This window comes from Triticum urartu, chromosome 7A (genome assembly GCF_056163025.1).
Source record: "Triticum urartu cultivar PI428250 chromosome 7A, HENAU_Tu73, whole genome shotgun sequence".
Classification (NCBI taxonomy): domain Eukaryota; kingdom Viridiplantae; phylum Streptophyta; class Magnoliopsida; order Poales; family Poaceae; genus Triticum; species Triticum urartu.
Window position 1 is genome coordinate 438683072 of NC_141879.1, and position 72089 is coordinate 438755160.

Sequence of the window (72089 nt, forward strand, 5' to 3'; positions counted from 1 at the left end):
CAGCGCCCGCTCCCTTTTCTTCGCTCGCTGTACCATGCCGCAGCTGCTCTGCCTCCTTCCTTTCTCTTGTTCTTCTTCTTCACTGTCGTTTCTTTCTCCCTCCCTCATGCTTCGCTCTCTCTCTCTCAAGAGATCTCTCATCCCTCTCGCCTCACCCTCTCTGTCTCTGTACAGGGAACCAGTGGGAGATGCCATGCCTGCTCGCGGAAGCTCTGTCGTCGCCGGGATCAAGTTCCTCTGGCCTCGACCGCCCGGATCCGTGTCTTCGCCGCCCTTGCCCATTCCGGCCGGATCCCGCCGGCTGGACCCCGTCCCCGTCACCGGTGCCCTCGCCGAAGACCACCGACGAACCGCCGTGCCAAGTCATCCTGCAGCCGCTCCCCTGTATCCCTGCGTTGAATGACAGGAGCAGCTGCGCCGTCTGCCTGCCTCGAGTGAAGTCCCAGCACCTCCGCAAACCGCTCCGCCGTGCCGCTCCGCCCTGCTCGCCAGAGCCGTGCCTTCCCCCATGCCCTCGATCCCGTGCCGACCATCGACCTCGCTGGCAACAACGAACCAGGGCGGCCATGGCCCCTGCTTCGAACGAACGAGCACAGCCACGCTCACTGTGCGTTGACCATGCCCCAGCCCAGATCCGCCGGCCCAAGAGGCCCATGGGTGAGCAGCACCCCCCTCCATCCCTTTGTGCCTATTGGGCCAGTTCAACTTTCGGCCCGTTATGTTTTTTTTCAGTTCAGGAGGATTTTTCCAAATATCCCAGAGAGAGCACTTTTGCAGAAAAGACCTTCAACTTCATGCATTTAATATCTCACAAACCGTGCATCGGATTAAAACAAACTTCATATGAAACTTGCTTAGTTTTTCATCTAGTTTAATAATTTGCCGTTTTCATCCATGTTTAAAATATTTAAAATGCTGTTTGTTTAAATTTGCTCCTATGCCATGTTAAAATGCTTTAATTCATAACTTAATAACCGTAACTCCGAATTTAATAAACTTTATATGTAAATGGGGTAGAATTTTGCCTAGTTTAACATGCTGGCATCATCTTGCATGTTTAATAACTATACAATATGGTTTAGGGCAGAACAGTACCAAACCTAATATATGCATATGGGGATTTACCGGAATTGTTGTTCGTTGCTTCCGGCCTCATTTAAACTTGACTAGATAGGTAGTTTTACTTTGCTTCACCCTCTTGCCATGTTTAACAACATTTAATATTGTTGGGTGCATAAACGAGATCGAACTAAATAATTGATGTGGTGTTCCGTCAATATGCAACCCGTTGCATATTGTGCTCCACTTAATTTGTAGGTTTGCTTGTGCACTTTGCCATGCCATGCCTCTTTAAACCGGACATGCATCATATTTGATTGCGCATCGTGCCATGATTATGTGATGGTTGTTTTACTATTTTGTTTGCTTTCTTTCCGGTGTTGCTTCTTCGGGTTGGTTCCGATAACGTTGCGTTTGTGAGGATCCGTTCGACTACGTCCGTTTGTCTTCTTCATGGACTCGTTCTTCTTCCTTGCGGGATTTCAGGCAAGATGATCATACCCTCGAAATCACTACTATCTTTGCTTGCTAGATGCTCGCTCTTTTGCTATGCCTATGCTGCGATACCTACCACTTGCTTATCATGCCTCCTATATTGTTGAACCAAGCCTCTAACCCACCTTGTCCTAGCAAACCGTTGTTTGGCTATGTTACCGCTTTGCTCAGCCCCTCTTATAGCGTTGTTAGTTGCAGGTAAAGATTGAAGTTCGTTCCTTGTTGGAACATGGAGATGTTGTTCCTTGTTGGAACATGGTTACTTGTTGGGATATCACGATATATCTTATTTAATTAATGCATCTATATACTTGGTAAAGGGTGGAAGGCTCGGCCTTATGCCTAGTGTTTTGTTCCACTCTTGCCGCCCTAGTTTCCGTCATATCGGTGTTATGTTCCCGGATTTTGCGTTCCTTACGCGGTTGGGTAATAATGGGAACCCCTTGACAGTTCGCCTTGAATAAAACTCCTCCAGCAATGCCCAACCTTGGTTTTACCATTTGCACTAACAACCTACCACCTTCCCTTGGGTTCTGCAGACTCAAGGGTCATCTTTATTCTAACCCCCCCGGGCCAGTGCTTCTCTGAGTGTTGGTCCGAACTGAGCTGCCTGCGGGGCCACCTCGGGGAAACTTGAGGGTTGGTTTTACTCGTAGCTAGTCTCATCTGAGTGTGCCCTGAGAAAGAGATATGTGCAGCTTCTATCGGGATTTGTCGGCACATTCGGGCGGTGTTTCTGGATTTGTTTTAACTTGTCGAAGTGTCTTGTAGAACCGGGATACCGAGTCTGATCGGAACATCTCGGGAGGAGGTCTATTCCTTCGTTGACCGTGAGAGCTTGTGATGGGCTAAGTTGGGACACCCCTGCAGGGATTTGAACTTCCGAAAGCCGTGCCCGCGGTTATGGGCAGATGGGAATTTGTTAACGTCCAGTTGTAGAAAACCTGAAGTTGACCTTAATTAAAATGCATCAACCGCGTGGGTAACCATGATGGTCTCTTTCCGGCGGAGTCCGGGAAGTGAACACGGTGTTGGAGTTATGCTTAACGTAGGTTGTTCTAGGATCACTTCTTGATCATACTTTTATCGACCGTGCTTTGCCTTCTCTTCTCGCTCTCATTTGCGTATGCTAGCCGCCTTATATGCTAGTCGCTTGCTGGAGCTCCATCTCATACCTTTATCTTACCCATAAGCTTAAATAGTCTTGATCGCGAGGGTGCAAGATTGCTGAGTCCCCGTGACTCACAGATACTTCCAAAACCAGCTTGCAGGTGCCGATGAGTCCGTGCAGATGACGCAACCAAGCTCAGGAGGAGCTCGATGAAGATCTTGTCTTTTGTGTTGTTTCGTTCTAGTTGATCAGTAGTGGAGCCCAGTTGGGGTCGATCGAGGACCTTGTCGCATTTGGGGTTCTTCTTTTATTTTGGTTCCGTAGTCGGACCTTGATTGTATTTGGATGTTGTAATGCTTTATTCTGGTATTTGTGTGAAGTGGCGATTGTAAGCCAACTATGTATCTCTTTTCCTTATGTATTACATGGGTTGTGTGAAGATTACCTCACTTGCGACATTGCTTTCAATGCGGTTATGCCTCTAAGTCGTGCTTCGACACGTGGGAGATATAGCCGCATCGAGGGCGTTACAGGCAGGGCTCCCCAAAGGAGGGAGAGAAAACAATCTCTAGGGCTAGACACAAAGAGCCGGCTTACCGGCGACTCTCTCGTGATCATAATGAGACCTAGCCTCAAACTGCATGTAGGGTTATTACCGGACGATGTTTCCCGGGGCCCGAAGCTGTCTAAATCCTCGTCTTGTGTGTTGCGTCTCTCAATTCCGCTCAACCCTTCAAGCTACCACATAGATACGTTGGCCTCGCGACTAAGTCCTTTCATGAAGACTTCTGCCGTGACAATTTCACGACAGTTGACGCCCACCGTGGGGCTCGTGCCCGGTGGTGTTGAATTCTTGGAGGGATTTTTTCTAGGTGTCGAGAAGCTCGCGATTGGTCCAATGAAGAAGAACTGGCACGGGGAAATCATGCACTATAACCCGTCATGAGTAACCTTGGATTTCATGGGAATTCATTCCAATCGTCATCAATAAAATAGCAGCGGCTCTATCGCCGCACCGGATGGCTAGCATGTTTACTGGAGATGGTTGATCGTATTTACTGAAGGTATGGGATTTTTTCAGGCCAGCGTTCAGAGATTTGAATTGCCCGGAGTCGAGATCGACAGAGTCATCGTTGCCAGCATCGGTTATCTCCATTGTTTTTTGGTTGTCCGTATCGTTGTCCAACTCGATCGGCTCCTGGGCAAACTCTGCATTGATGAGTACATGCAATAAAAAGCAAAGTCCGAGTCCAACCAGGGAAGCAAGTCCCAATAGAAAGGAAACAAAAAAGGAGGGAGGCAGAAAATCAGCTACCGGCCAAACAGCTGGTCACGTGGCCAAACCTCAAAAGAAAAAGGGAAAAAAAGGGATGGTTCAGATCCGGGTCCCAGGAGAGTCAACGATGGGAATTCGCGGACTGAACCTTCGCCCATCTCATCTTCCCGGCCTCGCCCCGTCGCCCGCCTGGGCACGCGCGGCCTCACTCGCCATCGCCGCCTCGTCCTCGCTCCGGGTTGTCGGGGGACCCATAGCGGTCGCCATCATTGCGGCCTTCCCCGCCGTGTCGAGACACTGTGGGCGGCGTCGAACCGTCTGGCTTCGCGGCCGCCTTAGCTATGGCCTCACGCGTCCGTCTCAAGCGCGGCCCTGCCACCTCGCTATTGTTGTAAGCTGCCGTCGCCTTCACGCTTGGCCTCTGCCGCGGATGGTGTCAAACCAGCCTGTCTGAGCTGCAGTCCTCGCTTGAGTCGCCGGGTCTCCATACTTCGTTCAGCCCGCGGCTGCGGTTCCACCTCACACCGTTTGGCCGCCGCCGTTGTCTCGCGCCTCAAGCCGGTTCCAAGCCGTTTTGCAAGTTGGCCACCTCAAGCACTTCTGAGACTCATAATCATGATTGTCAATAATCGGAAATCAAAGGCTGTTATGCGTATATATTGGTGTCATCATTTTTCAAGCTCTCTAAATGATCAAAAAATCAGTTTAAAGATGGACTGAAATTTTCAGCTAGTCATTTGGTTTGATTCCCCAAGACAGGGATAAGTAGTTACTACTACTGCTGCACATGCGATACATGCCGAAGTATCAGAAGAAGAAAAGGACAAAGCAATCACGACAAAACGACGTGGAGGGAGGTTTGGATTCGGACTCTGCCGCTTGTGGCCTCGTCAGATAGCCCCGTCGCCGCGTTTTTGTTGATCGGCTATCGCCTCAGCCAACGAACCGCCGACGCCCCTCTGCAACTGCGTGTTCGGTTGTGGTGCAGAGTTTTCATATACATGAGGGCGTACATTCAGAAGAATTTCTCATGGGCGCTCCTCTCACTACTACTGTTGTTCGGTGTACAAGGCAAAATAGTCCCAGATCAATAAAGCATCCGCTCAGAATCATCAGTACTAGTCGATGTACATCCAAAAATTATCAAGATGGGCCAAGCCCCCTGTGGTCCGGCTTATTCAACGTGCCGGGTCGACTAACGAACACTGCTGAGCATCATAAGGGTCAAATACATCAGGGACGGCTTGTACCCATTGCACCTTGCGCCGTTGACGATGCCAATTTCCATCGAGCCGGCCCTGAGCCACTGCTGTTCTCCGCCTTGCCGGGGACACCTTGACCCGCCCCGCTTCTGTCTAAATCGCCTCAAGCTGACTTACCACCCATTGCCGGCCGCCGCCGGGTCAAGTCGCCGCGCCTCCGGCTGTTTAAGATCGCTAAACCGCCGAGAGCCGCTATAGCTAACCCGTCGGCCCTGCCCTTGATTTCTACCGTGCGTGGCTCTGGCCTCACAGCAAGATTATTGTTGAGATGGATGAGATGATGGAGAAGTCATTAAGAGAAGATTGATCGACACTATGGTCGTTAGTAAAGCCAAGTTCGTGCTTCAGCTTAAATTGCCTCTGCGTTGAACCGCCGGAGCCACGTTGGGCTACCTCTGCCCCTGCTTCACGCCGTCATCGCTAAGTCGCCAGCACATCACTCCGCCGTCGGGCGTTGAGCCACCCTCGTGCTGACCCGCTGTCCGAGCTTGCATCGCTGTTTTTATGCTGCCTACATCATCTATGCCTCTGCGGTCTTTAGCCGCCGGGAGTCGCCGGTCCGCCTGAACCGCTTTTGTTGTGATCATCCGTCGTCCAAACAAATCAGGTGATATCCATCCAAGTTTGTTTTATTAGCACATATTGTTTTTGTCAAAGAACAAGTTTATCTTTACCTTGGTCTGCAATATTGTTTATGCAGGGCAATTATTTATGACAAAAAGTGATATTATACGGAGGAGATGGAGGCATGCCAACATCTTTTGGCACAGGTGGTCGTCGTTACTCAAGGGACTCCCGCACCGGCTTACAACGTCGTGGCCGTCTCTCGCGACCACGCCGGCTTACAACGCCGTGGCCGTCTCTCGCGACCACGCCGGCTTACAACGTCGTGGCCGTCTCTCGCGACCATGCCGGCTTACAACAAGGAGGACAACTTGCCTGTCTGCACCGGCTTACAATGCCACGGCCGGTGCATCTGTCTGTGCCGCCTCTAATGTTACGGTCGTCTTTACCGTCCGTCTCTCGCGGCCTGATTTACATCGGCACACCGGACTGCACTTATCTGGATGAGCTGTTTATTGAGTATGAGCAAGTCACTACTTGGGAAGCCCGGTTTTTTTCCAACAAACTGGAGGCAAATTATAATATATTATCAGCCGTCGTCTGTACTGGATGGTTCAATGGGCAGGCGCATGAGTCGCCGTCACTACAGTTTGGTTAACTTCGAACAACCAGTTGGAAGGAGCCATTGGCCGAGTTGCTGACACGGCTCATACGGGATCATTTATAACCCGCCGCAGTCACCTCAACCTTATACACCTTTTGCTATGGTTAAATATGGAGAATCTCAAGCCAACTCCTCGAGTCGTCTTGAGACTTGGGGGCTACAATGGTATGACTCGGCAAAATTAGCCGGTTTCAATAAATTCAAGAACTCCGGGTCATTGAAGGGAAAAATAACCCGGCCCCGGAGATTACTGCTAGATCGATGAAAATTTAAAGGCTATCAGAAGATTTCCGGCTCGAAATAAGGATTCTGGTTTAAAATCTGGTTCAAGAGACATCTTTCTCCCACAAAGCACTGAAGCTCTCAAATCCGGTTCAAAATCCGGCTCAAGGTAAATTTGCCCCTCACAAATTTTTGAAGCTTTTAAATCCGGTTTAAAGTTCCGGTTCAAAAAGATTTAATCTCTCGCAAGTTCGAGTTCTCAGAAAAATTAAAGGTCGCCAAAAGAACTTGCTGCCATGATGTGCGGTTCAAACTTGGATATCCTGCCTTACGGCTTATCTTATTATGATCACTTGGGGGCTTCTTGCTCATCGGGCATAGCTATCAGTACCCTCTTGATCGGCGCAATGCCAAAACTTATATGGTCACTTGGGGGCTTCCTGTTCAAATATAGGTCGTATTCGAACCAAAGAGAACATAGCTGTCGATACCCTTTTGATTGGCAAACTACCGAACCCACTTGGGGGCTTCTTGATCGTATCCGAATCATAGCTCAACCCCTTTGGGAATCGACGTGGATCGTATTTGAATCAGCGTCGCTAAACAACTCTTAAGGTCATTTGGGGGCTTCCTGTTCAAACATAGGTCGTATTCGAACCAAAGAGAACATAGCTGTCGATACCCTCTTGATCGGCATCGCCAAAGCCACTGGGGGCTATGCGATCGTATTCGAATCTTAGCTTAACCCCTTTGGAACGGTTTACTGATCGTATTCGAATCAGAAGCCTCAAAAAAAATTTATCTGTTTCTCATACAGTTTTTTGTAATCACAAATATTTGAGTTGTCACAAATATCATATGTGCCGGCTTTTACAGAATTGGGTTCTCACCCTCACTGTCCGGGTCATATAAACCGGCGGTATAATCCAAAGGATCATAGGAATCTTGTGATCTACTTGTGTGCAGGATAAGACTACATTTGGGTGGTTACCCGCCCTGGCTTTTGACGTTAAGTCGCCAGGGTATATGTTGTTTAAATTTTGTGCAGGATTTGCAGAACTATGACTTATATAAATGCTTAAGTCCAAACTCATCATTAAAATTGATGCTTCAAAATGATTATCCGTTCTGGATTTTCTCAAAGGCTATAAGCTGCCGGGTTATGAAAATTCCGGCTTACAATGGAGGCGTATTAAATCACCATCGGTCAAGAGCAGCCAGGTATTTAAAACTCTGATTTACTTGTCAACAGATAAGGTATTTGAATCTTTAAAATAGCCAAACTTGGCTGGATTTTCATGATAATATTGAATAATTGAGGGTTTTCATACCGGATTATATTATTCAAATCTTGAATAGCCAACATGGCTGGATTTCTATTATGATTATCAATAACCAGTATTATGATTGAGGTTTTCAAAGTCGCTTTAGCGCAACGGCTATTATCTTTATCAATGGGCATGATTTATTTTACAATGGAGGAAATAGTCCGGAGTCGCTGCAGGCTTACAACCCGGCACTTGGGGGCTACATTATTCAAGTTGAGGTTACATTACAAGTCTCATGTCGCTGCAAGTATGCACCATGACACTTGGGGGCTAATGCAAAGTCATTTTTATTGGCCTTATTGAAGACCCGACTCATCCCATTGTAATGAGCCGGCCATTGGGGGCTACCAATTGCTCCTGTTAAAATTCAAGATATACAAGCCTTATTCCATTATATTGAAGGATCCACTGCTCAGTTGGTAAAGCACAAAGGTCTTAACCTTGTGGACGTGGGTTCAAGCCCCAAGATGGGGGTTACATCTTATGATATTATTTTCAATGAAAAGTCCCAGCTTAGTATTATCTTACTAAGCCGGCCCTTGGGGGCTACACATCACTGCTCACATTTATATCATCATATTTACAAAGTCCCTGCTCATTATTACATAATGACCCGACACTTGGGGGCTAATGCAAATTGCTCTTTGCTGAAGGCAATTCTAGGATGACCCGGCTACACTACTATGACTATATATAGCCGACTCATGGGGGCTACACAACTGGATTTTTTTTAAAGCCATGGTGATAAGTCCCGGCTTATTCATGTTGATTAAACCGGCCCTTGGGGGCTACAGGTAATATGGATATAAGGGAGAAATATCTTCAAATTCTCAGTTTGAGTAAATCAGATTGACCCAGTGTCTGCAAAAATCATAAACCGGCATCGGCGACAATTACGACTCGGCATCATCTATTTATAACCCGGCAATTTTGGTAATCATAAACTGGCAAGTTTTATATCTTCAAGCTGGCTGAATATAAGTTGAATATTTGAAGACCAATATTTTTGTCAAGACAGAGCATTGAAAGCCGACTCAAGTGGATTATCTCTTACAATATTTCTCAACAAGAGACCAATGTCAGCAAATTGACTCTGAAGCTGGCATGTTGACCCGGATTTTTCAAAGAAAGTATCTGGATTTTTTGCATTGGCAAAATTTGAACATATCTGCTAAAGAGATTTGCTATGAGATTATGGATACATATCAAGAAGGAGATGACAAAGACTTAAGGATGATCAAGTGCCGGCTTATAAAGAATATTTAACCCGGAGCGCAACCTGTCAAAGTCGTTCTTGAGTTGTTTTGCAGGATCAGTTTAACATGGATAAATCCAAATTAAACTGGGGGCTAATGTCGGGGATATACCCCGCGGTATGACCCGGCCGGAAGTATGACCCGGCCGGACTTGGCGCTTCATCGATGACCCGCTGGAGGACTGGCGATTCACGGGTCTGGCGGCTCACTGATCAGACGACTCACGAGCCTAGCGACTCACGGATGGCCCAAGGCCTAGAAGTCCGGCTCATATTATGGTGGGCCGTCTTAAGAGGAAAGGGATGACGAATATTTCCTTTACGAGGAAGCAAGACCCGGACTTGTAATCAACTTGTAAGAGAAGATAGATTAGTCCTAGTCCTACTAGGACTCCACATGTAACCCGCCCCTCTAACTTATATAAGGAGGGGCAGGGCTCCCCAAAGGAGGGAGAGAAAACAATCTCTAGGGCTAGACACAAAGAGCCGGCTTACCGGCGACTCTCTCGTGATTATAATGAGACCTAGCCTCAGACAGCATGTAGGGTTATTACCGGACGATGTTTCCCGGGGCCCGAAGCTGTCTAAATCCTCGTCTTGTGTGTTGCGTCTCTCGATTCCGCTCAACCCCTTCAAGCTACCACATAGATGCGTTGGCCTCGCGACTAAGTCCTTTCATGAGGACATCTGCCGTGACAATTCCACGACAGAACTCGCAAGTTGATCACCAAAATATACATCAAGTGGATCACATGATATCACATTGTCACCACAGATAAGCACGTGCAAGGCATACATCAAGTATTCTCAAATCCTTAAAGACTCAATCCGATAACTTCAAAGGGAAAACTCAATTCATCACAAGAGAGTTGAGGGGGAGAAACATCATAACATCCAACTATAATAGCAAAGCTCGCGATACATCAAGATCGTATCACCTCAAGAACACGAGAGAGAGAGAGATCAAACACATAGCTACTGGTACATACCCTTAGCCCCAAGGGAGAACTACTCCCTCCTCGTCATGGAGAGCACCGGGATGATGAAGATGGCCACCGGAGAGGGATTCTCCCCTCCGGCAGGGTGCCGGAACGGGTCTAGATTAGTTTTCGGTGGCTACGGAGGCTTCTGGCGGCGAACTCCCGATCTATTCTGTTCTCTGATGTTTTTAGGGTATATTGATATATATAGGCAAAAGAAGTTGGTCAGGGGAGCCACGAGGAGCCCATGAGGGTGGGGGGCGCGCCCAGGGGGTAGGCGCGCCTCCCTGCCTTGTGACCACCTCGAAACTTCCTTGACTTCAACTCCAAGTCTCCTGGATCACATTCGTTTCAAAAATCACGCTCCCGAAGGTTTCATTCCGTTTGGACTCCATTTGATATTCCTTTTCTGCGAAACACTGAAACAAAAAAAACAGAATCTGGCACTGGGCTCTGGGTTAATAGGTTAGTCCCAAAAATAATATAAAAGTGCATAATAAAGCCCATAAGCATCCAAAACAGATAATATAATAGCATGGAACAATCAAAAATTATAGATACGTTGGAGACGTATCAGAGGTCATGTCGGTCCGCGCCGCCGTCCCGTCCGGTCACGTCGCTCGGCATCAATGTCGGCCGCTGCATGCTCTGGGTCGGCATGAATGCGGCGCGAGAAGCGGCATGTGCATCAGATGGAAAGCACGGGAGAGTCGGGTGGGATTTTTTGGTGGGCCAGGTTAGTGAGACACGGGCATGGCAACGGTTCACACGCCCCGTGAAGCCCCCCAAATTGTCTCTGATTTGTGGAAAAAAATACGTTCGAACCGGCCTATGAACCGATACAAACGCACATTGAATTGCGTTACAGGTGATTTATGGGTCGGCGTTGGAGATACCCTGATCCTAAAGCAGTTTGGAGACGCATCATGCATTCTCGGCTAGCCTGTGAACTACTTCCTCCGTTTCTAAATATAAGTCTTTTAAGATATTTAACTATAGATTATATACGGAGCAAAATGAATTAACCTTATTTTAAAAGATGTCTATATACGTCCGAATGTATTCTAATATCCAAAAAGACTTATATTTGGGAACGGAGTGAGTAGGAAGGAAAGTCTCCCGTGGAAAAAAGAAAGACTAGGAAAGGAAGTGATTACTCAAAGAGTTTGTGTGTAAATTATTTCAAAAGGCGCCCATGGCCTAATGGATAAGGCGTCTGACTTCTAATCAGGCGATTGTGGGTTCGAGTCCCACTGGGCGTGTTTCCAATTTTTGTATGTCTGCATTTGCTTCTATTTTTCTTTTGTATATCTGCATTTTTCTGAAAACATTTTCTTGTGCGTTATTTCTCCGGTGTTCTCTCTTCCTCTTAAAAATGATATCCGAAGTGAACTTTTTGCCTCGGTTGTTGTACCGTGCTGTTTTCCTCTGCTGAAATGACCGGCCCCACTCCCACCACCACCGCGCCATCTTTTCCCTTGAGAAAAAGCTGGTGTGGGCAAACCCAAGTGGCCACTTCCATCGATACAGTTTCGGCCACAAGGACGGCCTAGCTAGTTACCGTATTCGTGTTGTCCCACGCAAAAATGGCAACCGGTCCTCCCTCTCATCAGTCTCATCGATCAGCCCAGCCTCACGAGCTAGCGATGGTCTACCAACGACGTGTCGAGACTTGGGAGGCACCACCACGTCCCACCACCGTCACTAATGCCAAGGTTTCTACAGTTAACAAAACACCTTCTGCACTGTGTTACCATGCAAACTTTCTGTAACTCGACTATTAAAGCAAGTATTCCTCCACAAAAGCAAATTGCAGATTTATCATTGTATAGCTACCTTTTCGTTAGGGTTTATTTATAACCATTTGCACGTCGCCACCGCAAGGGTAGAGCATAAACAACTAGGCTATCCATAAACACAACAAAGAACCAGAATGATATTCTATCTTGAAACAGCTAGGAGGAAATGAGGAATACGACACGATGTCCAAGGCAAAATTTGCAACTAAGCGTTATTATGTTCCACGTTAAATAAAAAATACACAGCAAAATCAAAGCCTCCAGTTAAATAGCACATCATTGCCGCCAAGAGCTCACAGGTGTGGAAATGAGGAATACGACACGATGTCCAAGGCAAAATTTGCAACTAAGCGTTATTATGTTCCACGTTAAATAAAAAATACACAGCAAAATCAAAGCCTCCAGTTAAATAGCACATCATTGCCGCCAAGAGCTCACAGGTGTGGAAATGAGGAATACGACACGATGTCCAAGGCAAAATTTGCAACTAAGCGTTATTATGTTCCACGTTAAATAAAAAATACACAGCAAAATCAAAGCCTCCAGTTAAATAGCACATCATTGCCGCCAAGAGCTCACAGGTGTGGAAATGAGGAATACGACACGATGTCCAAGGCAAAATTTGCAACTAAGCGTTATTATGTTCCACGTTAAATAAAAAATACACAGCAAAATCAAAGCCTCCAGTTCAATAGCACATCATAGCCGCCAAGAGCTCACAGGTGTGGCAGCCCTCACGCTCTAGCAGTAATCAGGTTGAATCCTTATGGGTGGTGGTGTTCTCTGCTCAAAACCCATTGGGCTTGCTCCCGGCCTTTAAAGATTTCTGCTGCTGCTCATGGTTGAATGCAGCATCCAGCGCCTGGAAATTATATATAATCAGCTTGCTGAAAATTATGGAAAGAAAACTACTCCGTCCCCGCTGGATGTAATAAGATCTTATATTATGGGACGGAGGGAGTAGTAGTATTCATGTGTTTTATGGCATCAACAGCAAGGAAGTATCCAATGAGCACCAAAACCAGCAAATGAAAATAAAAGTATTCAATACAAATATTTGCTGTGACCCATATCCTTCTGCTTTACAAATATGGAAATGTGTCTAGCTAAAGCCCTGTTTGGAATCACTCCGCCCAGCTCCACTCCGCAGAGCTGTGGAGCTGGGCTTGAGCCGCTCTGTGAAAACGAGCTACAGCCCGCTCCACTCTAGGAGCGGAGTCGAGGGAGTGGAGTGGAACCAAACAGGCACCAAATCATGACAAAGGTATTCTCAAAGCTCAGATAATTCATGGGGATTCTCAAAAGTTCAGGTAATGAAAACAGTAGGAACCTGAGTCATGGGCTTTACGAGTTGAGATATTTCATGCCGTACATCAGGCTGTGCTGATTCCTTTATATCCTGCACGTACAAAGAAAAACAATTCCATAATGATGCATACAAATATAATCAAAGGCAATTTCAGTTATTAATTAGATTCCAAATATCAACTGTGCTGAGGAAGATTAACCTGTAATTTCTGATATATCTGTGTCATTGCATCCTTAAGCCGTTGAACCTGTGGAAAGAACCGGACAAGTACATAAACATCTAAGCAATAACGGTCTGGATGTTTTAATTGCTTAAGATAGCTTACCATACAGCAGTCCTACCAGGTATCTACTCCCTTCGTTCCCTAATATAAGACCTTTTAGCTTTTTCTTGATTCGTATATATCTAGACACATTTTAGTGTGTACTCCTATATAGTCAATATTTTGAAATAGCTAAAAAGTCTTATACTCCCTCTGTACCGAAATATATGTTGCTGGAGTAGCTGAAGTTCAGCTACTCCAGCGACATATATTTCGGTACAGAGGGAGTATTAGGGAACGGAGGGAGTAGATCATAAATTAGTGACAAAACCACAGTAAGAACATAACCATCAATGTGGGCATCCTTGACTTACTATTACGCTGTGTACACAAATACCTATACTAGACTGTATAACACAACATTAACATCTGCTATTTTACAGTGATTGGTTTTATTAACAGAACTAATGCAGTATGAGAAAAGCTAGAAACAAATTGGGTCGTTAAATGCAGCTTTTTGATAGCCAAAAGTATAATAATAAGAACCTGGTGGTGGTCAATTTCCAGTCATGAGTTCATGACAGTATGACACTGAATTCCATAATTACTGATAGCAAGGAAACAGACAACCATGTTCCAACACATAAAACTCCACCACTAAAATTATTAACTGATCATTTCTACTTGCACTGTTATTAGTTCTTATTCACATTTATAATATGCACTGGTATTGTTCTCATCTTGAAGCAGGAAATTATATTTCAGTGACCAGTTCCTTTCAAAAGTCACCCAGCCACTGAGCTACTTTTAGCAGCTTCCACCAAAATACTACTTGTGGGTTACAAAATAGTACAGATAAGATAGGAGTGACAATACACCTTATTAGAAAGGACTGTGGTTGTTATTGGGTATGATGACCAAAAATGGCACAGCAACTCCTGGATAGCCGTCCAATGCTAACAAAATAGACAGTCACAAGAAACTCTGTAAATACAAGGTGTACAATAAGATCTCGAGTGCAGTGATAGGAAGATTTTAGAATGGTCGGATAAATATACATAAATAAATAAAGGTACATTGATAATTCTGGAAAATAAACATTCTAGAACAAATTGGAAGTACAATACAGCTTCTGCGTAAAAGGTAAATAGGTGCAGTATCTCACATCCATAAGTTCATCTCGTGTTCGGTGAGGAAGACGACCAAGGAGACTGTCTTGGGGATTCTTAAGATTAAGCCTCCGTGAACGTGAAATTCCTTCATTCAATTCACTAAGAACCTAGGCCCATACCATGTAGGTAAGTTAGGTTTTCCTGCTCATGCAATTTAATAGCTTAAGAATAGAGAAGCCACAGCAATACAGCATGCAAAACTTGTGTTTGTAAGGAAAACTTGGAGTATTGGGATGTTGATGAATCATGAAATGACAATCCAACATTAAGAATTGGAACGAAACAAACAAAGGCAAACTAGGTTCATTTGCAAAATGGATACTGTTTCTTTTTTGGCAATGCGAAGTCATGGACCAGGTAAGGTGTAAGTTGGTCATATAAAAAACAGCTACACAAACATCAACTTTTCTCATAGTCATACCTAAGTACCTAACACATCCCTTAGTAGAAGTGTTTGTACCGTTTAGAATGTTGGGTCTATCGTTGTGTCCACAGAAATGGTTGGGAACTGATTGGATAGTTCTTTGCAAATATTCTTCACTAGTTTTGGAAGAGCAAATTCTCTTCAAGTAAAATATGTACAGACACAAAGAACCACCACCTCTATTACAGAGGAAACAAGATTGAATAAGGCGCACACACATTCCAAAATCCAACTTTTACCATAAATTAGACCAACAATATATATTTTTTGTGACTTGCAGCTAAAGAGAAACAATATATAATTTTTGTGACTTACAAATTATACCATTGAGAACTTCTTTCGGATACGGATTCAACGGTATAATTTTTTATATAACCCACATTTGATTGGTCTTATCCTATATACTTAAGAAGTTCACCTCCACTACTTGATTTATCTCAACATGCAGGATAGACACATCAGCATCCAATCATATCTTGCCAAGTCACATCTCATGTAGTCCCACTCAAGCCCACCTCTTCAATTCTGAAAAAATATTTTCTATGAAAGAAAACTGAAGCGTTTAGGATTCCCCACTGCCCATGCCCCGCTCAGGCCCACCTCTTCAATTCTGACCAAATATTTTCCCTGAAAGAAAAACTGAAGCGTTTAGGATTCCCCACTGCCCACGCCGTATATCTCCCTGATTCAGCCCAAACCCATCGCCTCCTTTCCCCTCTATACATCCTGCACGGCGGCTAGGATCCCGTCTAATGCCTCCCGCAGCGGCCATCCGGCTTGGCGGACATGCTCCCGTCTCACGCTCCTTTTGCAGGGCTGCTATCCCGACTCCCCTCTTCATTTAGCACGGCAACCAGGCTCCCGTCTGACACCCCTTCGGCAGGACTGACGGCCGGCCTCCGCTCTACGGCGGAGATCTCATCTTACGGCCGTCTAGCAGGACCGTCGGCCCGGATGTTCCACTTCTCTGATCTCTACGGCTCAGGTATGATTACCGGTCCGATACTCCTCCGATGAGTGTCCTGGTCCGCCGTGACTGCCGGTCCTCCTCCGACGGCTCCCGGAGATTTTCTCCGCCTGTTCACTCCTCCGGCTCTAGCCGCTGGTCTCCCATCTCCGACGAATTAACCGGTCCGAAAAAACCGCTAATGCTCCTCGGCCAATTTGCCTTTCGTCGTCCCCTACTGTCTTCGTTCTGGCAAGAGTAGATGGAGGGGATCAGGTAGAGTTATTTTTTCTCAATTGTTTCTCTCCACATGTCGTCGTCCATGTCGTCCTCAACCTCCAATCTGTCAAGCCTCTCGTGATGGCTCCCAGCTAGAGATGCATCTTGTGGTCAAAGGCACTAACAGTCTATCTTTTTTGCAGGAAACCATCTCTCTATCTAGGGCTGATGTCCAGTCAGATTTCACTGCCGATTGCCAAGGTACCCATCTATCGATTCATGCATCGACTCCCAAGGCTCTGCACCACATGCGGGCATCAACTGATTCACATATAACCAAACCCGTATTATTTGGATTTTATTTGTGTGGATTTTGTAGCACATGAAGCTGCCGATGACAAGCCAACAAGAAGTTTTAGTACGGGAAACACCAAGATATGAACCATTGGAGAGGATGGTATCTTATCGGAATTGCTGATTTTTTTATATAGCATGCACATATGCATGGGTATGGTACTGCCATCACACAGATTATGGGGAGCAATCCATGATACAGGTTGAGTTTCTCATGACCGATTTTTTGCCGGCTTATAGCAGTTTAAGCACCATTGATACACACCTATCCAGCCAGATGGGGAATGGTCGGGTCTATTTTCATATAAGCATTTTTCCTGCTATGATAAAATATTTCCTAAATGAATTTGAACTTCCGTGAAATTGGTGATATTATTGCAGTTGGCCTCCATTGAAGATCCGAGATATTTTTAGGTACAAAACAAATAGCCATAACACAGCTCACAAAATGATACTTGATTGTGGCATATGACTTGGCAATAGTATATGCTATGAACTGACTTAGTAATTGCGCGTGGGCGTGTCTATGTGTGTGGTTAGTTCTATATTTTCATCTTTAGATCGACATTACTTAAGAAAAAGCAAAAATGCTTATGAGTGTGAGTTATATTGTACAATATATTAATTTCCTAATATTTGGTTATTCATATTTGCAATAACCAAACCGTTGAAACAGATGTAGCTGAGTACTTAAGATCTATGATGAATTTTCTTAGAAGTTATGATCATTTAATCTTAGCTACCGTTAGCAATGTTTAGCTAATCGATGGATGTACAAACACAAGACACATGGTGATTTTATCCAAGTTATCCCATGAGGTCCTATGCACTGAGTAAGTTAAGGTTTTCACATAGTTTTATTTGGTGCAAAGTTTCAACTATTACAGCTAATGGTTTGGCATAAACAATCTTCTATATGGTCTCATAAAAATCCAATAGGAAAATTATGTGCCTGCCAGAGCCGAAGTGCACAAAGGATTTATCTATGAATTTTTTTAGATAGAATGAAGTGCACAAAGGATTTACTTCACATGTTTTCCTAAAAGTGTTTAACTCTCACCAATACTCAACTTTCCCTTTAGTTTATTTGTAGATGCGAAATTATTATTTCAACAATGCCTACCTTTCAAATTTATATCTTTATATTATCATGTAAAATATTCCTATATATCTTAGATTTTCAACCTGTTATATTTTCTGCTATCCATATATTGTTTTACCAGTTGCCTCCATATTTGCCTTGCCAATCTTCATATTTTTTTGATAGTCTATATCTTATAAAATGTTATCAAAGATATACAATATTTTATTAATCCAAACACTGATGTTCATACAATCAAATTGCATTGAATTATATTACAACCGGTTCCCGCAACAACGTGCGGGGTATCATCTAGTTCATTCGAATGGAGGGAGTACAATTTTTTATATAACCCACATTTGATTGGTCTTATTCATTCGAATGGAGGGAGTAAGTCAGATATATCTACAGACATGCATCTTTCAAGGAAACAGGACCTAATCCCTGAAAGTTGACTACCGAACATTGGTATCAGGTCTCAAGTAAAACTGCTTACCTTTAGAGCAACATCTGACTGAACAACCGGACAGTTCATTTTCACGGAAGATATTTGATCCATTAAATGATGGAATGTATCATCGGTGCTCAGGCTGCAGCTGCGGGCCTTTCTTCCATCGTTGCTACCTAAAGGTCTCAGAGCATTGGCTTGCTGAGAATCAAAATATTCTCGAGGATCCTACAAAGACGAGGCATGACAATCCATAATGCTGTGATATATTACTGTAGCTGATATATTATATCAAGTCATATGAACCAACTATTACCTTTATACAAAGTGGAGCGTATGGGAGACTTCGTGGAGCTTGCAGATCCTCTATCTCAGTCATGCGGGCCACCTTTACCAATCTCTCATGACTAGCATCATCAGCAACAGAGCTAGGAGGTGGTTCTGCAGTTCATAACTCATCAGCCTAGTAAGGAACTAATTAGGGTGAGAAAAGATGCACCACAGCGATATAATTACTTACCCTTCTTGGACCGTGCAAGTGCTTCAGCCACAGTCTTCGTATCAGTTGATTCAATATCTGCACAAAGATGAATAACAAATACAATCACCTTACAGACAGAAACTATATGGTGCATTAATACAAGTTATTAATGGCCAATAAGCAAATGCAAAGTAGAAATTATTGACATTCTCTGATGTGAAGGGGAAAGTACACCAGCACAGAGCAGGTACTACACTACAGCATTACAATGTGCAACCAACCAGCAGTATAGGACGGTTGATTTGTGCTATTGTTGGTGCATTCTTTTTCAGGAAAGTCTAGATAGAAAAACAGGAAGCCAGTAGAAGTGTAGTCGCAGGAGAACTGTCAGGCTGTTAGCATATCAGTATCATCTCATGATAGTAATAGCATGCTTGACCAATCAACTTCAGTATACAAAAATTTACTCCCTCCATTCCTAAATATAAGTCGTTTTAGAGATTTCAAATGGACTACCACATACGGATGTATATAGACATATTTTAGAGTGTAGATTCACTCATTTTGCTCCGTATGTAGTCACTTGTTGAAATCTCTACAAAGACTTATATTTAGGAACGGAGGGAGTAAAAGAGACAGCATGAAAACTTTTGAGTTGAGTCCAAAACTTCACCTGTTGATCTCCCTTCAAGAACAACAGCAGCATGCCGATTCAGATCCTGAGAAAGTGTTCTCCTAGCCAACTCGCTATCAGTATCAGTTGTGTCTCTGCTGCCATCACGGAGAATCCCGTGATCCTAGATGCCCGAAAGAATAATGGTATGAAAATTCAAAATAGGACTAAGCACTGCATGAAGTTGTGATCAAAATAGCAGACAAAGTTGCTCATTATGAGAAACGAATAAACCACTCGTCTTTGTGAAGTTGTAGATATAACAAAATAGTAGCAAGAACACAAACACACCAGAAGATGGATGTAGTCATCTCCTGCATCTGCCTCCATGTCTAATGTTGGATCAACTCGTTTTATCTGTAAAACAAGAATTGAGTCACCAAAAAAAACTAAAGGAAAAATGTATTGCAAAATATGCAGGATGACAACAATAAACAGGTAGAATTATACCTTGAGCTTTGCCTCCTTGGCAAGTATATCATCATTTTTCAAAAACATGGCTAATTCCTCATCATCAGCGGCCTCAGCTTTTGCCGCTAAAGTATTTTTTGTTCTAAGTAGATACTCAGCTCTACAGTACTTTGTCCAAAAATCCTTTTCTGACAACTTTTTGGGATAGTCACAGGAGATGAAGGAAAAACAGAGTAAAATGAGAATCCAAATCCACTTTGTGCCAACACAGATATAGTATAAACAAACTCCAACTTAAGCTCAAGCTTCCGAAAGCCTATGGTAAGGCACATGACAATAGTATATACAAGTATGCACTGTCTTACCTTCTTCGGGACATAATCTAAAAATGCCCGATGCACGGCTGGCTTTTCTGCAAAAATCTGCAAAACATCAAATAATATATCATATTCATAACAACTGATTTTCAAGACTTATTCAACGTCCAACAAACAATCTCGTAGTTCAGCATTTACATGGTTAATAATGTATGAAAGAAAACTAGTATTACTGAGCAGATGTAGCCCAGCTCAAGGACCAGAATAAGCCTGTTCGACCGGGTCAAGAAATGTAGTCACGATGGTGTGGCGTCACGGGTGGCTACCCATGTGAGTCAAAAGGGGCACTGTTCTTCACGACACTCATTAGGAATGTGGCCCGATGAATCCAGGTCGATGACCCTACAAATCAGATAATACATCGATAGAATCTAAATGTATTCGGAAAAGGGAATAAAGAAGAGAACGAGAAGGGAGTGGGCTGTGGGACAACCCAGCCCACAGCTCCAGCAAATCAACATAAATGGCCCACAAGGGCCATCATCTCGCTTCCCCTTCCCACTCTTAATTCCCTTCCTAGCACCACCTCTCCCTCCTAGTCCCCCGTCATCACCCTTGTTTTCTTGCATCTGATGGCAAGAACACAGAACACAAGGGGGGACAGCGATGGCGGCTGTGACAGCAACAATGAGAAAAACCAGTGGGGATCGCAACAAAATGAGGACATCAACTACTAGGACTAGCTCATGCCTCTCTTCCCCTCTGCCCTTCTCCCATTGTTATTGCATGGGGTCATGACCAGCAGCTTCCTGGTGGAGAACCAGATCAAAAGAATACATGATGCTCGACCTGACATCGTGGATCGCACAGTGACCTGCAATCCAAGTAACTATGGCCAGGACAGGCTTGCAATGCGTGATAGTCTGGACAGGCCAATCCTGAGCGTATTCAATGATCCAGACTAATAGATGCAAGAATGTGTTTGAGTAGCCCACTGGTCAAGGTTTTTGAACAGGTATAGCTAAACACAGTGCAATTCACATTTTTTATGCAGTAAAAATGGCATATTTACATTTTCATGCCGTAAAATGGGCTTGACAAGGGATCATACCATTCTATATGTATGTTGAGTACTAGAAAAGAAAAGAAAAATAGAACAGTATCATCACAAAGAGGTATAGTTTGTAAAATACTACCCAGTGAGGATGGCGTGGAGTCTAGGGCCATGTGTCAGTACATTACCATAAGGAAACAAGTGAGGTGTTGCTCCTTACACAGAATGCGATAGGTGCTAATAAATAGTTGGTCAATGGAACCCATTAAACAACGGAACTGTTTAGAAATTCCATCAAGCATAGCATTACACCTTTTTTAGGTACATAACACTGCACATGACAGTTAAAAATATTGCAAATGATGCTACCAGGCAGGCCAGCATTTAGATAATGCATAGCTGCATTTATGATGGTTGAAGAAGTAACAAATGATGCTAGCAGGCAGACCTGCTTTAGATGATAATTCATTACCAAGGTAGAAAGAATGTACCTGATGGATAATCTCAGTAGTCAGACTGAAAGTAACCTTGTTTGTCTGTGAAAGGACACACATAAATCAGAAATGAGTAAATTAAGATAATCAACATTCAGTAGAAGTCAATAACTGATAGGATACAGCCATGTACAACACAAACTATCATAGTATGCCACATAGGCTCACAATGAGTATAGACCCATAGCATACCTGTCCATCAGCTGATGGCCTAACATCAGCTAGCATGGCACTTTTGAAACCTGGCTTTTGTTTTGATGCTTTGTTTGTTTCATCGTCAAGTAAATTCTGCAAAAGGACTTAATAAGTATTGGTTGCAACTGAATAAAAATATACTACAAAACAAACAGAAATTGTATCCGTGCACAGTAGTTTTTACCTTTCTTGTTGCCCAAAATTCAGACTCTTGGAGAATATTACCAAGCACAAACTTCTTATGTAACTTCTGCAGTTCACTGCAAACAGAGAAGGGTTTAACGAGACAAACGAGCCAACAATACAATGCAACTGTGTTTTCCTCTGGTTGGCTACAATAGTCTGCAAATCTGTCTGTATCATTCTCTTAAAACAATATACGAAGATTAAATGTTCATCCCTACAGCTACGCAGATCTGTTAAACTAGCAGCATGAACATGCTCCTGACGTGATCTATTAATAAAATATAACCGAATGACATTACACCAACAGTAGCATTTTGACCCAAGCAAGTTCACATACGCTAGAAAATATATCTGAATGACATTCTCATACAAAAAATGGATAGGTGAAAACATTTTGGCATCTGCACTTTATTTTGGCTCTTTCAAAGTTCTACAGTTGTACATAAAAGGCATATCATTTTCAATCTACCAGCTATGCCACCAGCTTCATTATGTAATGTTGCACAGATTTGTATGCTGATGAAACAGACAAGTAAAGACCAGTTAAAATTGAAGCTCTAGTATCATCTTTGAATAAGTGAACCTACGAAAGCCAAATGCATACAACACAAGAAAAAAATCTTAGAATCAGGTAATCAATTCAAAAGCACAAGCACATAAGGGGCTCGGCAATAATTACTAAAGAGAGCAAGACAGCTTACACTGTTTTGGTTTAGTATTAAATTATTATCAATATCCCATGTTGCTGTCAGCAGAAGAAACATGCAGGATGTTTGAAATACAGATATTACCTGTCTTCTCGTAGCAATTTCATTCGCCGTTCCATTTCGGCAGAACTGAGCTGTTCTGGACCAGTTGACACAGCTGATATCTCAGGAGGTACATTTGGTCTAGCAGGCACAGTACCTTGATGTTTGCCTAAAACCCTAGCTGAAAGGACAACATCATCAGTTAGTTCTATATTTTGTTGGTAATAATTGTATAGACTAGAGGTGAAACTGAAAATCAAAATACTGAAGCAAGGACCAAAAGTAACATTAAAAATGCATAGACTCAATCTAACAAGAATAATCATTTTCAAATGATGTATTTGTTCATAATATGTATTAGAAACATTTAATGAACATTACCTACAAAGTCGCGACACAAATCACGGTTACCAACATTCTCAAACTCAAAAATATAGCCTCCCCCCTGAAAAAAGCATGGAAATCACAATCTTCTCAGTCACAGAAATAAATGTAGAGCATATGCCTATCAACCAAAACTCAACAGGATGTTTATATTTAATTAATTGATCATACCTTGTCAGAATCTTTTGAAAGATTCAATAATGCCGGTGTTGGTTTGCTACCATCTACCTTGTTGAACTTATGGCCTGAAGCACATGTAGGAAGAAGCTACAAAGTTACCATCAAGCATATTGGTAATGACCATGAAATCAATTCTCATCAACCAACATGCATGACCTACTCTGGCACAGCTGATGAGCAGAATATGTAATCCTGGATGTATATATTATGAATATGTGATCTTTGGATGTTCGTATTCTGAATATATAATCTTGGATGTTCGTATTCTGAATATGTAATCTTGGATGTACATATTCTCCATTCTGTTAAATCATTTCAAACAAACCCACAGTAATCGCAAACCACATCTAGTAAATGCCCATCTATCAACAATTAAATAGTTTCCTAACACATCAGGACAACTAGACTAACACATCAGAATAATGACAGCACTTCAATTGTGTACAACACTCAGTGCTATGATTATAGAAACCAGCGCTGCATATGGACAAAGGATAAGTACCTTTGATGGTCCGAAAATCGACACTGAGCTTCATTAGTGAGCGTGGATCATTAGGAGTAAATGTTAACTTATCTTCACTCTGTAATTACAAGAACAAAGAAATAATATGATTTAGATCAAAGAAGCGCATTATGATCGCTTGCAAGCAGCGGTAAGAAAGGAATGAATGATTCACACCAGCTGAAACAAACAGAGATGACTGTTCAAAAGTAATGCCCACTAAGTCAATGAAGCAGTGCGCCTTGCTGCATCAGCGCCAAATATGAAAATACTAGGAATATCATGCACAAACAATGCAATCACGAACAAAACAACTGCCTCAAGCAGATTTTTATAGCATGCGTTGAGCCCCCAATTTCATTAAGCAAACCGGGTGTTCTTACTTGGGGCACAAATTGGCTCCCACTAAAGGCAAACGAGGCACTGAGCTTGATACACAATCCTTCTGCTCTAACCGCAATGCTAACTTACGGCGGATCGTACTTACTCTGTTCCACGACTAAACCCGAAGGTTGGATGCGGTACACATACAACAATGAGGAAAGCACAGGCACATGCACTCCTCCGATCTAAGCAGCAGCATCCTTCAATTTGTTCCGTTTTGCGTCCAATCAGAGACCTACCCGGGATCAATCAGTTGGGTACCTCAACACCGATAGACCCCTGCCAAGCAACCCACGCCCCGACGACCGAGCAGTAAAAGCAACGCCGTCGCAAGCCAACCAAACAGAACCAAAACCAATACAGCCTGCCTGAATGAAGGGGGGTTTCGGATGGGAGGTGCGAATGGGGTGGGATGGGGTGGGGTGGGGGTGGGGGTGGGGGCGGAGACGGCGAGTGAGGATGGGACCCACCATGCGGAGGACGCCGCCGGTGCCGCGGTCCTTGAGCGTGGCCTTGTACCTGGCACCGATCGTCATGGTCCCCATCGCCTCCACCTCCTCGCTCTAAACGGCGCAGGGAGAGAGCGAGGCAGCTAGCTAGACAGGGATTCGCTGTCAGGACCTAGTTACGATCTGAACGAATTTGAGCAAGTGACACCCGGCTGGTCGTCTCGCCTCGCCGGCGCCGGTGTCGATGTCAAGTTCGGAGGAGGGCTTCGCGCGTGCAGTCGGAGGCTGGAGTCGTTGCAGGGGAGGAACAAGAGACGCTGCGGAGAGCTGGGCCTCCGGCACAGGGAGAGAGTTAGGCGGCGGCGGCGGCAGAAGGAGATGCTGGTGGGAGGCGGCGGTGCGCGTCGGTCTGAGCGAGGGAGCGACGGCGAGGGGAAAAGGAGGCCGAGCGAACGTGTACGTACACGGTGGCACTAGTCCGTAAATACGAGCACTAGGCCGTGGCTAAAAGTAGGCCGCGTTTGCTTAGACCAAACCGAAAAACTGATCGTTTTTTTATTTAAAAAAATCGGTCTTCTGAAATTTTTTTAAAAAAAATTGCTGGTGGTCTTCTGAAATGACAAATGACAGATCCAGAACCCATTTTCTAGAAACAGAATTTTTGTTCGGTTCCGGTTAAAAACTGAACTAGACTGCACGATATGTAACATATTCCTAAAAAAAATACAACACTTTGCCTGTTTTCCATAATTTTTTCATGAGCAATCAAAATTATGTTGTCATATCACCGCATCAATTTTCCATGAATAAAATAACAATATAACAATAATATCGTCACCTCATCATAGAGTTTAGTCTCTTTTTTGTTTTCTTTGTTCGAGTACCTGATGACATTGAAATTAAATTCGGTGGCCCAAAAATTGGAGTAGTTTAGGTTTAGTAATTTTCTTTGGTTTGAATCTCCCCAGGCTCAATCCTGTTTCTTTAGATGTAGGGTGTCAGTTTCCCATTAATATACCCATCCCAAACTAAAAAAAAATAACCGATGCCCGGTGGCGGAGCTACAAAGAAATAGTTGGGCGGGTCAGTCTAAAGAAGAACATGTTTTTTTCTTCAAATTTTCAACTATACTAAAAGGTACTCCCTCCGTTCGGAAATACTTGTCACCAAAATGAATAAAAGAGAATGTATCTAGACATATTTTAGTTATAGATACATCCTTTTTTTTCCATTTTGATAACAAGTATTTTCGGACATAGTGAGTATTAGTTAGTGCCCAGTTAATTCGAAAATCATCGTAATGCTGAACCATCTCACTTTCTTTTGAAACCAAACCAAATCTTTGTTGACTGGACTTATCCATTGCGAGTTATTTAGTACTCCGTTTGTCCTAAAATAATTGACTCAACTTTGTACTAGCTTTAATACAAAATTATTATAAAATTGAGTCACTTATTTTGAAACGGAGGAAGTACATAAATTCCAATTTATAAAACTTCACAAACAATAATTGATTGAATATTTCATGCTACCAAATCGGTACTATGAAATTCTGATAACTATAGCCTATAGGATTTTTCTGTTTAATTTGGAGGAGCCTATACGGAAATTGGAATTGAGAATTTGAGATGATGCCTTGAAGTGCAATTAGGAAAAGGAAAGGAAACTATTTTTTTGAACACGTACTGATGCAAGAGCTCATATACACGTGCATACACTCACCCTTATGAACACACACACGCACACCTATAGGAGCATCTTCGAAAGACTGAGCCGACATATCATCTTAAAATTTACGAAGTCACCATAGGCACCTCGTCGTCGACGGGAACGTCTCCTCCCACTGATGCGCATCGCCGGAAATCATGAAATAATTCCAAGAATAAATGCGAGCACCGAGACTTGAACCCTGATGGGCTGAGGATACCACAGTCCCTCTAACCATCCAACTATAGGTTGGTTCACAGGAAACTAGTTTTTTAAGGAGTAGAAAGGAAACTAATTTGTGCACAGTGCATGCATGATTGGCTGAATCTAGAGCGTCCAGCTATGGCTGAGTCTGGAATTGGATGTACGCTGGGCATTCAGGTTTCGAACATCAAGTCTCATGTGCATAGTCACGCATAACGACAGGTCTCCCGTGCGCATGCAGACTGCTCACGCCTCACGAACTGGACTGGGCATGTGTAGTTTCCTTTTTCATCTTTGGACAGGGTGGGCCACGACACTGTTTTGCCCGCACGTAGCTTCGCTGGTGCCGACGCCAGAAGCTCAGGTAGCGACTCGGCCCTACTCATAAGGAGGATCACGAATGGGCTGCTAAGGAGGGGAGACTTGTGAGATCTTACGTTAGGTGAGATCAATGGGATCGAATTTTCTGAAAGAAAAAAACATGTTCAAACATTTTATAAAAAGAATATAGACACACATCAATGTGTGATGTGCAATCTCAAAAAGTTTCAACTCCTAATTTGACTTATATTAATAGGAAAAAAGACAAATCAGATGTGAATAGTGTCAAAGTACTATACACCCAAAGCTATCACTATTCACATTCAAAATTGTCTTTTTGAATCAGTAAATGTGAATAATGTTAAAGTACTATTCACCCAAAGATGTCTCTATGTCAAATTATACACTATTGCTTTGGATCATTCGGATCTAAATATTCATACAATGAAAGAACGATTACATGATGAACATGTCAGGTAGCATCCCACATCAAAAATTCTCTTTTTATCATTTACGTACTTGAGGACAAGCACGAATTAAGCTTGAAGATGCTTGATACGTCTCCAACGTATTTATAAATTTTTATTGTTCCATGTTGTTATAGTATCAATCTTGGATGTTTTATATGCAATTATATATCATTTTTTTGGACTAACCTATTAACCTAGTGCCAAGTGTCGGTTACTGTTTTTTTTGCCTGTTTTTGATTTTCCAGAAAATCAGTACCAAACAAAGTCCAAACACTTCGAAACTTTTTGAGGGTTTTTTCTACACAAGAGTGAAAGATCGTGGATGTCGCCTAGAGGGGGGAGTGAATAGACGCTTTAAAATAACTACGGTTTAGTGTTGAACAAATGCGGAATAAACCTAGCGGTTAATTTGTCAAGCACAAAATCTAAAACAATTAGGTTCACCTATGTACACCAACAACTTATGATAAGCAATATAAACAACTATGTGATAGCAAGATATATAACATGAAACACTATGGCTATCACAAAGTAAAGGGCAAAAGGGCATAAGTAAAGGGCTCTGGTAAGAGATAATCGAGGCACGCAGAGATGGCGATGTATCCGGAAGTTCACACCCTTGCGGATGCTAATCTCCGTTTGGAGCAATGTGGAGGCACAATGCTCCCCAAGAAGCCACTAGGGCCACCGTAACCTCCTCACGCCCTCGCACAATGCAAGATGTCGTGATTCCACTAAGGGGCCCTTGAGGGCGGTCACCGAATCCATACAAATAGCAACCCTTGGGGCGGTAACCTAACCCGTACACTTTGGCAACCCTTGGGGACGGTCACCGGTACCCATCAAATTGCTCGGGGCGATCTCCACAACCTAACTGAAGACCCCGACACTTGCCCAGAGCTTTACACCACAATGATTGAGCTCTAAGGCACCACCAACCGTCTAGGGCGCCCAAGCACCCAAGAGGAACAAGCTCTAGGGTACCAAGCACCCAAGAGTAATAAGCTTCTCAAACTTCACTTCCATGTATCACCTTGGATAACTCAAACCGATGCAACTAATGCAATGGCAAGGGAACACGGAGTGACCATGTCCTTCTCCCCCAAATCCCACCAAAGCAACTAATTGAAAGAAATATGCCGTAGAGGCAATAATAAAGTTGTTATTTTATATTTTCTTATTCATGATAAAGGTTTATTATTCATGCTAGAATTGTATATCAGAAACCTAAATACATGTGTGAGTACATAAACAAACACTGTGTTCCTACTGAGCCTCTACTTTACCAACTCTTTGATCAAAGATGGTTAAGGTTTCCTAACCATGGACATGAGTTGTCATTTGATAATGGCATGTTGATCTTTCAGTCTTATTGCTATTGCTTTCTTCATGTCATATACATATTCCTTTGACTATGAGATTATGCAACTCCCGGACACCGAAGGAATACTTTGTGTGCTATCAAACGTCACAATGTAACTGGGTGATTATAAAGATGCTCTACAGGTATCTCCTAAGGTGCTTGTTGGATTGGCATAGATCAAGATTAGGATTTGTCACTCCGAGTATCGGAGAGGTATCTCCGGGCCCTCTCGGTAATGCACATCATAAGAAGCCTTGCAAGCAAAGTGACTAATGAGTTAGTTACATGATGATGTATTACGAAACGAGTAAAGAGACTTGCCGGTAACGAGATTGAACTAGGTATAAAGATACCGATGATCGAATCTCGGGCAAGTAAATACCGATGGACAAAGGGAATAACGTATGTTGTCATAATGGTTCAATCGATAAAGATCTTCGTAGAATATGTAGGAGCCAATATGAGCATCTAGGTTCCGCTATTGGTTATTGACCGGAGAGGTGTCTCGGTCATGTCTACATAGTTCTCGAACCTGTAGGGTCCGCATGCTTAACGTTCGATGACGATTTTGTATTATACGAGTTATGTGATTTGGTGAACGAATGTTGTTGGGAGTCCCGGATGAGATCACGGACATGACGAGGAGTCTTGAAATGGTTGAGAGGTAAAGATTGATATAAAGGACGATAGTATTCGGACACCGAAAGTGTTTCGGAGGGTACCGGGTACATATCGGGTCACCGGAAGGGGTTCCGGGCACCCCCGACAAAAGATATGGGCCTAATGGGCCAAGAGGGGAAACGCAGCAGCCAACAGGGGCTGCTGCGCCCCCCATATGGGCCAAACTAGAGGAGAAGGAAAGGGAGGGATTTGGCCTCCCCCTTCCTTTTCCCTCCTCCCTCCTCCTTCCTTCCCCCTCTGGAACTTATGGAAGGGGGAGGACGAATTGGGGAGGCGCCCAAGTAGGATTGCTCCTACTTGGGGCGCCCCCTTGCTGCTCCCCTCCCTCTCCCACCTATATATACATGAGGAGGGGGCGCCTACCACCTAGAACACGTAACAACATCTGTTAGCCATGTGCGGCGCCCCCTCCATAGATTACGCCCTCGGTCATATTCCCGCGGTGCTTAGGCGAAGCCCTGCACGGATCACTTCACCATCACCGTCACCACGCCGTCCTGCTGACGAAACCCATCTACTTCCTCGACACTTTGCTGGATCAAGAGTTCGAGGGACGTCATCGAGTTGAACGTGTGCAGAACTCAGAGGTGTCGTACGTTCGATACTTGATCGGTCGGAACAAGAAGAAGTTCAACTACATCAACCACGTTATTAAATGCTTCCGCTTTCGGTCTACGAGGGTACATAGACACACTCTCCCCCTCTTGTTGCTATGCATCTCCTAGATAGATCTTGCATGAGCGTAAGAATTTTTTTGAAATTGCATGCTACGTTTCCCAAAAGTGGCATCATGAGCCAGGTCTATGCGTAGATGATATGCATGAGTAGACCACAAAGATTTGTGGGCGGTGATAGTCATACTGCTTACCACCAACGTCTTATTTTGATTCAACGGTATTGTGGGATGAAGCGACCCGGACCAATCTTACATGTCCACGCACATGAGACCGGTTCCACCGACAGACATGCAACTAGTTTTGCATAAAGGTGGCTGGCGGGTGGCTGTTTCTCCTACTTTAGTTGAATCAAATTTGACCGCGTCCGGTCCTTGTTGAAGGTTAAAACAGCAAATTTGATAAATCACCGTTGTGGTTTTGACGCATAGGTAAGAACGGTTCTTGCTAGAAGCCCGTAGCAGCCACGTAAAACTTGCAACAACAAAGCAGAGGACGTCTAACTTGTTTTTGCAAGGCATGTTGTGATGTGATATGGTCAAGACATGATGTGATATACGTTATTGTATGAGATGATCATGTTTTGTAAAAGTTACTGGCAACCAGCAGGAGCCTTATGGTTGTCTCTTTATTGTATGAAATGCAAATGCCATGTAATTGCTTTACTTTATCACTATGCATTAGCGAAAGTTGTAGAAGCAATAGTTGGCGAGACGACCACGACGCCATGATGGAGATCAAGGTGTAAAGCCAGTTGATGTCTACTACACAACCTTCTTCTTGTAGACGTTGTTGGGCCTCCAAGTGCAGAGGTTTGTAGGACAGTAGCAAATTTCCCTCAAGTGGATGACCTAAGGTTTATCAATCCGTGGGAGGCGTAGGAGAAGATGGTCTCTCTCAAGCAACCCTGCAACCAAATATCAAAGAGTCTCTTGTGTCCCCAACACACCCAATACAATGGTAAATTGTATAGGTGCACTAGTTCGGCAAAGAGATGGTGATACAAGTGCAATATGGATGGTAGATATAGGTTTTTGTAATCAAAATATAAAAACAGCAAGGTAGCAAGTGGTAAAAGTGAGCACAAACGGTATTGCAATGCTAGGAAACAAGGCCTAGGGTTCATACTTTCACTAGTGCAAGTTCTCTCAACAATAATAACATAATTGGATCATATAACTATCCCTCAACATGCAACAAAGAGTCACTCCAAAGTCACTAATAGCGGAGAACAAACAAAGAGATTATTGTAGGGTACGAAACCACCTCAAAGTTATTCTTTCCGATCAATCCGTTGGGCTATTCCTATAAGTGTCACAAACAGCCCTAGAGTTCGTAGTAAAATAACACCTTAAGACGCAAATCAACTAAAACCCTAATGTCACCTCAAGTATCCGTGGGTATGATTATACGATATGCATCACACAATCTCAGAGTCATCTATTCAACCAACACAAAGAACTTCAAAGAGTGCCCCAAAGTTTCTACCGGAGAGTCAAGATGAAAACGTGTGCCAACCCCTATGCATAAGTTCACGAGGTCACGGAACTCGCAAGTTGATCACCAAAACATACATCAAGTAGATCACATGATATCCCATTGTCACCACAGATAAGCACATGCAATACATACATCAAGTGTTCTGAAATCCTTAAAGACTCAATCCGATAAGATAACTTCAAAGGAAAAACTCAATTCATCACAAGAGAGTAGAGGGGGAGAAACATCATAAGATCCAACTATAATAGCAAAGCTCGCGGTACATCAAGATCGTGCCAAATCAAGAACGTGCGCGAGAGAGAGATCAAACACATAGCTACTGGTACATACCCTCAGCCCCGAGGGTGAACTACTCCCTCCTCGTCATGTAGAGCGCCGGGATAATGAAGATGGCCACCGGAGAGGGATTCCCCCTCCGGCAGGGTGCTGGAACGGGTCTAGATTGGTTTTCGGTGGCTACGGTGGCTTCTGGCGGCGGAACTCCCAACTCCCGATCTAGGTTATTTTCTAGAGGTTTCTGTATTTATATGATTTTTTGGCGTCGGTCTCACGTCAAGAAGGTGCCCGAGTCGTCCACGAGGTAGGCCCATGCACTGGGGGGGCACCCCCCACCCTCGTGGACGGCCCGGGACTCTTCTGGCCCAACTCTTTTACTCCGGGGTCTTCTTTTGGTCCATAAAAAATCGTCAAAAATTGTCACGTCAGTTGGACTCCGTTTGGTATTCCTTTTCTGTAAAACTCAAAAACAAGAAAAAAAACATAAAGTGGCACTGGGCTCTAGGTTAATAGGTTAGTCCCGAAAATCATATGAAATAGCATATAAATGCATATAAAACATCTAAGGCTTGATAATATAATAGCATGGAACAATCAAAAATTATAGATACGTTGGAGACGTATCAAGCATCCCCAATCTTAATTCCTTCTCGTCCTCGAGTAGGTAAATGATAAAAACAGAATTTTTGATGTGGAATGCTACCTAACATATTTATCCATGTAATTCTCTTTATTGTGGCAAGAATATTCAAATCCATAAGATTCAAGACAAAAGTTTAATATTGACATAAAAATAATAATACTTCAAGCATACTAACCAAGCAACTATGTCTTATCAAAATAACATAGCCAAAGAAAGCTTATTCCTACAAAATCATATAGTTTGGCCATGCTTCATTTTCGTCACACAAAATGCTCCCATCATGCACAACCCCGATGACAAGCCGAGCAATTGGTTCATACTTTTTAACGCGCTTCAGCCTTTTCAACCCTTATGCAATACATGAGCGCAAGCCATGTGTTGGGGAACGTAGTAATATCAAAAATAATTCCTATGCACACGCAAGATCATGGTGATGCATAGCAACGAGAGGGGAGAGTGTTGTCCACGTACCCTCGTAGACCGAAAGCGGAAGCGTTATAACAACGCGGTTGATGTAGTCGCACGTCTTCACGGCCCGACCGATCAAGCACCGAAACTACGGCACCTCCGAGTTCTAGCACACGTTCAGCTCGATGACGATCCCCGGACTCCGATCCAGCAGAATGTCGAGGAAGAGTTCCGTCAGCACGACCGCGTGATGACGATCTTGATGTTCTACCGTCGCAGGGCTTCTCCTAAGCACCGCTACAATATTATCGAGGATTATGGTGGAGGGGGGCACCGCACACGGCTAAGAGATCAATGATCAATTGTTGTGTCTCTGGGGTGCCCCCTGCCCCCGTATATAAAGGAGCAAGGGGGGAGGCGGCCAGCCTAGGAGGAGCGCGCGCCAAGGGGGGGAGTCCTACTCCCATCGGGAGTAGGACTCCTCCTTCCCTTGTTGGAGTAGGAGAGAAGGAAAGAGGGGGAGAGGAACAAGGAAAAGGGGGCTGCACCCCTTGTCCAATTTGGAACAGAGGGGGCGCGCGCGCCTCCTTCCTTTTGGCCTCTCTCCTCTATTCCCGTATGGCCCAATAAGGCCCATATACTCCCCGGCAAATTCCCGTAACTCTCCGGTACTCTGAAAAATACCCGAATCACTCGGAACCTTTCTGATGTCCGAATATAGTCGTCCAATATATCGATCTTTACATCTCGACCATTTCGAGACTCCTCGTCATGTCCCCGATCTCATCCGGGACTCCGAACTCCTTCGGTACATCAAAACTCATAAACTCATAATATAACTGTCATTGAAACCTTAAGCGTGCGGACCCTACGGGTTCGAGAACAATGTAGACATGACCGAGACACGTCTCCGGTCAATAACCAATAGCGGAACCTGGATGCTCATATTGGCTTCCACATATTCTACGAAGATCTTTATCGGTCAGACTGCATAACAACATACGTTGTTCCCTTTGTCATCGGTATGTTACTTGCCCGAGATTCGATCGTCGGTATCTCAATACCTAGTTCAATCTCGTTACCGGCAAGTCTCTTTACTCGTTCCGTAATACATCATCCCGCAACTAACTCATTAGTTGCAATGCTTGCAAGGCTTAAGTGATGTGCATTACCGAGAGGGCCCAGAGATACCTCTCCGACAATCGGAGTGACAAATCCTAATCTCGAAATACGCTAACCCAACAAGTACCTTCGGAGACACCTGTAGAGCACCTTTATAATCACCCAATTACGTTGTAACGTTTAGTAGCACACAAAGTGTTCCTCTGGTAAATGGGAGTTGCATAATCTCATAGTCATAGGAACATGTATAAGTCATGAAGAAAGCAATAGCAACAAACTAAACGATCAAGTGCTATGCTAACGGAATGGGTCAAGTCAATCACATCATTCTCCTAATGATGTGATCCCGTTAATCAAATGACAACTCATGTATATGGTTAGGAAACATAACCATCTTTGATCAACGAGCTAGTCAAGTAGAGGCATACTAGTGACACTCTGTTTGTCTATGTATTCACACATGTATTATGTTTCCGGTTAATACAATTCTAGCATGAATAATAAACATTTATCATGAAATAAGGAAATAAATAATAACTTTATTATTGCCTCTAGGGCATATTTTCTTCACCATGGACATAACACTATGCGTGGAATAGAGTATGATGATAGGGGTTATGTGAGAAGACAAAAAAAGAAGAAAGTCTCACATTGACGTGACTAATAAATGGGCTATGGAGATGCCCATCAATTGATGTCAATGCGAGGAGTAGGGATTGCCATGCAACAGATGCACTAGAGCTATAAATATATGAAAGCTCATCAAAAGAAACTAAGTGGGTGTGCATCCAACTTGCTTGATCACGAAGACCTAGGGAATTTGAGGAAGCCCATCATTGGAATATACAAGCCAAGTTCTATAATGAAAGATTCCCACTAGTATATGAAGGTGACAACATAGGAGACTCTCTATCATGAAGATCATGGTGCTACTTTGAAGCACAAGTGTGGTAAAAGGATAGTAGCATTGCCCCTTATCTCTTTTTCTCTCATTTTTTTGTTTTTTTGGGCCTTCTCTTTTTTATGGCCTCTTTTTTTCTTTTTTTTTTAATTTTTCGTCCGGAGTCTCATCCCGACTCGTGGGGGAATCATAGTCTCCATCATCCTTTCCTCACATGGGACAATGCTCTAATAATGATGACCATCACACTTTTATTTACTTACAACTCAAGAATTACAACTCGATACTTAGAACAAAATATGACTCTATATGAATGCCTTCGGCGGTGTACCGGGATGTGCAATGAATCAAGAGTGACATGTATGAAAGAATTATGAATGGTGGCTTTGCCACAACTACGATGTCAACTACATGATCATGCAAAGCAATATGACAATGATGGAGCGTGTCATAAAAACGGAACGATGGAAAGTTGCATGGCAATATATCTCGGAATGGCTATGGAAATACCATAATAGGTAGGTATGGTGGCTGTTTTGAGGAAGATATAAGAAGGTTTATGTGTGATAGAGCGTATCGTATCACGGGGTTTGGATGTACCGACGAAGTTTGCACCAACTCTCAAGGCGAGAGAGGGCAATGCATGGTACCGAAGAGGCTAGCAATGATGGAAGGGTGAGAGTGCGTAATATCCATCGACTCACATTAGTCATAAAGAACTCATATTCTTATTGCAAAAGTTTATTAGCCCTTGAAGCAAAGTACTACTACGCATGCCCCTAGGGGGATAGATTGGTAGGAAAAGACCATCGCTCGTCCCCGACCGCCACTCATAAGGAAAGCAATCAAAGAACACCCCATGCTTCAAATTTGTCACACAACGTTTACCATACGTGCATGCTACGGGACTTGCCAACCTCAACACAAGTATTTCTCAATTTCACAATTACTCAACTAGCACAACTCTACGGGAATCACAAACTTCAACACAAGTATTTCTCAAATTCACAACTACTCAACTAGCATGACTCTAATATCACCATCTCCATATATCAAAACAATTATCAAGTATCAACTTCTCATAGTATTCAATTCACTTTATATGAAAGTTTTTATTATATCCTTCTTGGATGCCCATCATATTATGACTAAATTCATAACCAAAGCAAATTACCATGCTGTTTAGGACTCTCAAAATGATATAAGTGAAGCATGAGAGTTCATCTATTTCTAAATAAAAGTACCATCGTGCTCTAAAAAGATATAAGTGAAGTACTAGAGCAAATGACAAACTACTCTAAAAGATATAAGTGAAGATCAATGAGTAGACGAATAATTATGCAACTATGTGAAGACTCTCTAACATTTAATAATTTCAGATCTTGGTATTTTATTCAAACAGCAAGCAAAACAAAAGAAAAAAAATAAAATGACGCTCCAAGCAAAACACATATCATGTGGTGAATAAAAATATAGCTCCAAGTAAAATTACCGATGAACGAAGACGAAAGAGGGGATGCCTTCCGGGGCATCCCCAAGCTTAGGCTCTTGGTTGTCCTTGAATATTACCTTGGGGTGCCTTGGGAATCCCCAAGCTTAGGCTCTTGCCACTCCTTATTCCATAGTCCATCGAATCTTTACCCAAAACTTGAAAACTTCACAACACAAAACTTAACAGAAAACTCGTAAGCTCCGTCAGTATAAGAAAATAAATCACCACTTAGGTACTGTTGTGAACTCATTCTAAATTCATATTGGTGTAATATCTACTGTATTTCAAATCATGTATGGTTCATACCCTCCGATACTACTCATAGATTCATCAAAATAAGCAAACAACACATAGAATACAGAATCAGTCAAAAACAGAACAGTTTGTAGTAATCTGGATCAAACGTATACTTCTGGAAACCCAAAAATTCTAAAATAAATTGATGGACATGAGGAATTTATCTATTAATCATCTTCAAAAAGAATCAACTAAGTAGCACTCTCCAGTAAAACATAGCAGCAAATCTCGTGAGCGCTAAAGTTTCTGTTTTTTACAGCAAGATCGCAAAGACTTTCCCCAAGTCTTCCCAAAGGTTCTACTTGGCACAAACACTAATTAAAACATAAAAACTCAATCATAACATAGGCTAGATAAATTATTTATTACTAAACAGGAACAAAAAGCAAGGAACAAAAATAAAATCGGGTTGCCTCCCAACAAGCGCTATCGTTTAATGCCCCTAGCTAGGCATGATGATTTCAATGATGCTCACATGAAAGATAAGAACTGAAACATAAAGAGAGCATCATGAAGAATATAACTAGCACATTTAAGTCTAACCCACTTCCTATGCATAGGGATTTTGTGAGCAAACAACTTATGGGAACAAGAATCAACTTGCATAGGAAGGTAAAACTTGATATTATTGCAACTCCCACAAGCATATATTCCTCCCTCATAATAATTTTCAGTAGCATCATGGATGAATTCAACAATATAACTATCACATAAAGCATTCTTTTCATGATCTACGAGCATAGAAAATTTACTATTCTCCACATAAACAAAATTCTTCTCATTCGGAATAGTGGGAGTATCATAAGAAACTCGAATACTATAAATTGTTTCCACATTAAAAGAGTAATGTTCAGAAAAAGGGTAATCATAATCATGACAAGTTTTATAAATATAATCATCACTACTTTTTATAGCATATATATCATCACAATAATCATCATAAGTAGCAACTTTGTTCTCACCATAATCAATTGAAACCTCTTCCAAGATAGTGGAATCATTACTAAATAAAGTCATGACCTCTCCAAATCCACTTTCATAATTGTCACAATAAGATTCAACACCCTCCAAAATAGTGGGATCATTACTTACTAAAGTTGACACTCTTCCAAACCCACTTTCATCAATATAATCATCATAAATAGGAGGCATGCTATCATCATAGTAAATTTGCTCATCAAAACTTGGGAGACTAAAAATATCATCTTCATTAATCATAGCATCCCCAAGCTTGGGACAAACATTAATTGCAGCAAATACATTTTCAAACATGTCATTCTCATCAAACATAGCATCCCCAAGCTTGGGCCTTTTCATATCATAAGCATAATCACTCTCATCATTAATAGTATGGATAGCACCAATAGTGTAACAATTATCATCATCACGATGAGTAATAGGAGCAACATCATTTGGGAGAGATACATTTTTACCTTTACTTCTCTGTCTTTTCTTTTTCTTCTTCACATTAAGTATGGGTTTTGTTGGAGAACGTTGTAGAAAACAAAAAAAAATCCTACGTTTTCACCAAGATCCATCTATGAGTTCATCTAGAAACGAGTGATCGGATGCATCTACATACCATTGTAGATCGCGAGCGGAAGCGTTCAAAGAACGGGGATGGGGGAGTCGTACTCGTCGTGATCCAAATCACCGGAGATCCTAGCGCCGAATGGACGGCACCTCCGTGTTCAACACACATACGGTCAGCGTGACGTCTCCTCCTTCTTGATCCAGCAAGGGAAAGGAGAGGTTGATGAAGATCCAGCAGCACGACAAGGGGGGGTGTAGCAGGGGAGAGGGAGGCGCCAAGACTTCAGGGTGCGGCTGCCCTCCCTCCCCCCCTTTATATAGGCCCCCTAAGGGGTGCGCCGGCCCTAGGAGATGGGATCTCCTAGGGGGGGCGGCGGCCAAGGGGAGGAGTGCCCCCCAAGGCAAGTGGAGGCGCCCCCTCCCCTAGGGTTCCCTACCCTAGGCGCATGGGGGGCCCAAGGGGGGGGGGCGCACCAGCCCACTATGGGCTGGTTCCCTCCCCACTTCAGCCCATGGACCATTCCGGAACTCCTCGTGATGTCCGGGATCTCATCCGGGACTCCGAACAACTTTCAGATTACTGCATACTCATATCCATACAACCCTAGCGTCACCGAACCTTAAGTGTGTAGACCCTACGGGTTCGGGAGACATGTAGACATGACCGAGACGGCTCTCCGGTCAATAACCAACAGCGGGATCTGGATACCCATGTTGGCTCCCACATGCTCCTCGATGATCTCATCGGATGAACCACGATGTCGAGGATTCAAGCAACCCCGTATACAATTCCCTTTGTCAATCGGTACGTTACTTGCCCGAGACTCGATCGTCGGTATCCCAATACCTTGTTCAGTCTCGTTACCGGCAAGTCACTTTACTCGTACCGTAATGCATGATCCCGTAACCAGACACTTGGTCACTTTGAGCTCATTATGATGATGCATTACCGAGTGGGCCCAGAGATACCTCTCCGTCATACGGAGTGACAAATCCCAGTCTTGATCCGTGTCAACCCAACAGACACTTTCGGAGATACCCGTAGTATACCTTTATAGTCACCCAGTTACGTTGTGACGTTTGGTACACCCAAAGCACTCCTACGGTATCCGGGAGTTACACGATCTCATGGTCTAAGGAAAAGATACTTGACATTGGAAAAACTCTAGCAAACGAACTATACGATCTTGTACTATGTTTAGGATTGGGTCTTGTCCATCACATCATTTTCCTAATGATGTGATCTCGTTATCAATGACATCCAATGTCCATAGTCAGGAAACCATGACTATCTGTTGATCAACGAGCTAGTCAACTAGAGGCTTACTAGGGACATGTTGGTGTCTATGTATTCACACATGTATTACGATTTCCGGATAACACAATTATAGCATGAATAAAAGACAATTATCATGAACAAGGAAATATAATAATAATCCTTTTATTATTATTGCCTCTAGGGCATATTTCCAACAGTCTCCCACTTGCACTAGAGTAAATAATCTAGTTACATTGTGATGAATCGAACACCCATGGAATTCTGGTGTTGATCATGTTTTGCTCTAGGGAGAGGTTTAGTCAACGGATCTGCTACATTCAGGTCCGTATGTACTTTACAAATATCTATGTCTCCATCTTGAACATTTTCACGAATGGAGTTGAAGCGACGCTTAATGTGCCTGGTTTTCTTGTGAAACCTGGGCTCCTTGGCAAGTGCAATAGCTCCAGTGTTGTCACAGAAGAGTTTGATCGGCCTCGACGCATTGGGTATGACTCCTAGGTCGGTGATGAACTCCTTCACCCAAATTGCTTCATGCGTTGCCTCCGAGGCTGCCATGTACTCCGCTTCACATGTAGATCTCGCCACGACGCTCTGCTTGCAACTAGACCAGCTTACTGCCCCACCATTCAAAATATACACGTATCCGGTTTGTGACTTAGAGTCATCCAGATCTGTGTCGAAGCTAGCGTCGACGTAACCCTTTACGACGAGCTCTTTGCCACCTCCATAAACGAGAAACATTTCCTTAGTCCTTTTTAGGTACTTCAGGATATTCTTGACCGCTGTCCAGTGTTCCTTGCCGGGATTACTTTGGTACCTACCTACCAAACTTACGGCAAGGTTTACATCAGGTCTGGTACACAGCATGGCATACATAATAGACCCTATGGCTGAGGCATAGGGGGTGACACTCATCTCTTCTATATCTTCTGCCGTGGTCGGACACTGAGCTGAGCTCAATTTCACACCTTGCAACACAGGCAAGAACCCCTTCTTAGACTGATCCATATTGAACTTCTTCAATATCTTATCAAGGTATGTGCTTTGTGAAAGACCTATGAGGCGTCTTGATCTATCTCTATAGATCTTGATGCCTAATATATAAGCAGCTTCTCCAAGGTCCTTCATTGAAAAACTCTTATTCAAGTAGGCCTTAATGCTGTCCAAAAGCTCTATATCATTTCCCATCAAAAGTATGTCATCTACATATAATATGAGAAATGCTACAGAGCTCCCACTCACTTTCTTGTAAACGCATGCTTCTCCATAAGTCTGCATAAACCCAAATGCTTTGATCATATCATCAAAGTGAATATTCCAACTCCGAGATGCTTGCACCAGCCCATAAATTGAGCGTTGGAGCTTGCACACCTTGTCAGCATTCTTAGGATCGACAAAACCTTCCGGCTGCATCATATACAATTCTTCCTTAAGGAAACCATTAAGGAATGCCGTTTTGACGTCCATTTGCCATATCTCATAATCATAGAATGCGGCAATTGCTAACATGATTCGGATGGACTTCAGCTTCGCTACAGGTGAGAAAGTCTCATCGTAGTCAACCCCTTGAACTTGTCGATAACCCTTAGCGACAAGCCGAGCTTTATAGATGGTCACATTACCATCCGCGTCTGTCTTCTTCTTAAAGATCCATTTATTTTCTATGGCTCGCCGCTCAACGGGCAAGTCAGTCAAAGTCCACACTTCATTTTCATACATGGATCCTATCTCGGATTTCATGGCTTCCAGCCATTTGTCGGAATCTGGGCCTGCCATCGCTTCTTCATAGTTCGAAGGTTCACCGTTGTCTAACAACATGATTTCCAAGACAGGGTTGCCGTACCACTCTGGTGCGGAACGTGTCCTTGTGGACCTACGAAGTTCAGTAGCAACTTGATCTGAAGTTTCATGATCATCATCATTAACTTCCTCTCTAGTCGGTGCAGGCACCTCAGGAACATTTTCTTGAGTCGCGCCACTTTCCAGTTCAAGAGGTAATACTTCATCAAGTTCTACTTTCCTCCCACTTACTTCTTTCGAGAGAAACTCTTTCTCTAGAAAGGATCCATTCTTGGCAACAAATATCTTGCCTTCGGATCTGAGGTAGAAGGTATACCCAATAGTTTCTTTAGGGTATCCTATGAAGACGCATTTTTCTGACTTGGGTCCGAGCTTTTCAGGTTGAAGTTTCTTGACATAAGCATCACATCCCCAAACTTTTAGAAACGACAGCTTAGGTTTCTTCCCAAACCATAATTCATACGGTGTCGTCTCAACGGATTTCGACGGAGCCCTATTTAAAGTGAATGCGGCAGTCTCTAAAGCATAGCCCCAAAATGATAGCTGTAAATCGGTAAGAGACATCATAGATCGCACCATATATAATAGAGTGCGATTACGACGTTCGGACACACCATTACGCTGAGGTGTTCCAGGTGGCGTGAGTTGTGAAACTATTCCACATTTTCTTAAGTGTGTGCCAAATTCGTGACTCAAGTATTCTCCCCCACGATCTGATCGCAAAAACTTGATTTTCCTGTCACGTTGATTCTCAACCTCACTCTGAAATTCCTTGAACTTTTCAAAGGTCTCAGACTTGTGTTTCATTAAATAGACATACCCATATCTACTCAAGTCATCAGTGAGGGTGAGAACATAACGATAGCCACCGCGAGCCTCAACACTCATTGGACCGCACACATCAGTATGTATGATTTCCAATAAGTTGGTTGCTCGCTCCATTGTTCCTGAGAACGGAGTCTTGGTCATTTTACCCATGAGGCATGGTTCGCACGTGTCAAATGATTCGTAATCAAGAGACTCTAAAAGTCCATCTGCATGGAACTTCTTCATGCGTTTGACACCTATGTGACCAAGGCGGCAGTGCCACAAGTATGTGGGACTATCATTATCAACCTTACATCTTTTGGTATTCACACTATGAATATGTGTAGCATTACACTTGAGATTCATTAAGAATAAACCATTCACCATCGGAGCATGACCATAAAACATATCTCTCATATAAATAGAACAACCATTATTCTCGGATTTAAATGAGTAGCCATCTCGAACTAAACGAGATCCTGATACAATGTCCATGATCAAAGCTGGCACTAAATAACAATTATTGAGGTTTAAAACTAATCCCGTAGGTAAATGTAGAGGTAGTGTGCCGACGGCGATCACATCGACCTTGGAACCATTCCCGACGCACATCGTCACCTCGTCCTTCGCCAGTCTCCGCTTATTCCGCAGCTCCTGCTTTGAGTTACAAATGTGAGCAACTGCACCGGTATCAAATACCTAGGAGCTACTACGAGTACTGGTAAGGTACACATCAATTACATGTATATCACATATACCTTTCGTGATGCCGGCCTTCTTGTCCGCTAAGTATTTGGGACAGTTCCGCTTCTAGTGACCACTTCCCTTGCAATAAAAGCACTCAGTCTCGGGCTTGGGTCCATTCTTTGGCTTCTTCCCGACAGCTTGCTTACCGGGTGCGGCAACTCCCTTGCCGTCCTTCTTGAAGTTCTTCTTACCCTTGCCTTTCTTGAACTTAGTGGTTTTATTCACCATCAACACTTGATGTTCCTTTTTGACTTCTACCTCTGCTGATTTCAGCATTGCAAATACTCCAGGAATGGTCTTTTCCATCCCCTGTATATTGAAGTTCATCACAAAGCTTTTGTAGCTCGGTGGAAGCGACTGAAGGATTCTGTCAATGATCGCGTCATCCGGGAGATTAACTCCCAGCTGAGTCAAGCGGTTATGTAACCCAGACATAGTGAGTATGTGCTCACTGACAGAACTGTTTTCCTCCATCTTACAGCTGAAGAACTTGTCGGAGACTTCATATCTCTCGACCCGGGCATGAGCTTGAAAAACCATTTTCAGCTCTTCGAACATCTCATATGCTCCGTGTCTCTCAAAACACTTTTGGAGCCCCGTCTCTAAGCTGTAAAGCATGCCGCACTGAACGAGGGAGTAATCATCGGTACGTGTCTGCCAAGCGTTCATAACGTCTTGTTCTGCAGGGAGAGCAGGTGCTTCACCTAGCGGTGCTTGTAGGACATAGTCTTTCTTGGCAGCTATGAGGATGATCCTCAGGTTCCGGACCCAGTCCGTATAGTTGCTGCCATCGTCTTTCAGCTTGGTTTTCTCTAGGAACGCGTTGAAGTTGAGGACAACGTTGGCCATTTGATCTACAATACATGTTGTAAAGATTTTAGACTAAGTTCATGATAATTAAGTTCATCTAATCAAATTATTCAATGAACTCCCACTTAGATAGACATCCCTCCAGTCATCTAAGTATAACATGATCCGAGTTAAATAGGCCGTGTCCGATCATCACGTGAGACGGACTAGTCAACATCGGTGAACATCTTCATGTTGATCGTATCTTCTATACGACTCATGCTCGACCTTTCGGTCTTCTGTGTTCCGAGGCCATGTCTGTACATGCTAGGCTCGTCAAGTCAACCTAAGTGTTTGCATGTGTAAATCTGTCTTACACCCGTTGTATGTGAACGTTGGAATCTATCACACCCGATCATCACGTGGTGCTTCGAAACAACGAACTGTCGCAACGGCGCACAGTTAGGGGAAACACTTTCTTGAAATTATTATGAGGGATCATCTTATTTACTACCGTCATTCTAAGTAAACAAGATGCAAAAACATGATAAACATCTCATGCAATCAAATAATAGTGACATGATATGGCCAATATCATATAGCTCCTGTGATCTCCATCTTGGGGCTCCATGATCATCTTGTCACCGGCATGACACCATGATCTCCATCATCATGATCTCCATAATCGTGTCTCCATGAAGTTGCTCGCCAACTATTACTTCTACTACTATGGCTAACACGTTTAGCAATAAAGTAAAGTAATTTACATGGCGTTTCTCAATGACACGCAGGTCATACAAAAATAAAGACAACTCCTATGGCTCCTGCCGGTTGTCATACTCATCGACATGCAAGTCGTGATTCCTATTACAAGAACATGATCTCATACATCACATATATCATTCATCATTCATCACAACTTTGTCCATATCACATCATAAAACACTTGCTGCAAAAACAAGTTTGACGTCCTCTAATTGTTGTTGCAAGTTTTACGTGGCTGCAAGAGGGTTCTAGCAAGAACGTTTTCTTACCTACGTTAAAGCCACAACGTGATTTGTCAACTTCTATTTACCCTTCATAAGGACCCTTTTCGTCGAATCCGCTCCAACTAAAGTGGGAGAGACAGACACCCGCCAGCCACCTTATGCAACTAGTGCATGTCAGTCGGTGGAACTGGTCTCACGTAAGCGTACGTGTAAGGTCGGTCCGGGCCACTTCATCCCACAATACCGCTGAAGCAAAATAAGACTAGTAGCGGCAAGAAAGTTGACAACATCTACGCCCACAACAAATTGTGTTCTACTCGTGCAAAGAGAACTACGCATAGACCTAGCTCATGATGCCACTGTTGGAGAACGTTGCAGAAAACAAAAAAAATTCCTACGTTTTCACCAAGATCCATCTATGAGTTCATCTAGCAACGAGTGATCGGATGCATCTACATACCTTTGTAGATCGTGAGCGGAAGCGTTCAAAGAACGGGGATGAGGGAGTCGTACTCGTCGTGATCCAAATCACCGGAGATCCTAGCGCCGAACGGACGGCACCTCCGCGTTCAACACACGTACGGTCAGCGTGACGTCTCCTCCTTCTTGATCCATCAAGGGGAAAGGAGAGGTTGATGAAGATCCAGCAGCACGACGGCGTGGTGGTGGATGCAGCAGTCATCGTAGCAGGGCTTCGCCGTTCTTCTGCGAGAGGGAGAGGTGTAGCAGGGGAGTGTGAGGCGCCAAGACTTCAGGGTGCGGCTGCCCTCCCTCCCCCCTTTATATAGGCCCCCTAGGGGGTGCGCCGGCCCTAGGAGATGGGATCTCCTAGGGGGGGCGGCGACCAAGGGGAGGAGTGCCCCCCAAGGCAAGTGGAGGCGCTCCCTCCCCTAGGGTTCCCAACCCTAGGCACATGGGGGGCCCAAGGGGGGCGCACCAGCCCACTATGGGCTGGTTCCCTCCCCACTTCAGCCCATGGGGCCCTCCGGGATGGGTGGCCCCACCCGGTGGACCCCCGGGACCCTTCCGGTGGTCCCGGTACAATACCGTTGACCCCCGAAACTCTCCCGATGGCCGAAACTGCACTTCCTATATATAATTCTTCACCTCTGGACCATTCCGGAACTCCTCGTGATGTCCGGGATCTCATCCGGGACTCCGAACAACTTTCAGATTACTGCATACTCATATCCATACAACCCTAGCGTCACCGAACCTTAAGTGTGTAGACCCTACGGGTTCGGGAGACATGTAGACATGACCGAGACGGCTCTCCGGTCAATAACCAACAGCGGGATCTGGATACCCATGTTGGCTCCCACATGCTCCTCGATGATCTCATCGGATGAACCACGATGTCGAGGATTCAAGCAACCCCGTATACAATTCCCTTTGTCAATCGGTACGTTACTTGCCCGAGACTCGATCGTCGGTATCCCAATACCTTGTTCAGTCTCGTTACCGGCAAGTCACTTTACTCGTACCGTAATGCATGATCCCGTGACCAGACACTTGGTCACTTTGAGCTCATTATGATGATGCATTACCGAGTGGGCCCAGAGATACCTCTCCGTCATACGGAGTGATAAATCCCAATCTTGATCCGTGTCAACCCAACAGACACTTTTGAAGATACCCGTAGTATACCTTTATAGTCACCCAGTTACATTGTGACGTTTGGTACACCCAAAGCACTCCTACGGTATCCGGGAGTTACATGATCTCATGGTCTAAGGAAAAGATACTTGACATTGGAAAAACTCTAGCAAACAAACTATACAATCTTGTGCTATGTTTAGGATTGGGTCTTGTCCATCACATCATTCTCCTAATGATGTGATCTCGTTATCAATGACATCCAATGTCCATAGTCAGGAAACCATGACTATCTGTTGATCAACGAGCTAGTCAACTAGAGGCTTACTAGGGACATGTTGGTGTCTATGTATTCACACATGTATTACGATTTCCGAATAACACAATTATAGTATGAATAAAAGACAATTATCATGAACAAGGAAATATAATAATAATCCTTTTATTATTATTGCCTCTAGGGCATATTTCCAACAGGTTTAACCCTCTTTTTGGAGCTCCTTATTAACGAGATTTGTTGAATAGAAGGCTTCTCCTCGTTACCTGATTCATCATAAGAAATAATAGGAGGGTATTGGGAAGTCTCTTCCCTTTCATTAGTATTCTCTTCATCTTCTATTTGTTTTCTTGTCTTTATGTAATTGGCAATATAAGGATTTTCAATGCAATTCACCGCAGAATACATAAAAATTTCTTCTAGATTAAAATCAAGAAATCTATCAAGATTAAATTTTGGAATACCTTCAGTTATAGGTTTCATTTCTTCATACCCCAAAAGAAGACTAAGCTCTTTATGGTGCTCAAGGTTAATCAAGTTATCACAATTTTTGGACACGATTTGATCATGAAACAAATAGCATTGGAGCTTTAAATGACCATGTTCATTGCAAAGTTCACAAGGATGGCGATAAATATTGAATCTTTCAACACAATCATCTAGCCTTTCTTGGAACAATTTAGTTTCCAAATACTTATGCCTCTTGCAAAATCTATCTTCCCTATTTGGTGTGTGCTACCTCTTGAGCACTGCATTGGTTTTCCCTTAAACGGGAAAGGGTGATGCAGCAAAGTCGCATAAGTATTTCCCTCAGTTTTTGAGAACCAAGGTATCAATCCAGTAGGAGATCACGCTCAAGTCCCACGCACCTACACAAACAAATAAGAACCTCACAACCAACGCGATAAAGGGGTTGTCAAGCCCTTCATGGTCACTTACGAGAGTGAGATCTGATAGATATGATAAGATAATATTTTTGGCATTTTTATGATAAAGAGAAATAAAGATGCAAAGTAAAATAAACGGCAAAGGAAATAACTAAGTGTTGGAAGATTAATATGATGGAAGATAGACCCGGGGGCCATAGGCTTCACTAGTGGCTTCTCTCAAGAGCATAAGTATTATGGTGGGTGAACGAATTACTATCGAGTAATTGATAGAATTTAGCATAGTTCTGAGAATATCTAGGTATGATCATGTATATAGGCATCACATCCATGACAAGTAGACCGAAACGATTCTGCATCTACTACTATTACTCCACACATCGACCGCTATCCAGCATGCATCTAGAGTATTAAGTTCATAAGAATAGAGTAATGCTTTAAGTAAGATGACATGATGTAGAGGGATAAACTCATGCAATATGATATAAACCCCACCTTTTTATCCTCAATGGCAACAATACAATACGTGTCGGTTCCCTTTCTGTCACTAGGATCGAGCACCGCAAGATTGAACCCAAAGCTAAGCACTTCTTCCATTGCAAGAAAGATCAATCTAGTAGGCCAAACCAAACTGATAATTCGAAGAGACTTGCAAAGATAAACCAATCATACATAAAAGAATTCAGAGGAGAATCAAATATTGTTCATAGATAATCTGGATCATAAACCCACAATTCATCGGATCTCGACAAACACACCGCAAAAGAAGATTACATCGAATAGATGTCCAAGAGAATCGAGGAGAACTTTGTATTGAGATCCAAAGAGAGAGAAGAAGCCATCTAGCTAATAACTATGGACGTGTAGGTCTGAAGTAAACTACTCACACATCATAGGAGAGGCCGTGGAGTTGATGTAGAGGCCCTCCATGATCAATGCCCCCTCCGGCAGAGCTTTGAAAAAGGCCCCGAGATGGGATCTCTCGGGTACAGAAGGTTGCGGTGGTGGAATTAGGTTTTCGTGGTGCTCCTGGATGTTTGGGGGGGGGTACGTGGATAGATATAGGAGGAAGAAGTACGTCGGTGGAGCAACGGAGGTCCCACGAGGGTGGAGGGCGCGCCCAGGAGGGTAGGCGTGCCCCCTGCCTCGTGGCTTCCTCCGTTGTTTCTTAACCCCCACTCTAAGTCTCCTGGATCACGTTTGTTGAGAAAATCACGTTCCCGAAGGTTTCATTCCGTTTGGACTCCGTTTGATATTCCTTTTCTTCGAAACCCTAAAATAGGCAAAAAACAGCAATTTGGGCTGGGCCTCCTGTTAGTAGGTTAGTCCCAAAAATGATATAAAAGTGTAAAATAAAGCCCATTGACATCCAAAATAGATAATATAGTAGCATGGAGCAATCAAAAATTATAGATACGTTGGAGAAGTATCAAGCATCCCCAAGCTTAATTCCTGCTCGTCCTCGAGTAGGTAAATGATAAAAGAAGAATTTTTGGTGTGGAATGCTTTCTAACATATTTCTCAATGTAATTTTTCTTTATTGTGGCATGAATGTTCAGATCCGAAAGATTCAAGATAAAAGTTTAATATTGACGTAGAAATAATAATACTTCAAGCATACTAACTAAGAAATTATGTCTTCTCAAAATAACATGGCCAAAGAAAGTTATCCCTACAAAATCATATAGTCTGGCTATGCTCTATCTTCACCACACAAAATATTTAAATCATGCACAACCCCGATGACAAGCCAAGCAATTGTTTCATACTTTTGATATTCTCAAGCTTTTTCAATCTTCACGCAATACATGAGCGTGAGCCATGGATATAGCACTATATGTGGCATAGAATGGTGGTTGTGGAGAAGACAAAAAGGAGAAGATAGTATCACATCAACTAGGCGTATCAACGGGCTATGGAGATGCCCATCAATAGATATCAATGTGAGTGAGTAGGATTGCCATGCAACGGATGCACTAGAGCTATAAGTATATGAAAGCTCAACAAAAGAAACTAAGTGGGTGTGCATCCAACTTGCTTGCTCACGAAGACCTAGGGCATTTTGAGGAAGCCCATCATTGGAATATACAAGCCAAGTTCTATAATGAAAAATTCCCACTAGTATATGAAAGTGATATCATAGGAGACTCTCTATCATGAAGATCATGGTGCTACTTTGAAGCACAAGTGTGGAAAAAGGATAGTAGCATTGTCCCTTCTCTCTTTTTCTCTCATTTTTTGGGCCTTCTTTTTTATGGCCTTTCTCTTTTTTCTTTTTTTTTTCGTCTGGAGTCTCATCCCGACTTGTGGGGGAATCACAGTCTCCATCATCCTTTCCTCACTGGGACAATGCTCTAATAATGATGATCATCACACTTTATTTACTTACAACTCAAGAATTACAACTCGATACTTAGAACAAAATATGACTCTATGTGAATGCCTCCGGCAGTGTACCGGGATGTGCAATGATGCATGAGTGACATGTATGAAGAATTATGAACGGTGGCTTTGCCACAAATACGATGTCAACTACATGATCATGCAAGCAATATGACAATGATGAAGTGTGTCATAATAACTGAACGGTGGAAAGTTGCATGGCAATATATCTCGGAATGGCTATGGAAATGCCATAATAGGTAGGTATGGTGGCTGTTTTGAGGAAGGTATATGGTGGGTTTATGGTACCGGCGAAAGTTGCGCGATACTAGAGAGGCTAGCAATGGTGGAAAGGGTGAAAGTGCGTATAATCCATGGACTCAACATTAGTCATAAAGAACTCACATACTTATTGCAAAAATCTATTAGTTATCGAAAAAAAGTATTACGCGCATGCTCCTAGGGGGATATATTGGTAGGAAAAGACCATCGCTCGTCCCCGACCGCCACTCATAAGGAAGATAATCAGTAAATAAATCATGCTCCGACTTCATCACATAATGGTTCACCATACGTGCATGCTACGGGAATCACAAACTTCAACACAAGTATTTCTCAAATTCACAACTACTCAACTAGCATGACTCTAATATCACCATCTCCATATCTCAAAACAATTATCAAGTATCAAACTTCTCATAGTATTCAATGCACTTCTATAAAAGTTTTTATATTATAGCAATTTTCCATGTTGTTCTAAAGGACTCTCAAAATAATATAAGTGAAGCATGACAGAACAATAGTTTCTATAAAACAAATCCACCATGGTGCTCTAAAAATATAAGTGAAGCACTAGAGCAAAAACTATATAGCTCAAAAGATATAAGTGAAGCACATAGAGTATTCTAATAAATTTCAAATCATGTGAGTCTCTATCAAAAGGTGTGTACAGCAAGGATGGTTGTGTTAAACTAAAAAGCAAAGACTCAAATCATACAAGACGCTCCAAGCAAAACACATATCATGTGGTGAATAAAAATATAGCTCCAAGTAAAGTTACCGATAGACGAAGACGAAAGAGGGGATGCCTTCCGGGGCATCCCCAAGCTTAGGATTTTTGGTGTCCTTGAATTTTGCCTTGGGGTTACATGGGCATCCCCAATATTAGGCTCTTGCCACTCTTTGTTCCATAATCCATCAAATCTTTATCCAAAACTTGAAAACTTCGCAACACAAAACTCAAAATAGAAAATCTCGTAAGCTCAGTTAGCAAAAGAAAACAAAACACCCCTTCAAGGTAGTGTAATGAACTCATTCTTTATTTATATTGGTGTTAAACCTACTGTATTCCAACTTCTCTATGGTTTATAAACTCTTTTACTAGCCATAGATTCATCAAAATAAGCAAACAACACAAGAAAAAACAGAATCTGTCAAAAACAGAACAATCTGTAGTAATTTGTAGCTAACGCAAACTCTGGAACCCCAAAAATTCTAAAATAAATTTCTGGACGTGAGGAATTTATCTATTAATAATCTTCAAAAATAATTAACTAAATAGAACTTTCCAAATAAAAATGGCAGAAGTTCTCGTGAGCGCTAAAGTTTCTGTTTTTTACAGCAAGATCAAAAAGACTTTCCCCAAGTCTTCCCAACAGTTCTATTTGGCACAAATACTAATTAAACACAAAAAACACAACCAAGACAGAGGCTAGGTAAATTATTTATTACTAAACAGGAGCAAAAAGCAAGGAATAAAAATAAAATTGGGTTGCCTCCCAACAAGCGCTATCGTTTAACGCCCCTAGCTAGGCATAAAAGCGAAGATAGATCTAGGTATTGCCATCTTTGGTAGGAAATCCATAAGTGGCTCTCATAATAGATTCATATGGTAATTTAATTTTCTTTCTAGGGAAGTGTTCCATGCCTTTCTTTAATGGAAATTGGAATTTGATATTCCCTTCCTTCATATCAATAAATGCACCAATCGTTCTAAGGAAAGGTCCACCAAGAATAATAGGGCATAAAGGATTGCAATCTATATCAAGAACAATGAAATATACGGGCACATAATTCCTATTTGCAACAATAAGAACATCATTAATTCTTCCCATAGGTTTCTTAATAGTGGAATCCGCAAGGTGCAAGTTTAAAGAACAATAATCAAAATCACGGAAACCTAGTAAATCACATAAAGTTTTCGGAATTTTGGAAACACTAGCACCCAAATCACACAAAGCATAACACTCATGATCTTTAATTTTTATTTTTGTTGTAGGTTCCCACTCATCATAAAGTTTTCTAGGGATAGAAACTTCCAACTCAAGTTTTTCTTCATAAGATTGCATCAAAGCATCAACGATATGTTTAGTAAAAGCTTTATTTTGACTATAAGCATGAGGAGAATTTAGCACGGATTGCAACAAGGAAATACAATATATCAAAGAGAAATTATCATAATTAAATTCCTTGAAATCCAAAATAGTGGGTTCATTGATATTTAAAGTTTTAACCTCTTCAATCCCACTTTTATCAATTTTAGCATCAAGATCTACAAACTCTGAATTTTTAGAACGCCTTCTAGGTAAAGGTGGCTCATCTTAAATCCCATCATTATCAAGATTCATATTGCAAAACAAAGATTTAATAGGAGACACATCAATAACTTTTAGATCTTCATCTTTATTTTCATGAAAACTAGAAGAACACGCTTTCACAAAGCAATCTTTCTTAGCACGCATCCTAGCGATTCTTTCTTTGCACTCATCAATGGAAATTCTCATGGCTTTGAGGGACTCATTAATATCATGCTTAGGTGGAATATATCTAAGTTTCAAAGAATCAACATCAAGAGAAATTTATCAACGTTCCTAGCCAATTCATCAACTTTAAGCAATTTTTCTTCAAGCAAAGCATTGAAATTCTTTTGCGAATTCATAAACTCCTTAACACTAGTCTCAAATTGAGAGGGAATCTTATTAAAATTTCCATAAGAATTGTTGTAGGAATTACCATAATTATTATAGGAATTACTAGGAAACGGCCTAGAATTAAAATTACCTCTATACGCGTTATTACCAAAATTGTTCCTACCAACAAAATTCACATCCACAGATTCATTATTATTCTCAATCAAGGTAGACAAAGGCATATCATTAGGATCAGCAGGAGCACTCTTATTAGCAAACAATTTCATAAGTTCATCCATCTTTCTACTCAAAACATTAATTTCTTCAATTGCATGCACTTTTTTACTAGTAGATCTTTCGGTGTGCCATTGAGAATAATTAACCATAATATTATCTAGGAGTTTGGTAGCTTCTCCTAAAGTGATTCCATAAAAGTGCCTCCCGCGGCCGAATCTAAAAGATTTCTAGAAGCAAAATTCAATCCGGCATAAAAATTCTGTATAATCACCCAAAGATTCAAACCATGTGTAGGGCAATTACGTATCATTAATTTCATTCTCTCCCAAGATTGTGCAACATGTTCATGATCAACTTGCTCAAAATTCATAATATCGTTTCTAAGAGAGATGATTTTAGCGGGAGGAAAATACTTAGAGATAAAAGCATCTTTGCACTTATTCCATGAATCAATACTATTTTTAGGCAAAAACAAAAACCAAGCTTTAGCACGATCTCTAAGCGATAACGGAAATAGCTTTAATTTAACAACATCATTGTCCACATCTTTTTTCTTTTGAATATCACACAAATCAACAAAGCTGTTCAGATGGGTAGCGGCATCTTCACTAGGAAGGCCGGCGAATTGATCTTTCATGACAAGATTCAACAAAGCAGCATTAATTTCACAAGATTCAGCATCGGTAAGAGGAGCAATCGGAGTGCTAAGAAAATCATTGTTGTTGGTATTGGTAAAGTCACACAATTTAGTATTATCTTGAGCCATCGTGACAAGCAAGCAATCCAGCACACAAGCAAACAAGAAACGGGAAAAAAGGCAAATAGAAAAAGAGAAGGGGAACGGAAGGAGAGGGGGAGAGGAAAAGAGGGCAAATAAAACTGCAAGGGTGAAGTGGGGGAGAGGAAAACGAGAGGCAAATGTCAAATAATGTAATGCGAGGGATAAGAGTTTGTGATGGGTACTTGGTATGTCTTGACTTAGTAATGACACCAGAAATGACTCGTTGTTGGGAGTCAAATATTGACTTGACTTGGCACGAATTTCCCTGGCAAAGGCGCCAGAAATCCTTCTTGCTACCTCTTGAGCACTGCGTTGGTTTTCCCTTGAAGAGGAAAGGGTGATGCAGCAAAGTAGCCTAAGTATTTCCCTCAGTTTTTGAGAACCAATGTATCAATCTAGTAGGAGATCACGCTCAAGTCCCACGCACCTACACAAACAAATAAGAACCTCGCAACCATTGCGATAAAGGGGTTGTCATGCCCTTCACGGTCACTTACGAGAGTGAGATCTGATAGATATGATAAGATAATATTTTTGGTATTTTTATGATAAAGAGAAATAAAGATGCAAAGTAAAATAAACGACAAAGGAAATAACTAAGTGTTGGAAGATTAATATGATGGAAGATAGACCCGGGGGCATAGGTTTCACTAGTGGCTTCTCTCAAGAGCGTAAGTATTACGGTGGGTAAACGAATTACTGTCGAGCAATTGATAGAATTGAGCATAGTTATGAGAATATCTAGGTATGATCATGTATGTAGGAATCACGTCCGTGACAAGTAGACCGAAACGATTCTGCGTCTACTACTATTACTGCACACATCGATTGCTATCCAGCATGCATCTAGAGTATTAAGTTCATAAGAACAGAGTAATGCTTTAAGTAAGATGACATGATGTAGAGGGATAAACTCATGCAATATGATATAAACCCGACCTTTTTATCCTTGATGGCAACAATACAATACGTGTCGGTTCCCTTTCTGTCACTGGGACCGAGCACCGCAAGATTGAACCCAAAGCTAAGCACTTCTCCCATTGCAAGAAATATCAATCTAGCAGGCCAAACCAAACTGATAATTCGAAGAGACTTGCAAAGATAAACCAATCATACATAAAAGAATTCAGAGGAGAATCAAGTATTGTTCATAAGTAATCTGGATCATAAACCCACAATTCATCGGATCTCGACAAACACACCGCAAAAGAAGATTACATCAAATAGATCTCCAAGAGAATCGAGGAGAACTTTGTATTGAGATCCAAAGAGAGAGAAGAAGCCATCTAGCTAATAACTATGGACCCGTAGGTCTGAAGTAAACTACTCAGACATCACCGGAGAGGCCATGGAGTTGATCAATGCCCCCTTCGTTGGAGCTCCGAAAAAGGCCTCAAGATGGGATCTCTCAGGTATGGAAGGTTGCGGCGGTGGAATTAGGTTTTCATGGTGCTCCTGGATGTTTGGGGGGTACGTGGATATATATAGGAGGAAGAAGTACATCGGTGGAGCAACGGAGGGCCCACAAGGGTGGAGGGCGGGCCTAGGGGGTAGGCACGCCCCCTCCCTCGTGGCTTCCTATGTTGTTTCTTGACGCCCATTCCAAGTCTCCTGGATTAGGTTTGTTGATAAAATCATGTTCCTGAAGGTTTCATTCCGTTTGGACTCTGTTTGATATTCCTTTTCTTCGAAACCCTAAAATAGGCAAAAAATAGCAATTTGGGCTGGGCCTCCAGTTAGTAGGTTAGTCCCAAAAATGATATAAAAGTGTAAAATAAAGCCCATTGACATCCAAAATAGATAATTTAATAGCATGGAGCAATCAAAAATTATAGATACGTTGGAGATGTATTAGTGTGTGCTTGCAAGCTCTTTGTATTCCACAAAACTTGACATGCTTATAAGAGACATTTTCATCATGACTATTCCAATCATCATTAGTACTATGGACATTCAAAGAGTTCATACTAATAACATTGCAATCATCCTCATCATTCAAAGATTTAGTGCCAAACATTCTAATGCATTCTTCTTCTAACACTTTGGCACAATTATCGGAATCCTTATTTTCATGAAAGATATTAAAAAGATGAAGCATATGAGGTACCCTCAATTCCATTTCTTTGTAGTTTTCTTTTATAAACTAAACTAGTGATAAAACAAGAAACAAAAATATTCAATTGCAAGATCTAAAGATATACCTTCAAGCGCCAACCTCCCCGGCAACGGCGCCAGAAAAGAGCTTGATGTCTACTACACAACCTTCTTCTTGTAGACGTTGTTGGGCCTTCAAGTGCAGAAGTTTGTAGGACAGTAGCAAATTTCCCTCAAGTGAATGACCTAAGGTTTATCAATCCGTGGGAGGCGTAGGATGAAGATGGTCTCTCTCAAGCAACCCTGCAACCAAATAACAAAGAGTCTCTTGTGTCCCCAACACACCCAATACAATGGTAAATTGTATAGGTGCACTATTTCGGCGAAGAGATGGTGATACAAGTGCAATATGGATGGTAGATATAGGTTTTTGTAATCTGAAAATATAAAAACAGCAAGGTAGCAAGTGGTAAAAGTGAGCACAAACGGTATTGCAATGCTAGGAAACAAGGCCTAGGGTTCATACTTTCACTAGTGCAAGTTCTCTCAACAATAATAACACAATTGGATCATATAACTATCCCTCAAAATGCAACAAAGAGTCACTCCAAGGTCACTAATAGCGAAGAACAAACGAAGAGATTATTGTAGGGTACGAAACGACCTCAAAGTTATTCTTTCCGATCAATCCGTTGGGCTATTCCTATAAGTGTCACAAACAGCCCTAGAGTTCATAGTAAAATAACATCTTAAGACGCAAATCAACCAAAACCCTAATTTCACCTAGATACTCTAATGTCACCTCAAGTATCCGTGGGTATGATTATACGATATGCATCACACAATCTCAGATTCATCTATTCAACCAACACAAAGAACTTCAAAGAGTGCCCCAAAGTTTCTACCAGAGAGTCAAGACGAAAATGTGTGCCAACCCCTATGCATAAGTTCACGAGGTCACGGAACTCGCAAGTTGATCACCAAAACATACATCAAGTGGATCACATGATATCCCATTGTCACCACAGATAAGCACATGCAAGACATGCATCAAGTGTTCTCAAATCCTTAAAGACTCAATCCGATAAGATAACTTTAAAGGGAAAACTCAATTCATCACAAGAGAGTAGAGGGGGAGAAACATCATAAGATCCAACTATAATAGCAAAGCTCGCGGTACATCAAGATCGTGCCAAATCAAGAACACGAGAGAAAGAGATCAAACACATAGCTACTCATACATACCCTCAGCCCCGAGGGTGAACTACTCCCTCCTCGTCATGGAGAGCGCCGGGATGATGAAGATGGCCACCGGAGAGGGATTCCCCCCACCGGCAGGGTGCCGGAACGGGTCTAGATTGGTTTTTGGTGGCTACAGAGGCTTCTGGCGATGGAACTCTCGATCTAGGTTATTTTCTAGAGGTTTCTGTATTTATAGGAATTTTTTGGCATCAGTCTCAGGTCAAGAAGGTGCCCGGGTCGTCCACGAGGTAGGCCCACGCACCCGGGGGGGGGGGGGGGGGGGGGCTCCCACCCTCGTGGACGGCCCGGGACTCTTCTGGCCCAACTCTTTTACTACAGGGTCTTCTTTTGGTCCATACAAAATCGTCAAAAATTGGCACGTCAATTGGACTCCGTTTGGTATTCCTTTTCTGTAAAACTCAAAAGCAAGAAAAAAACAGAAGCTGGCACTGGGCTCTAGGTTAATAGGTTAGTCCCAAAAATCATATAAAATAGCATATAAAACATCTAAGGTTGATAATATAATAGCATGGAACAATAAAAAATTATAGATACGTTGGAGACTTATCACCAGTGACGATGAAGATCATGATGATGCTTTGGAGATGGAGATCAAAAGCACAAGATGATGATGGCCATATCATGTCACATATTTTGATTGCATGTGATGTTTATCTTTTATGCATCTTATTTTGCTTAGTACGGCGGTAGCATTTTAAGATGATCCCTCAACTAAAATTTCATGGTATAAGTGTTCTCCCTGAGTATGCACCATTGCGACAGTTCATCGCGTTGAGACACCACATGATGATCGGGTGTGATAGACTCTACGTTCACATACAATGGGTGCAAGACAATTTTGCACATGCGGGATACTTAGGTTGAACTTGACGAGCCTGGCATGTACAGACATGGCCTCGGAACACCGGAGACCGAAAGTTCGAACGTGAATCATATAGTAGATATGATCAACATAGAGATGTTCACCATTGATGACTACTCTATCTCACGTGATGATGGGACATGGTTTAGTTGATTTGGATCATGTATCATTTAGATTACTTGATGGATGTCTATCTAAGTGGGAGTTCTTAAGTAATTTGATTAATTGAACTTAATTTATCATGAACTTAGTCCTGATAGTTTTTGCATATCTATGTTGTAGATCAATAGCTCGCAATTTAGCTCCCTTATTATTTTGATATGTTCTTAGAGAAAACTAAGTTAAAAGTTGATAGTAGCAATAAAGCGGACTAGGTCCGTGATCTGAGGATTATCCTCATTGCTGCATAGAAGGATTATGTCCTTGATGCATCGCTAGGTGACATACCTATTGCAGGAGCAGATGCAGACGTTATGAACGTATGGCAAGCTCGATATGATGACTACTTGATAGTTTAGTGCACCATGCTTTATGGCTTAGAACCGGACTTCAAAAATATTTTGAACACCACAGAGCATATGAGATGTTCCAAGAGCTGAAATTGGTATTTCAGACTCATGCCCGTGTCGAGAGGTATGAGACATGTACTTTGCCTACAAGATGGAGGAGAATAGCTCGGCCAGTGAGCATGCGTCCCTTCCATGATCCGGATATAATCGAGTTCTGGGCTCGACGCCAGACTCATGGAAGACGAGCGGGATGATTCCGATGTTGACCTATCATCGAGCGCCAGACTGCTGGCCAAACTGTTGTCCTCGATGTCGCTCGACATGGTTGCAGAGTGTGTGCCAATGTGTAGCATGGCCTGCCGGGGACGATGATGATGGTGGACACTTAAGCGGGGTATGCGGAGAAGAGGACATGCCAATTGAAGTGGGGGTTGACTTATTATCTAACCGATGATATAATCAACTGCAATTATTTGTACCTATTCGCTCCAAATTCCCGGGGTTGCGCAGGACTCCTATTGGCTAGTTTATTTTCTCAGGACAAAAAGAAGGATCGAGTTTTGGGATTATGCACCGGTACCAGTACGAATGGAGTAGGACAGTTGGCAAGCAATACATTGAGCTCTTCTTATTGATAAAGCCATTAATAATCAAACTACAAAGGAAAAGAAAAAAAGATAAAGGAAAATATCTGCATGAATCTTCGCATAATATCAATGGCATAGGACCTAGATGTGCATTACTTAGAGCACATCTAGATGTGCTTTAGCAACACTGTCAAACAAAACCCCTAATCATCATTGCAAACAGCGCATAGAACATGGCTAATGCGACAACCAGAACTACACATGCTAGTTCCTTCTTGTCTCTTGCTTTCATCTGTTGCATGTGATTGATTCTTTCTTGCTTCATCATACTGATTGTACATTCCAGATCAGCCAGTTTCTTCTTCAGCTTTACGTTATCTTCTACAAGCTTGGTGATAACACTCCTAGCCCTGCCATGCCATTCTTCATCCAGCCAATTAACAAAGGCACAAGCGTCATATCCCTGCCAATGTTAAATAGTATTCAGGATGAGCGGTGGCATTAACTGAAGTAAAATGATGAACTTAGCACTAACCTCTAAGGGGCAACTGAGAACCGCCTGCTGATGTCGAATCCCTTCGTGCATACACGTCGAGCAGGAGTGTGCCCGTGCACACAACTTAGCTTTTGGTACTTCTTGGTGGCGCAAAACTCAGAGTCGAACTCATGTTGCAGGAGTCTGGACTCATGCTCCGGATCCGGCGGCAGATCGCTTTCCTAGGGGGAGGGGGTGTCATTCAGGACAGATTCAGCAAGGAGCTATACTTTGGACATGCTAAAAAAGATCGGGATAGATTGGAACCTGACAGGACGATTTGGATCCGTAGTACACCTGCCTTCTGATGACCTTAGGCAAGTGCTCGGCGGCGACCGCCTTCGTGGCGGTGATACGAGTAGGAGCAGCCGCACCGAAACCATCAGCACCACTCGTCCGCATTCCCCCAATGCCAGCGCCACGCGAGGGAATTTGGAGGCTATGTAGGGATTTGGGGGAAATGGGGAAACTATGGGGATAAGCTAACGGTCGGGAACTACTTATGGCACTATATGTTGTATACGACACACTGTTTACACATGTCGTTTGTGTTAGGTATTACAATGTCACACATGATTTCCGCACCAAACCGTGTGAGAAGATAATGTAGGTTAGACACGGTGGCCCTTACATAACCATATGTGATGTACTGCCATGTCCATATTACAGTGATACCATGAAAACAGCCGCTCTGTGGATATCCGTAAAAAACAGCCGCTCTGCATATAGAGATGGTGGCGGCGGCCTAGGCAGCGGCTACCAGAGAAGAGGTTAATCCTCGGCCGGTGAGCGGTCGCAGCGTCATAGGAGGTCAATTCTCGGTCCGCGGCAGCGTGATTCGAGCACATCCATCGCGGTTGATGGTGGGATAGTGGAGGTCAAACTTCAGGCGGCAGCCGCACTAAGCTTTGCTCCTCGATCTTGCTATCTCAGCGTGCCGCCGCATCGCGCTTCTCTGTCTGCTGGGTGGAGGTCGCCGCGTGGCTAACTAATTAAGGTATTATTTTCGTGAATAGATTATTTAAGGTATTCAATTCCTAAGGGTAGTGTTGTACTAGTACTCAGCGTGTAAATTGACTGACCATTAATTTTTGTCATTGCACGTCTGGATAACTACATGGAGCGCCCTCAGTAATTACAAAAATAAAACCTTGTGATCTATGCATGCATCTTTGGGCAACAGTTAATCCGTGTATTAATGTTGTTGTTTTGTTTTTAATTACCATTCATGTGGTGCAGATGGAACGACCTCGATGGATGAAGAATCGGAAAACCGTAGATTTTATCAGTGGCATGACCAAGTTCATGAATTTGGCTGAAAGTACAAAGAGAAGAATTGGTGATGCGGATTACATCATGTGTTCATGTAGTGATTGTGCCAATACAGAGTCACATGAAGTTGCAAATGTCCAGTTGCACTTAGTCTCTAGGGGATTCATGGATGGATATACACGTTGGACTAGCCACGGTGAAGAGAAGGTCATGGATGAAGATACCCAGGGCTGCGAGATGTCAAACCCCGATCAGTGTCACATGGATGTTGAATCTAACATCGGGGCAGAGGCGTCAAGCTACCAATGGAACACCGTAAAGCCGAAATGCCCACTGGAAAACCAAGACGTCGACGCATATGATGACGATCTTGATATGCTAGATTTTGCTGCTATGATTGCAAATTTCGAGGGCCCAAAAAAGGATATGATTGGGGTACAAGGATTAGCCAACCATTGATGTGGACTCCAAGAAAGAATTGTATCCATGTTGCAAAAAGAAATATTCCAAGTTGAGTGCCACCCCGGCGCTTCTCAGATTTAAAGCAGCAAACGGTCTATCAAACAAGGGCTTCACAGAGATGTTAGGTCTTTTCAAAGAAATTCTTCTGGAAGATAATATGCTCCCCAGAAGCACGAATTAAGTGAAGAAAATTGTTTGCCCATTGGAACTTGAAATACAGAAGATACACGCTTGTGTGAATGATTGTATATTGTACCGTGGTGAGTACAAATATTTGCGTGCATGTTTCACATGCAAGCATGAACGATACAAGCGCGGGAGAGCAAATGACAAGTACAAATTGGACGACGAGATCAAGACAGGAATCCCGTTCAAGGTTGTTTGGTACTTGCCATTAATTTCAAGGTTGAGGCGTTTGTTTGCAAACCCTAGAGAGGCAAAGAGGTTGCGGTCGCATCATGATGAGCGAATTGCGGATAAGTTTATGAGGCACCCGAAAGATGGGGCTCATTGGGAATTAATCGACAATAAGTTTGAAGACTTTACCAAGGATCCTAGAAGTATAAGGCTCGGGGAGTGTACTGACGGGATGAATCCTTTTGGCGATATGAGCACCAATCACAGCACATGGCCGGTTCTTTTGTGCATATATAGCCTAGCTCCTTGGTTATGTATGAAGAAAAATACATTATGATGTCAATGATTATACAAGGCCCAACCAACCTGGAAATGACATCGACATTTACTTTCAGCTACTGGTAGAAGAACTACTAACGGTGTGGATAGATGCGCCTACTGTAAAATGTTATGATGCTTACATGTAACATCCCAAATTTTCAATTTGGAATGTTATACATTAGGTCATCTTTGCATATAATTTTTTATTGCATTTTGGCTTGATCCTAGAAATTCGACGCAACTCAAGGACTCACGGAGAGAGTTGGGAATTTCGTTATTTCCATATTTGAGTTTTTCTCGAATTTTGAAAAGAGGATCGTTTGATTTTAATTATTTTCTCTTCGAATATTTCTTTTATAAAAATAAAAGAGAGAGAGGATAAAATGACTTCCTCAAAATAAAGAAATATTGGAGAGTTAATGTTAAAATCAAATAAGAGTTTTATTCGGATTTTTATCGCTATTTTATTTGAATTAGGAAAAATATGCGTTTTTCAAAATTGCATTAGAGTCCCAAATAAATGTTCACCTTGTGTGGTAGATTTTTAGAGGACGGAGAAAATTTATTTCAGGATTTTTTGAGTCCGTTTAGTATTTCTTTTATTCGTTTTTCTGAGCGGAATATTTAAAAAAAGAGGAAACCGACTTTGGGTCGTACCCGCCCGGGGGGGGGGCTTTATAAGCCACCGAGGCCGCATCCCTGCAGCCCACCAGCCCGCCCGCCGAAACCCTAGCCCCGCCAGCCCACCAGTCGAAACCCTAGCCGCGCCAGCCCGCCGCCGCCGACTTGCCGGAGCTATGCCGCCGCCTCACCACCTCGCCGCCGTCGCCACAGTTCGCCGGAGCCGCCGGAGTTCGCCACCGCAGCCGCCGGTTTTCCTTTGACCGGTTCGGTTTTTGGTAAAAACCTAGATGCGTTTTTTATTAGATCGGTTTTATTGTTTTTTCCGGTTTAGTTATATAGCGGACGTTCGTCCGTACGTTCGTGTTAACGAACGGTTTTCGCCCGTTAGCCGCAGATAGCGAATGTTCGTTCGTTAGTCTGTTCGTCAGTTTTTCATTTTCTCGGATTTTTCGTGATTATTTTCGATCGCGATTTCTGATCCGATTTTCGTTTTAGTTTTACTTTTCGCTCGTTTATCGGAATCAGGCGATTCAAGCGCCTAGAGTTCCGTCTCGAAGCCCTCTTTATGTTTAATCAACTTAAACAAGTTTTTGCTACTGTAAAATTTGATTTTAGTCCAGATTAGTAAACGAAGCTTGTTTCTTTCGCAGTTTGAGTTTCGTTGCTTCGTTTGCTTTGATTCTTTTTGCAAACCAGAGTTCTTAAGTTGAACTTTCTGGTTAGAGCTTCTTATTTGAGTTTTACCCATGCATGTTTGCTTTATTGCTTATTGTATGCTTGCTTGATTGCGATAGAGTACCCGAAGTATGAAGCGTGCTACTACGAGTCTCTAGGTTTCACGGATCATCAGCAAGGCAAGTAACACTTTGATCATACCCCTTTACTACCCAGTTTTATTGCATTAGATCAATCCTCAAACAATTGCATGGTTAGGATCTGATTAAATTGTGGGTTTGGGAAGTAGATGAGGTAGTACCTATTCACCTGTTTATTATCAAACCTTTGGAAGTCACTTCTACGTTGCTTATATTGCTATGCTATGCTCGTAGACGTGGTTTGGGTTTGAGTGTATTCATGACAGATGTGAGTATTGTTAATTAACGGTTAACTTAAGGTGGCAACTTTAATACACATCTGGGTGGATTGAGGCACCTGGGAACCCAGTGTTGCCTATTTTTTTGGAAATCCCGGGGTACCGTGTGATTCTCCTATGGACTGCCACCCAGGCTCAAAGGGATCATAAGATTTTTCATGCTAGAAACTTTCGTGTGCAGCCACATGCCATTATGGGCTCTGGCATAGTTGAGTAAGTTGTGGGAAACCTTTCCATGATGGGCTAGCAGATGTAGGGGATTGTAGGTATACAGGCCTATCTATCGGTTAAGGGGACCTCTTCGGAAAGACTGTGTCTCGGTCATCCGTTTCTCAAACATCATGTAGTGCGAGAAATCCAACGGAGGAGATCGAGTCTTGTGGGGAAAAGTGCACAAACCTCTGCAGAGTGTACAAACCAATCATGGTTAGCCGTGTCCCCGGTTATGGACATCTTGAGTATCTAGTTCTTGGATTATCATGTGGATCTCATCACTCTTAATATAAATTTGGTTGGGTTATTAATTACCTTTTAAATTGGGATTGAGATGGGGTTTACCATTCTCAATGTTTTTCAACAAACTTTGTAGTTAAATAAAATATATTCCTTTGTAGTAGGGAAAATTGGCTTTCCGCAAAACATATTAACCATACAGCCTCCACCAGCCATATATGCATGTAGTGATAGCATTATTTTGTTCAATACTCTCTTGTGTTACATTTCCAGCATGTGCTGACCCATTTCGGGCTACAACATATCATGTTGCAGACTTTTCAGACGACGAGTAAGGAGCCTTAGGTCGTGGTCTTTCACTCAGTGATGTCGTTGGAGTTGATGGACTCACTTTATCTTCCAAGTCTTCCGCTGTTATCGTATTAGATGGCCTTATGCCATATTTATTGTAACAAGTTCTCTTTTGAGACATTCGGTGTAATAAGTGTGTGATTGCTACTATGTTATAAATCCTCAAGTACTGTGTGTGTCAGCATTACCGATCCAGGGATGACACTGATGCACAGAGATCAGATTGTTTGAGGTCTGATCGCTACAAGATGGTATCAGAGCACACGCTGACTGTAGGACACGACCACTAAACTAAAGCCCTAGATCACTAATCTCTTCTCATTTCTAACTCATCTCCATTTTCTACTCTTTAGGATGGCGGACGCAAGGAACAAGTTTGCACAACCAGATGTAGACACACCTTTTGGACGCCACTTGAAGGAAGTCACTAGGTACCTGAACATTGGAATACCAATCTTCACCGGGACTTACAACGCCACTTTACCAGAAGAGGAGCACTGGATGATTCAAGTTCAAGTTCCAGGAAGGACATTCACGCCAGTCACTGAGCCCATAGAGTTTTCCTTTGATGCACCAACCTAGAGTCTAGGAAAGAGTATGGCAGCCCACATCATCATGTTGCAGACTTTTCAGACGACGAGTAAGGAGCCTCAGGTCGTGGTCTTTCACTCAATGATGCCGTTGGAGTTGATGGACTCACTTTATCTTCCAAGCCTTCCGCTGTTATCGTATTAGATGGCATTAAGCCATATTTATTGTAACAAGTTCTCTTTTGAGACATTCGATGTAATAAGTGTGTGATTGCTACTATGTTATAAATCCTCAAGTACTGTGCGTGTCAGCATTACCGATCCAGGGATGACACTGATGCATAGAGATCAGAGTGTTTGAGGTGTGGTCGCTACATTACAGAAAGGATATTTTTGATCTACATGCGATGTTGGTGCACACCATTCAAGATATGCCGGCATTAGGCAACACATCGGGGCAGAAAACAAAGGAAGATGTAGGGTGTGTCACATGCATGGATAGGACAGCTAGCAGAAGACTTCCCAACTCGCACAAAACCGCGTATTTGCGTCATCGTAGGTTCTTACAGAAAAATCACCCATACCAAAAGATGAAAGCTGAATTTGATGGTACGGCAGAGGCAGGTGTGGACCCAAGACCCTATGAAGGGGAGGTGGTCCACAACATGGCTAAAAAATTAATGTTGTGCTTGGCAAGAACCACCCGTTGACTGTGAAACAAACACCCAAGGGTCAGGTGTTTAAGAAGAAATCGGTGTTCTGGAAATTACCTTACTGGGAGATTCTACATGTACGTCACTGCATCGATGTCATGCACGTAGAGAAGAACGTATGTGAAAGCATCCTTGGTACTCTGCTCAAGATTAAAGGTAAAAGAAAGGATGCTGACAGTTCACGGCTCGATATGCTTGCTGATCAATCAAAACGCAAGAGTGAAGCAGAAGATGATGACAAATTCATCAAAGCTCGCCAGAGTTACAATTTCAGTACAAAAGAAGCAACACAGTTCTTCACCTATTTGTTGTCAGTTAAGACACCCTTTTCCTACTGCGCAAACATCGGAATTCTCGCGGACGTGAGCTCAGGTAAAATGAAGTTGGGACACATGAAGTCACATGATTGCCATGTAATGTTGACACAAATCCTCCCGGTGGCCATCAGGAATCGGATGGACAAAGATATAAGAAACACACTCATTGACCTCTGTGATTTCTTCAACCAACTATGGCAGAAAGTTGTAGATCCCGAAGAGTTGGATCATATGCAAGATGATATTGCAAGAATATTGTCCAACCTAGAGATGTTTTTCCCACCATCATTCTTTGATGTCATCGTCCATCTCACTGTGCACCTTGTCGACGAGATAAAGTATTGTGGTCCTGTGTTTCTTCACAACATGTATCCCTTCGAGCGGTTCATGGGAATACTGAAGCGCTTTTGTCAGAACCAAAACCATCCAGAGGCAAGCATTTTACAATGTTATACCACGGAGGAGGTGGTTGAGTTTTGCACGGAATACATGAAACAAAGACCTATAGGTTTGCCCCTCTCTCGCCACGAGGGAAGGTTGAAAGGTAAGTCGGTCCTTGCTGGCACGCAAATGGCTACACCCGAAGAATTGGCAGAGAAAGCCCATTTGACGGTACTGCTTAACAGACCAGTTCTCAGCGCTTATGCCAAAGAACACTTGGCGGAGATACGCCAAAGCTTCTTACCAATGGTCCCTTCATCAGATGTGGAGATGAAGGAGCACACTAAGAACTACGCCGAATGGCTGAAGAATCGTTTGGCACAAGGATCCATCGATGACATTGCTACGTGGTTGGCACAAAAGCCATCACCTGCGGTGTTGATGTACCAAGCATATGGCATAAATGGATACACGTTCTACACTGAGGAACGTGATCAGAAGACCTCATATCAGAACAACGCTGTTCGAATATAATGCATGCCTGTAGATGAAGCTGATAAAAGGGTATACTATGGAACCATTAAAGAGATTTGGGAGCTTGACTATGTGAAAGTTAAGGTGGAATTATTCAGGTGCGCATGGATCCCTCTTGGTCATGTAAGGGTTGATGGTTACAGGAAGACATGTGTTAACAGGACAACGATGGCATATCACGCGGACCCGTTCATTCTTGCCAGCGATGCTACCCAGATTTTCTTTGCGGAAGACCCCTTGCATAAGAACTGTCATGTAGTGATGCATGGGAAGAGAAGGGTACTGGGTGTCGACGATGTTGCCAATGAGGACGAGTACGATGAGTTTGATGAGTTGCCAGCCAAGGGATCACGCACCCGTGTAACAGAGAAGCATAAAATCATCAGAAAATCCAAGTTCATTCGGGGTCATCATAATGATCCCAGCTCCCCCATGTACATGGGAATTAAGCCGTAAGACTAGTCTTTATGCCTACCCTGCAACTTAATTCGTTCAATATAGAACTATCACGTGTACTGAATTTGTGAGTTATGCCCGGGTTTCTGTTGATGTAAGAACCGTTAATATGTTGACCTTGATATGCTGTCAGCTCAGGCAATGAATATGACCTATTTTTTGTTATTGTTATTATATCTATACCAATATAAAAAGACCCGAAGGGGCAGATCCAATTAATCTCGACCATCAAATCATGTCAATCCAACGACCTAAACTGCTTCAATGTCGAGCGCTCAACACGTTTAGCGTGCAGTTAATTTCATGCCAAATATAGTGCTAATCACATAATAACACGCAAATATAATCCTACTTAATATCCGCATGCACTTAATATACTTCCAAATTAACGCGACACGTACACATTGACTATTCATAGAGGTAGCACACTCAACTGATCTCACTACAGTAAGTGTGAACAAAAATATGCAATCTAGTTTGCGAATAGCACACGGTTCGTTGATGAAAGCCGTGTGCCGACCAAACCCCGCCCACGATCTGATTCGTGCTTTCTAATTGGCCAGAACTCAAACCCAACGGATCGTATGTCTACACCATTGGATGCTCCCAGATCGAACGATGATCCTCATCCCTCTCGAAAGCACACACAGTTCCGGTTGTAATTTTATTTTTATGCACAAAATGCACGTTAAACTCAAAAAATGTCTTAAATATAGCTAACGATACTTGAAATGCGCCAGAACATCAAACCCGTGGTATAATGGTCATTGCGTACCATGGAAATTTTTGTGAGGCCAAACGATGAGGTCACCGGCCATAGGAGTTTGAATTGACACGTCTCCTTTTGGAAACCATGATCCTTCATGTGAGATGCTCTGGTTTGGAAGGAGCGGTCATCAAAACTTGTGCCAAACTTTACCAATTTTTTTCCATGGGGTCGTGAGAGCACGCCACGGGCACACATCGATTTTGATGATGTCCGAACTCCATCTGAATTTCCTGTAATTAAAATACCAACTAGGCCTACGCCAGTGGCCGCACCTCGCGGCCAAAATGTTTGAAACCTCTCCCCGCTTCTCGAACAAACGGATGAAAACTCACAAAGCGACGCATAAATGATCTGTACACCTTCTTTGCCAGGCTGATGGTAAGGGGGTATCATAGCTAGTATCATGAATGCCAACTAGGCAATTTTGATGAGCTGTCATAGAATTAAATGAAGAGAGGGTTAAGTATCATATCATGAAACTGTATCATAATAAATTCTATGCTACTATGTGTCATGCATGACAATAAATAAAGTATTACACGATACTACTCTATGATACTATGCATTAGAGCGAGTACAATAGAGTGACATAAGCAGGCTATAAGGAATAGAATAATATATATGTGCTTAGTTGGAGGAAAGAGAAGAGGAGAGAGAAGAGAAGCGGGCTCTTGGTTAGTAGAGCCAGCTGCAACACGAGACCCAAGACACTTGGTGAGGATGTAAGGTGGGCCAACTATTGATAAACTAGTACATATTTAAAACTTATTATTGTACATGCCGGCTAAGGGGTTGGCTGTATATGACATGACAACTTCTTATAGCCGACCGTTGGTTGTATTATTAACCATGCTCTTAGTGAGGTAGCTAGTATATCATAGACTAGCTAGTATCATATATATTCATAATACTAGTATATATATGATTGGTAATGCCTCCGTAATGCGCGCATGCATAGTATCATAAGTTAGTATCTTTGGTTGCCTTATTAATTGCCATGCATGACACAAAGTAGCACAACATTTAATATGATACCACACCCTCTCTTTCCTCATTTAACTGTGCGCCACATCATCCAAAAAGTCTAGTTGGCATGCATGATACCGCTTGATACTCCCATATTACGACCAGCCTTAGGGTGGCCATAGTGGGGGTATCATAGCCGGTATCATGCACTCGGGAATAGAAAGTATGATGATGTGGCAAAGAAGCAGTAACATAGATAGATATCGTAACATATATAATAAATGCTATACTACTTCGTGTCATGCATGGCCAAAATACGGTCATCTATGATATATACTACTCTATGATACTATATATGCACTATGAAGGTACGTGCGTAGTATCATACACTAGTATCATATGCATGATAATATATATAGTATAGGATACTCCCCACTATATAAGGCTGGCCATAGTGGTGGTATCATAGCCGACGATATCATGCACTCAGAAATAGCAAGTATGCTGATGTGGCAAATAATTAAATATATATAGAGAGGGTTAGGGTAACATATAGGTAGATACTGTATCATGTTAAATGGAATGCTAATTCGTGTCATGCATGGCAATAAATATAATATATGATACTATACTCTATGTATTATACTATGCGCTATAATTAATTAAAGGTAGTATCATACACTAGTATCATATATATATATATATATATGCATGTACTAGTATATGACACTCTCCACTATGAGTAGCCTAAGTATATATAGCCTAACTAAAACACCCACATATAGTTGTAGTAGGCACTACAAAAAAAAGGACACATCCGTGACATTTTGGGCCGAACGAATTTTTTTTCTGTCATACATATGACACTTCTATGACGATAGTTGTGACAAAACCCGGTATCATCATAGATGTGGTGGGCTCCTACTTCTATGACAAAAAATCATGACAGAAAATGGGCTTTTCGTCCTGGGCGGGCTGGAGATGCAGCTGCATGGCATTCTTTGGGCCGTCCATGACGAAAAAAAAACCGTGGTAGAAGCGAGGGGGAGGAAAATTTCGGGGAGTTCCCGGTTACGGTGGGAGGTCGGGGGCCGAGCGATGCGCGCTCTCTCGTACACGTACGCGTGTGTGTGCAAGGCGTTGGCTCTAACTGAACCCGAGCGAGGCGTTGGGCTCTAACTGAACCCGAGCGATTGCACTGCAGGCTACGCGTTACTGAACCCGAGCGATCGATCGATGGCTGTTAACTGAACCCGATCGAGCGATTCCTTCGCTACTGCTGCTAACTGAAGCCGATCGATGCTGCCTCTGGATGAACAGTGAGCGTTGCGGGGGGTTTGGATGAACAGTTCCCGGTGGGGGTGGATGAACAGGACCCCGTGGTGTTGCCTCTGGATGAACATGACCCCGATCGATCGAGCCGGTTGGGGCTGGATGAACAGGACTACCCCGTGGAGGGCTGGATGAATAGGACCACCCCGTGGAGGGCAGCATGAACAGTAGCCTGTGGAGGGGTGGTTGAACAGGAGCCCGTGGAGAGGGCTGGTTAAACAGTAGCCGGTGGAGTAGCGCACGGTGGAGGCTGGATGAACAGGAGCCCGTGGATGAACAGTCGCAGGTGGAGGCTGGAGGAGGTCGACGGTGGATGAACAGTAGCTCGTGGAGGCTGGAGGGGGTCGACGGTGGAGATGAACAGCATCCTGTGGAGTCTCGTTTTGCGGTACGCCACACCCCTCCCGATGAACAGGACCCCCGTTTCGACCGTAGCGCTCCAACACAAGTCTGTTTCATCCGTTTTGTGGTACGCCACACCCCTCCCGATCAACAGGACCCCCGTTTCGACCGTAGGAGGTCCGTTTCCTCCGTTTTGCGGTATGCCATACCCCTCCCGATGAACAGGATCCCGTTTCGAACGTGGCCGGTCGAACACAAGGCCGTTTCCTCCGTTTTGCGGTACGCCAGGCCTTGTTTCCATCGCCTGTTCCGTCCAAGCCCTCCCGATGAACACGACCACGCATTCCGTTCCGACCCAGCTGGTTGGCTCCCACGCGTTCCGTTGCCTCCCCATGAACACGACTCATTCTGTTGCCTCCCCATGAACACGACGCATTCCGTTGCCTCCCCATGAACACGACGCATTCTGTTGCCTCCCCATGAACACGACGACGACGCTATTTCTCCGTTCCGACCCAGCCATGTACACGAGCCCTGGCCATACGTATGCGCGAGTAGGCATTCGAGACCCCGTCCGTATGTACACATACGTGGCCGTATTTTCTTTCTTGCACCCTGGCCGCTGTACGTACGTGTACATGCTACGTGCGCGCCTCTACTACGACATGTGCGTGCCTCTACTACGACACGTGCGCGCCTCTACATTGACCAGTATGTACGTACACGTTCGCGACCAGAATGACAACGCTACGTACGCTTCGACCAGGTGGGTCCCGACTGTCAGGCACTTCATTGCGTGCAAAGATGTAGCTGGTGGGTCCCAGCAGTCAGGGGCAAATGTTTTTTCGCGAAATACGGTGGCCCGTCCGGTGGGTCCCCACTGTCAGGTGGAGGAATAATTATTTTGCACGTAATAAGGAGGCACTTCCTTGCTGCGGCCGTGGACCCAGCTGTCAGCCTTTCCACATACAGTCCACGTCCGATGGAAGCCGTTCCTTGACCATGTTGACCACGCCGCGCCGAGAGCACCAGGGTGGTGGACGACGGCGAGGCCTAGGAAGGGGACAAAGCGGAGCCGGGGAAGACGTGGCAGTGGATGCCCACGCGTAGAGGAGTACGAGGGTTCACTGGTTCGCTGCGGTGTGAGGCTGTCGTCGCCGCAGAATAACAGGGGGTGTGGGTGAGTAGAGGGATGGCCTGGC

General features: G+C 43.1%; 1 protein-coding gene and 1 non-coding gene across 5 annotated transcripts; one reads left to right on the plus strand and one right to left on the minus strand.

The window, feature by feature from the left end:
• The first annotated feature begins 11405 nt into the window (after positions 1–11405).
• Positions 11406–11478, plus strand: TRNAR-UCU (transfer RNA arginine (anticodon UCU)). Its single transcript has one exon. It is a non-coding gene; the product is annotated as a tRNA-Arg (tRNA).
• Positions 11479–11996: 518 nt separating this feature from the next.
• LOC125517946 (general transcription and DNA repair factor IIH subunit TFB1-1) lies at positions 11997–25168 on the minus strand. Of its 4 annotated transcripts, none has more exons than XM_048682905.2 (20): positions 24711–25168; positions 23857–23935; positions 23346–23419; positions 23172–23235; positions 22833–22971; positions 22040–22115; positions 21853–21948; positions 21658–21702; positions 20161–20217; positions 19835–19990; positions 19676–19741; positions 19385–19508; positions 18751–18807; positions 18547–18671; positions 18279–18458; positions 14752–14865; positions 14465–14542; positions 13524–13571; positions 13364–13414; positions 11997–12877 (listed from the first exon to the last, which is right to left on the minus strand). In XM_048682905.2, exons 1-20 carry the CDS (start codon positions 24783–24785, stop codon positions 12803–12805), a joined length of 1779 nt encoding a protein of 592 aa, XP_048538862.1. In that variant the 5' UTR covers positions 24786–25168; the 3' UTR covers positions 11997–12802. The 4 variants fall into 4 exon arrangements, 2 of the variants coding, with proteins under 2 accessions (XP_048538862.1, XP_048538861.1); XM_048682904.2 differs by having other exon boundaries at positions 13346–13414; positions 24711–25167; XR_007287853.2 differs by lacking the exon at positions 11997–12877 and having other exon boundaries at positions 13340–13414; positions 14465–14570; positions 24711–25167.
• Between the last annotated feature and the right edge of the window lie 46921 nt (positions 25169–72089).

Bases quoted from the DNA above. Each gene is read 5' to 3' on its own strand.
- LOC125517946 (XM_048682904.2), bottom strand. From the start codon at position 24,785: ATGGGGACCATGACGATCGGTGCCAGGTACAAGGCCACGCTCAAGGAC. The intron at 22,116-22,832 runs GTAATATCTGTA...CTCTGTTTGCAG, and splicing joins AAATTGCTACGAGAAGACAG to TGAACTGCAGAAGTTACATA. The intron at 18,808-19,384 runs GTGAAGTTTTGG...ATCTTTGTGCAG, and splicing joins TCTTGAAGGGAGATCAACAG to ATATTGAATCAACTGATACG.